The following is a 72,089-nucleotide window of genomic DNA, read 5'->3' on the forward strand; positions in this document are numbered from 1 at the left end:
CCATCTCCACTTGTCTCTTTCTTCTTCCAATATGAAATTTTACAGCCTGGGAGAGCAACGTTCATTCTTTCTTGGGTCTAGAGGAGCGCGAACCGAGTGAGAGCTTGGAGCATTAGCACAGGATTTCAGAGACCTGTGGGACCAGGAATTACACTCATTYGCAATGGAGCAACTGCTTTTTTTGATTTTTTCCAATTCAAATTTCATCTGGTTGGTTGCAGTTAAGCAAGGCTTTGTCATCCATGCAGGCCCTAATATTACTGGGGCAGAGAGATAAGCAAGATGTGATTCCTCCAGTATAGGCAACTTGCTTTTTTCTAAAATACTCCAGGTTATACTTAGAAACTCAAGATAAAGGCACCAAGGGACCGAGGTAATAAAAAGAACCATAAACAGCAAACCAGGAGCAGACCCTTACTGCTCCATGTGTCCAAAATGTGTACTGCATGCCTGCAGCAAGACATTTCTTATATGTTGCCCTGCAGGAATTCAAGTAAGAGCTCTCTGACCTCTATTAGAGGATTGATGAGAACAGTGGTGCCCTGTACATCCTTTCTGATGCAATGCCAAATCAAGAACACATCTTGTTTTTATTTCTCCTGTGATTGAAGAACACAAACAGGGCAGCCTGCTTTATGTTTAGTCTGCACRAGAGAGGACAGCACAGCAAAATGGAACAGAAGCTGCATGGAAAGGTCAGCCGGGGCTTGGCTCAGGCCAGGTCAAGAAATCTCCAACTTTACAGACATCCAACCACAGTCAGGAGATCTCAGGCACTGTTAYGTACATGTTATACCCAGGACAAACACTTTTCCAACCTTTGCACCGTCCAGCTCCAAGCCTCTTTCACCCTGCTGCAGAAACAATCTTCAGACAAACTAATCCAAGTGGACCCCTTCTCTGGAGAATTACTGGGGTCCCTTTACAAGGGCCTCTTACCCACTTGGCTCTAGCTAGGTTGTTGTGACTCAAGTGCAGGATAGAGCCTGGCCATTAAATATCTCCTTTGGAATTCAAGGACAGTTTTCAGGTTTAACCAGCTTTGCCTAAGCAACTGACTTCATTATGGCAGTGGTTTTGTGTTTTCATCATGGCAGTGCCTATTACAGCACAGAACACAGAAACACCACAAAGTTTAAGAGAGGAAGGTGGTGAGGCCTGGAAATGGTGGTGTGAGCTCTGTAGAAAATAGGTTTGAGCGTGCCTTGGAATCTATTTAAACCTTTTAATCCTACAGTAAAAGCACAACAAATGACTCCATCTCTGAAAGGCGTAGGGCCAGGCAAGGCTGGAGAACATGTTCAGCTGGTGGACCATGGCTACCTGAGCTGCRTGCTCTGGCCACTCCATGGCAGGCATACGATGGTACCCCCCATACAACGGCATTGTACTCTCTAACCAGCATTCCAATATTCTTTCTGGGCTGGTTTTTTCCCTATACATTTTTGTGTATACAGAGGTAGAGCTGAAGTTTCATCAATAGATCCAAGTGCAGCAGTACCTTGGATATTGCTGCTGCCCAAAGACTTCATGGGAGTGTTTAATTTTTGTCAGGATAGTTCACTGGGCAGAGACACATTTGGAAACACTTTAAAAATAATGGTCCAAACTCACCTCTAGTATAACCTCAGTGAATTAAGTCACAGAGTTTAGCCTGGGGAATTAGTTTTATTGCTTCAGTGATAGCTTTGACCTCAAATGATTTTTCCTTAGTCTGCTTCAGACTGAGAAAACTGACTTTAAGAGTATTTCATTGTTTTCCTGTGCATCTGTGCATGGTAGTGATTACACAACACTGGTTCACAACAGTCTTGCTGACTGCATCAGGCTTAAAGAGACAAAATGTAAGATTGGGGTTTTTTAAATCTTAATCACTGAGGTGAGTGTCTATATAGCAATTAGGAGTTTTTACTATTATTTTTAAAATTCAAGGCCATAGTTGGACTGGGGCTTTTTTGAATTTATTCTTAATGTTCAGAAAGGAGATTCTTTCTCCTCAGTCAAACATCGGAGGATAGTAGATAGATATGTCATGGTGACAAGTAAGTATAGGTTATGCAAGCTACATGTATGACAGAGTTAAAACTCTCTCTGTTTTTACTTAAGGTTACACACAGTCAAGCACCGGTCTGTCTATGGCCCACAGGTGATGTTTGTCCAGCATTGGTCCAGTTCTAAGCCTTAGGAAAGGAAGTTAAGAAAAGTTTCATGCTTGTTCCCAATACAGATTATGGGAGAGCATGAAAAAAAGCATGAAGGCTTTTAAAGGAGAAGACAGTGAAGAGGACGGCTGATGTCCTCAAAAGTGAAGAGGACAGCTGATGTCCTCAAAGAAGACCACTGAGGGACTGTGTGCAGAGACAGATTGCCTTTCCCTCCAGGTTACTTTCTATGTTAGATATCCTGATGTGATCCCTAGAGTGAAAAAAAAATGTGAAACGGTGAATAGTCTTTTATTTTATTATTATCTCTTCTCTCTCTCTCCCACTCTCACATCATCAGATGAACTGCTGGTTATATCACATTCGCAGACAAAAAACACAACAGGCGAAGAGAGCTTGGCTTGATTTCAGATCTCAGCTTATGGTTACAGAGCTAACACCAGGAGTGGGTGGAGATTGTTACATTTCAGCTTTCACTAATTCTAGCCATGTAAGAGAAATCAAACTTCTCCCTCAAAACAATTTAAAGCTAAATTCTCTGCATTGATGATGTGACGTCTTCCTGGATAGTGCTTTCCTTTTGCACAAACAAAGCTAATTAGATTAGGAGTAATGAAACTGGGAGATAGAAGAATGGACATTCATCTCTTGTCTGAGCAGGCCAAAGGATTTGTCCAGCACCTTAGGCATCTCTGGGTTTTGTTGATCTTAGAGATGAATAATTAAAGGCTATAGGGTGTGAAGTCTACCACAGACACTTGGCTACTGGGAACCGGCCTCTATGCGTGTGTTATTAAAATTCTGCTTAAATTATTGGTAGCATTGCACTACCGGTAAGAGCAAACTGATCTGCATCATGCAGGGTCATTTGTTCCTCCCCACTCCTGCTCACTAATTAATTCTGGCTGCAGTCGTGCATTAGGGGAGGTGCTGGAGGCATACAGATGCTGTGATATATTCAAGTCATACATCAAAGGAGGTTACTGAACTATTAGCCTTGAAGAAAGGATCTCTGGCATGATTATTAACATTCATGCCTCCTTGCCCTGGATTCCTTCTTTTGTTTGGATGTACACCAAGAGTTTCTTGTGAGCACCTAGGTTTCCCAGCGCTGTGCTTTGTGCTGGCAAAACAGCAACTTCTCTGAGATAGAGATAAGCTCAGTGTTTTCCTTGCACAGTTCTGGGGATAAGAAGCCAATAATTTAGTGCATCAGTCTTACATGAGCTTTCTCTCTCTCTCTCTCTCTCTCTCTCTCTCCAGGGTTATTTGCTTGTTAGCATCACCATGAAAGCAATGTTTGCATTGCTAACACTTTGGAAGTGTTTGCTTCATCTTCCCCATTACTTCCCATGTCTAATGTCATTTGCTGGTCTGAATCTTACTATTATTTGGAAGCCTGTTTCTCATCTATAGTACTTAGCTAGACAATGCTGTGAAGCTATAATGCTTCAATTTGGGGGTGAGGGAGGTGAAACGTAATTTTTGCCATGATTTACATCCCTTATGCCTTGAATATAACTTTATTACATGAGTGTAAAAAGCTTAGGTTCTAGCTCCTTACTTCTCTAAAAGCTTTAAGCTGAAGCAACTGAGACATGAATGAATTCAAGGTTGTGAGAAATACAGCAGAAGCTGAGAAGAGGATCTGAAAGAGAAGCTATCAATAGGCAGTCGGAAGCCCCAGGGAAGTATCAAACGGAGAGTATGATCAGCTACGGTCTGCAGATGAGCATTATGGAATCAGGAACTGGAGGACAGTAAAACTTCAAAGCCTGGGAGCTGGAGGAACAGGGAGATTCAGCACACAGCCCGACTGAACTGAGAAGGGACGATAAAGAGAACCAAGGGAAGACTCGTGAGGGTGTGAATTGCAACAACATGAGCTGCGCTGCGTCCCGATCTAGCTGCAGGGAGTTAAGGGTTCCTTCCTTCTCGAGACACCACAGAGAGCACAGTTAAACTTTTATATTAGTAGAACCCCCGATGTGTTACAAGAGGGGAAAAAAGTCTGAGTTTGGAGTTCTATCTGGAAACAGGAAAAGAATTCAAGGTAAAAGTAAAGTTCAAGAGAAAGGTGTAGTATTCACTGTAGGCGCTTGCTTTTGCTGAGATAGGCTATGAGAGTGCCGAGGCAAAGTCTTTAATCCAGAAGAGCTTTCTCTGCATTAGCATCCTCAGCAACTTGAAAATATGAACTTAGAAAACTATGGGTCAGTAGCCGTTTAGAAAACATTTTCATTAATGAATATGCATTTGTGAACGTAAGCCCCAACGTTTTAAGTAAAAAGATCAGTTTTGAACACTACTCTTTTGGACAAATTTTCAAAACAAGCTTTCATGTTGCCAAAATATTACATTTTACACTTTTAAAGGAAAACTGCCCTTTGCAGTGACTTTTCATTTCAAATTCTTTGTTAATCTGATATTAGTATATCTGATACTTAATTTTGCTGAACATTCTGATTGACTGTTTTGTTTTGTTTTGTTTTGTTTTGTTTTGTTTTGTTTTGTTTTATTCTATTCTATTCTATTCTATTCTATTCTATTCTATTTAGATATTTCATCTCAGTTTGATTTGAGAATATTTTTAAGAATATCAGCAAGTTGCAGAGGACAATAATTTTTTTTCTAACCCATTCACAGTGGTCAGTAGCAGTCAACATACATATCTGTCCCAGATGGGCATTTGTTGATTTGAGACAATTCCAGCTGTTTGAACAATATTCCAAACATCTGATACCACGGACTCACAATGAAAATTCATGCTCTTTATCCTCTTCTTTTAAATATCATCAGTAATAAGGGTTATGAATGAGAGGCATCAGGATTCAGAGCTACATAGTGGACAGGAATGGAAAAAAAACCTTGTGGGACATCTCCAAACAATACTCAAATAGTAAGTCACAAATTAAGTACTCAGAAGTACTTAGCTTTGCTTTCTTATTAAACATTAACATAGGGATGTGTTTCTTTGTCATTTTTAATTGAAAAACTTGATGAACTTTTTGAATTAATTCATTGCTCCCTTCAACCTTTGAAAAACTTGCACAGTCAACTGTAAAAGTTTATAGTTGCAACCAGAGAAAAATCTGGCAATTCTCTGAATGTTTTTTATTTTTATTTTCTCTTTATCTGCTTATTTCCATGTGTGGGCATCTGGGATCAGTCATGTCATTTTGGAGGAGGTGAGAACGACCAATTCTTTGTGGACTATCATCTAATTGCCTTGGTTCATGGTCTGGAATAGAGTGTCTATATTTTTTAAGCTTTGGAGCAAACAAACAATCACTAAAGCTGACTACCAGAAAATGTGTGTTGATATTATTGAGCTCACTGAGCTCTCTATCAGTCTCCAAGTGAAAAGTTACTTAGCACTGGTGGTTTTATGATGATGCACTGAGAAAATCCACAGAGTTTAGTAGCTCTCGTATACATCAGCTTGTGGAAACTCTACTGTTCTTGTTCAGGACTATAATATAAAACATACTGGCCAGATGCATGGCTCCACATCGTCACGTGGGATTTTCTGCTTTCTCTAGGGTATATGAATATAAATTGACACTATCACTTTTATGATGTTTTCAAGGGATCAACCTCCTTTTTCTAATCGCCATCATGAAGTGTTTAAAACAACAACTGGCCCTCTTGACTGAGAACGTTTTCCAAAACATGGGACATTTCTGAGCACCAGGCCAGAAGTCCCCAACCCAGCGTTCAAGCATCACCAGCATGGGTGGAGCAATCCCCTCCGCCGGACTAAGGGTGTACAAGCTCACGGGAAGACCACGTTGGTGTGTGTGCATGAAGTGAGGGGCGCCCTTTAACGCCAGCCGAGAGCGTCCGTAAATTAGTACTCAGTGCCTTAACCTGGTTAACTGGTGTAATCAAAATAAAGCCTCGCAAAGAAGCTGGCGAGCTCGGCAGGAGGCACCACGAGGCGGGAGCCTGCCAGGCCGGGCCATCGTGGGGCGCGGTTGAGGGCAGCCGCCCGGCTCCGCTCGCGCAGACGCCTCCCGGCCGTCACGTAGGCCCCGCTGCAGGGAGCGGGCAGAGCGACCAAGCACCCGTGGGCAGCCCCGGGTCACCCAGCATGGGGGGCGACCCCGGGTCACCCAGCACAGAGGGGCAACCCCGAGTCACCCAGCATGGGGTGCAACCCCGGGTCACCCAGCACAGAGGGGCAACCCCGAGTCACCCAGAATGGGGGGCGACCCCGGGTCACCCAGAACGGGCACAAAGAGCGAGTCTCAGCTCAGCCGCCTTCCCCAGCTCTGCGCTTGCTCAGAGACACATATGGATCCTGGAGTATCACTCTCCATCCTCCAACGCCAGATCCCCACCCTGGTGCCTGCGTTGAGCTAGGGACTCAATCATGTGTTWGAAATAATGCCCCCCATCCCCCAGAGCCATACTTCCCTTGTCCCTAGGATATCCAGCTGCAGATTCCCACACAGCCCCTGGTTTGAGTTACAATTTAATAAATATACTTAAAATTGAAATCATCTTTCCTTTTTGTCCTCCCCATGCTACAGATTCCCACACTGACCCCTCCTTCAAGCCACAATTAATACATAATTTATGTCTGAAATAAAAATCATCTCCTCCTCCTGCCTTACCCTTTCCAGCTGCAGTTTCCCATTGCCATCCCTTCTTTGAGCCATGATTAATACATATGTTTAAAATAAAATAATAAAAAAAAAAGTAATCTCTACCCTCTGCTCCCCAGCTGCAGGCTTCCATTCCTATCTTATCCTCCACTTCCATCCTTCCGAGCTCTCCCAGCGCTACCTCCCAGGCACCAAGGGAGCCTCCCCCTCGCAGAAGTTAACAGTCACCACCAGTTAACATGTTAACAGTCACCAAAACAGTGACCTCCTGGTGAGGAACCTTCCAGAATTTTCTCTTCTCACCTTTACTGGGGTCTGTGRTGATGCACACTGATATCAAATGAAGCTCCTACCTCAGTACTGCCTCTGCAAAGATTTCCATTGCAATGACTGCTTGGATAAYCCAGGCTGAAGTTTGGCCTTACTGGGTAATTCATAGCACTGTGTTTTGTGACTGACTGGATGATGCTGTCTGTGGAATCAACAGGGACAAGRATGATGGGCAGTTATCACCTCCTTCCCCCACCACAAACACACATTGTTGCTATGTTCACACATAGTAGAAACACACTATTTCTTTGCTCTTCTCCTTCACAGAATGAATCTTCAATACTCTTCAATGAGATGGGAAAGGGCTGCCACTGATGCTGGCAAGAAGAGGTCTTCCTGGAAGACCTTCCTGGAAGGTCTTCCATAACCTTCAGTCTTAAAAGAGCAGGTGGCAGAGATGACTTTCAGAGTGCAAGTTTCCYGTGTCCCCCATTCAGACAGGATCAGGGACTGAAGCTGGTCTCCCAGTTGTTTTGGCATTTGCCTTACCTGATACGTGAAGCCCCCTCATGTTACCTGCGTCTTCAGGCTTTTCCCTGCCATTGAATGGTCTTTTTTTTTTTTTTTTTTTCCATAGAGGAAAAGTGAGGAAATTAAAAGGTGGACTGCTAGCTAGATGAATCAGTCTTGTCTTGTACATGTTGTATATAATCTTATGCTCCCTTCACCTCGATTTGAGTTTGGGACCTAGAGGTATTGCAATTGTTCAAACCCATAGGATTTGGGGATTTTGCTTGTTTTGCTGATTAAAATAAAACAGACTACAACCTTGTGGCAAAATTCTAAATTGATCTATCAGTTAGCACCTCAGCCAAGGAATTTTTTTTTTTTTTTTCATATACAGATGAAAGAACCGTGGTAGTAGCATGTTCGCTTTCTCTTTCAGATACTTTTCTCACCACACTTTTCTTGAGATTTGAGGATCATGACTGGTCTTCAAAGGAGAATCATCTTTCAATTTCCTAAAGCTAAACACAGAAATTTCTAATCCTCTGTCTCCTTTGCCTCAGTGGATTGTAGAGCTTCCCTTTTCAGAAAAGGAAGAACATTGACAACCCTGTTCTGCAGGCATATGCGAAGTGTTCTTCCCCATGAAAACGACGGAGAGGAAGAATAGAGAGTACATAGCTCATACAAAATGTCATTAGTGCAGTGAGTCAGGTCAATAATCACTCGTTGATAACGATCACTCACCTTAAATATTTAAATTTCAACTGTGCATGAAATGAAGGGGGAATGAAAAACAAAGTTATGAATTGATAGCTATTTGGCAGGTTTCAAGACATTTGTGAACAATTTACGGATGATGGATAGTTCCACAAATATGACTTTCCCGAAGAAAATCAGTCCATTTTGTTGCTGTAATGAATCATGACATATAGTAGTCCAAACACTGCTTGCCAGTCGCTACCTTAAGACTAGATGCTAAGGGAATATTTTTCTTGATTAGATAATGGGCCAGCTGAAWTTCCTTCAGCTTTAGTGAAACAGAAGTTAGCAATTTCAGACATATCAGATGATGCATCAATTTTCTGTAAACAGAAGACTGTGCAACCCACTTTATTGAAAAGCCCTTTATACTGTGCTAGATTTAATCTCTCAATTTGAGAAGCAGCCCCATGAAATAAGATGTTTGCATGCAAAATCTCACAGATTTCCAATGGAAATATAAAACAAAGAGGAGCATGTTCCCTTGGGTACTGCACCTATCTTGGATTAGATTTTCTCTGATGTTTTTGCATCATATTACCAATGGCTTCAGGGAAGTGAAACAGCAGTTTTCTTTCTTGAGAACAAAGGCTTGCAGAGTTAAAAAAATGTTAATGTATTTAAAGCACTTTTGCCCACTGTTCTTTTTATTATGTTGAGAATTCTAGAGAAAAAAAAATAAGGTGTCTTATTGTATTATTTTATCATCTATGTTAATGAAATTTGCATTTAAGGCTACAGCTTGAGAATTCTACAAAAGTTAATTATTTCTGAATTTGCACTTTCTGCTGCTCATGGATCGTGCTTTTAACTACAAGTAGTGCTCCCTCATAYCGAACCTGCTCCCCAGCCCACCGAAATTAAAAAAAAAAAAGTTTATTTTCAAATTCTGTGGGTTTTGGAAAGGAGACTCTGGCCACACATAAAATATTTGTAAACTTTGTAGAAAGTTTGGAAAATCTGAAGGCCAAACTGCACTCTCAAATCCTAGGCCTCGGTTCCAGCAACTTCCACTCCTTGTATGAGTAATTTTCCCATTGTTAACTATAATGAGTATTAAATCAGTTGCAAGAGCTCTCAGTTCTATAGGTGTCATATGGTTTGTCCCATTGAATACAAGGGAAAAGAGCAGTATTAAGCACACTCAGTAGTTCTGCTCCTGTCTGGATCCAAGTGATGCACTTCAGTTTTGCTTAGCCAGTGTAGGGGACCACTACAATTAAATCAATTAATAATTGATGTTGTATTTATCCCATATTGATAAACAATATAATGATGTGAGCTTTGGCCTCTCCGTTTCAACAATGCAATTTAGAAAAGGTCTTTGCTAAAGGATAATTCTTTTTATCCCAAGTAACAAAGAAGTAGAGATTTTACACACTTCTGGGAAGTGTGTGTTGGGAAAACCATTGGCACAGATTTGAGGGTTCAAAGCACTCCATAGGTGGCTAATCTGATTTAACTCATAGCCTCAGGATGATAAGAAGGCAAAGCAATACGCAATCTTTGGAAAAAAAAAAAGAAAATATTGGTCATTCCTATCAATAGCAAGARTTTCCAGATGTCTGATTATGAATATATAAAGTGAAACCAAGAGTTTGGTAAGGATATATAACTTCTGGTCATAAGTTAATTCTTCCATTTGAGTAAACTCCTCTAGATTATTCCGCAGGCAATCTCAGAAGCCATGTCTTTATCTTTTCAGCTGCCAGAAAATGCTAAATTAACTTGTATGCTAGCTCTACAGGAAAAAAAAAAAAAAGTAGTTTTATGTTATTTTATGTTACAGTTCCACACTAACTGTGGAGGCTTTCCCATATTCTGTCAAGTTACTCTGAGTTAAACAAATTGSACTGTAAACACGCACGTGTTTACAATCCAATAGAAATGTAGAAGAAACGTTTCTACGTTTCCTAGAGAAATGTCTGCTGTGCAGACATTTATATCCAGTAAGTCCTCCAAACCTTCCAGTAGTAAAGATCTTAACAGCGTTTTCCCAAATGGTTAATATCAATATTCCCAAAACTGTTCAGAAAGAACTGGGGTCTTCATTTTGGCCTCACTAACAGGAGAGCCCTGGAGGAGTTCATCTAGGTCAGCTTTGGATCTCAGGTGAATTCTCCCCTTAGAAGAGCTTTCCTCTCTCTAAGCTATCTGCAGAGTCCAGACAAGGGCATCAGTGGTGCTACCAACTTGAGTAGCCACGGTGGATACCTAGGTAGGACAAGACCAAGGATTCTACAATGGAATCCTGTGAGCAGAGAACAGAGCTTCCACAGCAGATCAACAAACCAGAGCTCAGCACTAAATATTCAAACTTTCACAATTTGCACAGTGCTCTTACAGCTCACAGCTCCAAATGAGTAGAGGCCTTTAAAGCTTTCTATCCCTGTCCTCCTTTCCTCATACGTAAAGATGGAAATAGCAGCACCAGTGCATCTCATGTTTTGAAGATCAATCTCAACCTTTGTGAAATGTTCATGCAATTCTTGCTCTTGTAACAAGAAAGTCTACAAGGAAATTAACAATTCTGTATTCACTGCAGGGTCTGGTGATGTGTATTAAATAAAGCCTGAGGCCCCTTCACTTCGGAGGATAAAAATAAATAATGGATGCTTCTCTGAAATGTAAGACATCACAGAGGAGTGACACCAACAGAAAGCCAGAATAACAGACATACAAATTTACCACTTAAACTCTAGTGTTAAACACAGCACACTACACCTAATATATGCTTTCTATCTCCTAGATTTTTTCATAGTTTTTACAATGCAGGATTAATAGGAAGAACATGTGAGGAATTTTATCTATGTTAGTCACTATAGGCAAATGCAGAAAACAATTGCTTCCAAGAAAAAAAAAATACTTCCCATATTCATCCTCCTAAAAAGTGTGGAGAGGGGCTTGATGATTTGGGGTTATTAGGTTTTGTTTTTTCAACAGCAGTTTGGGGATATGTAGGGGTGTGCTTACCTATAGCACCAGACACAGTCCTATGATGTAAGAATGTGAAAAAAATACATAGAAGCAGCACAACTCTTTGCTCTAGAACTGAATAAACATGGAAAGCCAGAGCGAAAATCAGGACTGATATGATCAAAATTTTCCTACGTGCTGGTATGCACTCCTCTCCTCCCTGAGTCACCTTCTCTTAAGTTCAGGCTCAGGATAAAGCTGATTTCATGCTTAACTCTGGGCATCCTTATCTTAGGCTTGTTGGAAGAGGAGATTTTTCTGCAACTGAATTTCATCTCTGCTGTGAGGACCGTGAATCTCACTTCAAACTCAACATGACCCTCTAAGGCACACTGCACTGCATACCATCAGGCCTCACTAGGTTATCTGAAGCTCCACTGCACCGCTTTTCCCTTTGAATCATATATTATAAGATAAAAATAAATGAAACATGTTAAAAAAGCACACGGCTAAGTTGAAGGGACAAAAATGTATGAGATCATGCAGGATTTTTGAAAGGATGACTGAAAGAGAACTCTTTTCAAGCATCTGGTTGCTATGATAAAAAAGCAAGTTCTCCCTGTCCATTTGCTGTGGATATGATCTCATCTCAGGTGGTTTAAGAAATCCTTTCTGAAATGTAATTAGGTTATAAAAACATGCACACTCAAATCTCAAGGTTTTAGAAGCACGTCTTGAATTTCCGGTGAAGTGYACTTGGAAAATACAGGGGCAATATCACATTCCTCATCTGGTGACATGGAGGTACCTTCAGACACATCCATGCTGGAAGCGCAGCCTGGGACCTGGGAAGCTGCAGGCACTTAGTGACAGCAGCCCATGCCTGTTTCCTGTAAGGACGAGTCCCTCAGGGACAACTCTCATGTTACCTTTTCCATGACATTTCTACATATACTCCCTGTATTTCTAACGCACTCACAATCTTCCTGAAGCTAACTGCAACCAAAGTTACAGTGACATTAACAGGACTTCTCTCAAAGGACACTGGACACCAAAACAAGAGGCCTTTGAAGGTGGATCTCTGTTTTAGTCAAGCCAAGTCCCATTGGACGTAGAAGCCCCCACTAGGGCTTTAGCCTACAGGAATGACTGATTTTCCAGRGTGGAGCACTTAGGAAAGCAAGGTCCTTTAGGCTGTATTTCAAAACCTTGAGGTCTTCATACCACAGGCCTCCTAGGGTGGTGAACCCTCTTCCAAGCTGGAAGCTATACTTGGCTAAGCCTTGAAAACCTGTTCCTGGCTTCTGGATGTGCAAGGCTGCACATACATGTGCAGTAAAAGTTACATGTGTAGTAAAAGTTATATCTTCCTGTGGGGCTTCTTTCAGCAGCTTCTTGTCATCTCCTCCCAAGTGCCAGTAGAAAGATACTATGGAAAATATCCTATCAGGTCGCCATTTTGGACTACATTATTCTACGGTGCCTTGGAGATAATGGAGCTCAGAAGAAATAACTGACCTGTTAAGATCATATATATAACTCTGCATAAGTACACTTGCCAAAATGATGAGGCTCTTAACACCAACATTGAAATGCTGGTGGATGAAATTTCTTATAGAGAAGGATTTTGCAAATTGTAAGCACTACAGACAGAAATGCAGGATATGTTTAAAAACAACATCCAAGTAGCACTCTGAGGTATTTTTTCCTTCTCAGTTTGTCTTCTAATGCTTATGGTTTCAAACAATGTAAAACACAAAGTTTAATATTTCGCTGTGCAAGAAAAGTTCTCAAAACAGACATCAGAAAAAGAATCCCATTAGAAAATGATAATTTTCCTTACCTAAAGATTTGTCTGTCTTACATAAGTGTCAAATAACCAACTACCCTTGCCAGGATTACCCTTGCCACATCTCCATTATAAAAACTCCATATGTTGATATGTAATCAAATTTAGTAGTGTGGTTTTTTTCAGGAAAGAGGACTGAATCTTTAGTTTGACCAAATAAAAAATAAAAACCAAATAAAAACTTTACAGTATAGTTGCACTTTAAAGAAGTTCATTTCTCAGCTGTATAAATTGAGATCATCTGTGATGACCAAGTTCTGTTGCATCTGGAAGAAGATTAATTCTCTGACACTGAAACCTGAATTTCTGTTTTGTTGAACTTATAACTGTTTAAAGAATCCCTCTAATATAAACTTGAGATTGGCATATGAGCACTGTGGATTACTGTGTAAAGTCCCAGCTGGAGCAAGTCTCTGTGTATATTGCTCAACTGACTCACACAGGAAGAAAAGGAGAACCTGCTAAAATACTTCATTCATTTATAAAACATGAGTGAAATACTTGTCTTTAGCAGTGAGCACCACCAAATTCTGTCAGTCACACAGGTATAATACAAACGAGTATTTGGTAACTCATAGAAACAATAAATCTGGAAAGAGTCTATTTCATATATAATCTCTTGCAAGATAAAAAGTAAAGGAACCTGAGGTGTTTTTGTAACTACAGATCTCATTGCCATTGTCTTTAAAGAACAAAAAAATASAAGAAACAACAAGATGAGCCTGACTGTAAAAAAAAAAAATCAATAAAGGGTAATTGCTTTTTTGCCTTAATTTGGAGGTTTGTGTCTTTTTGTTAGTCTTTTAACTATATCCACCTGATTAAACAGAGAAAAAAAAGACTGGAAAAACTACCGACACAGGAACAAAGCAGTCAAAATTAAAAAGGCATTTCTGTCCCCATCCTCCTCAGAGACATATGATCCATCAGATATAAAATAACGTAATTCCACTGAGCCAAAACAATCTGGACAAGTTTCTTTTAAATGGGCAACACTATGAAGCATGAGACGGGGTTAATAATAAAGTTCACTATGGCAGTGTTTTTTAGATCCCTACTAGGCAGCCAGTTTGTGATCTGTTGACCCTCCCTGTGCCCCAAGGGTCAACATTGAGTCCGATGCTGTTCAACTTATTCATCAGTGACCTGGCCAAAGGGACAGAGCAGCTTCAGCAAGTTGCTGAGGACACAGAACAGGAGAAGCTGAGACACCAGAAGGTTCTGCAGCCATTCAGATACACCAGAAGGCCCTGCAGCCATTCAGAACGACCTGGACAGGCTGCACTTGGGCAATCCTACATACGCATGTATGTGTATGGCAACACACATACACATGCACAACTTTGCAGGTACTCAAGCCAGGTCTGAATCTGGGAAGGATTTTCATCAGTGAAAAAGTCACTGATGAATAAGTTGAGTGTTTTCACCTGAGAAACCCTCATTATCTTTCACGGTGACAATGACAGGGAGCTTCCACATGTGCGACGGTACCACAGTTACTACCCATTACTTGTCATGATAAAGTTTGGGGATTTCCTTCTTACCAAGCAAAAACTGTTTCAGATAATGCACTGAAAAGCAGCAGCAGAGTCACAGTCCATTCAGTTCTTGGTTAGATATTTAAAACCTGATATTAATTTACCAGCTCTTTGAGATATTCTACTTCTCAGTTCACTAGCCAAAATTAACATCCTTGAGAGCTAGTGCCTCAGCCATCCCCATGCCTGTGGCTAGCATCACCTCATCCAGATGTTCCCTGCCAAGAGGAGGTGTAATATGTGTGGCATAGGGGGCAAATGTTGTATTTACCTTAGTTTATTAATTAATCTTCTGGATGACAGTGACCACATCTCAAGCATTAGTAGCCTCCATGGTCTGATCACCAGTATCAATCACAGCTGTTCCATAATGAATCTCATAAAAATATTCAATCAGTGATGGAAAGGGCCTTTGAGATGCACAGAATGAGTTTCAGATGTTTGCACAGTACTCAGAGGTAGGCTGCAGCTCACACAAGGGAAACTTTACCAGGTGTTTGCAGTTTCATGCCTGCTGCATAAGTAATGTAACCCATAAAAAGGTTTTTTTTTTTTTTTTTTTTCTCTTCCCTCAGAGCAACTAAGTCAGGGGAAGCAGAACAAATAAGATGACAAAGAAGCACTTCTGGAAACGGAAGTCTTGTCCAATAAGGGTGAAATTCATCTTAGTATTATAGCATCCAAGAAGAAAGGCTAAAAGATGTATTTTTTGGTTTGGGAAGACTGGAAGCATTTTAGAACAAGAAGTGCAATGAACACATGAGTACAGGGTCTGAATGCTGAAAAATATAATGTATCTGGCTTTGTGACTGAAGTAATCACAGGTGCTTTCAGCAAGTTCTGGGGAATATTTTCTCTTTCCTGTCTTGCGGGAATATCTTAATTGTAAATAAATACACTTAACCTTCCAGCTTGTCCAGCCACGCTGGACTTCATATTACTGTTTACCCCTAAAATGTACCCTTTTACTGAAGCACAGTGTAAGGAAACCTGGATAGTTGATCTACAGAATGCAGTGGAGCAACTGAGTTGGACAGAAATAGGGGTAAGTGTGGATTATATACAAATTATAATATATACACATATACAAATATTATAGTTTTAAGGTACTGTGGGACATGGGTTCAGGAAGTTTCAGAGTTGATTTCCCATAGGTTCCCTTCCAGAAAATTGAACTACATCCACTAAAGGGAAGATGTGTTGCAAATCTGTGCTTTAATCTCATGTTTCAGAGATTGTTTTCAGATCATACGTGACCACACAGTTCCTTTCTGTAAGTCTTCTCTTTTTCCCTAAACACTTCTTTTTCTCAAAGTATTCTGCTACTCTGACATGGGATTTTGCCCTTTTGTCTCAGTATATTTATATCCGTGTAGGACCAGGATACATTTAATTTGTGCTTACAGGCATGACAACTGGTGTAACTTACCCGTTATCTCACCCCTTGTATCTGCAAAATGAGACCATTACACATCAGTCTCACTCGCATGAAAACTGCCTAGGAGTCATCCCAGTACTCACATGGGAGAGGCGGGAAAAAGCCCCAGATCCCAGAAGGGCCCTGAAAGGGAAAATCTTATGAGAGAATCTTTCTTATTAAAGCTTTTGCTAGTAAGCCAAAGATACTTCAAGAATTGTTACATGATAAATGAATATATCTAGTTGCAGAGAACTCCTTACAGGTGAGGATGTGAAAATGTAACAGAGTAGGAGGAAAAAGAAAAGAAGAAAAAGGTTGAATGGCATTTCTGAGCCTCAAAATGCTCACAGAAATTACAGCTGGAATGCACAGACTTCTTTTCCATCCAAATCCGCACATCCTGGGCTAAATGGAGTGACTCCGGCGGGGTGGCAGCGACAGAGGACAGTCAGGGTGTCAGTCAGACGCCATCCTTTGATTCCCTGCCCAGTTCCAGCGTTGCCTACAGCACTTGGAGGCCTGGGGACAGCTTTAATTTGTGGCAGCTGGATGCAGTGATCGAGACACCATATGGCAGCTGGGAGAAGGCCAATCTGGCCGCTGCCCTTCCCTGCCCTGGGATACCCTTTGCAGGGCCCTCGGAACAGCTTCGACCCCACGCAGACACCTGCAAGGCCCATGCGGGCCCAGCCCCTGGCCCTGTGAGGGCCCTTTTGGGGACTGCCAAGGGTGAAGGACAAATCTGCCTCCAAAACTTCATCCAGGGATGGGTGCTGTTCTGATTTATGCCCCGAATGGGACTCCAGCACCAACACCATTGCTTCCATGCTGCTGTGGTTGCCGCCGCTGAACTCCTCTCCTGCAGCTCCCAGGGGCTGTGGCTGAGAGGAAGCACCACAGAGCTGGGAGCCGAGTGCTGGCGAGGCAGCTGGTTTCAATAAAACGGAGACCATGCCAAGCTTGGTCTGCACAAGTTTCTTCCAGGTACAGCACTGACGTCTTATCTCAGCAGCATCTCCGCTTTTCCGTTCCCTCGCATTGAAAGTCAAATAAATAACTGCATGTATTTTCAGCTTATGTGGCAACCTGCTTAAGAAATGTTAATGAATCTTAATAAATGAGCCTGTAAAAATAATACATGTAAAAATGCTAGGGGATAATAAATCACAATGCAACACTCTCAACATCCTTTAGTCTCTCTTTTGATTGTATTGAAGGATCCTCTTTTTTTGAGAAAAAAAATTCTAAACCTAAGGCAACAACAGTAAAAGAAAGAGCAGAGCTGTCCATCCAAAGCTCGTGTGGAAATAGGTTTTGTTATACAGTTTAGTCTAGAAACCAAGTCAGTCTACCTTTCCAAAAGGGCTAGACATAAAAAACCACTTTTTTTTTGTGTCTTCAGACATAATTAGTAAATGCTCTGGATTAGCTCTGACCATTAGGTAACGCAAGGTTCAAAAACCATTGCCTCTTTCACAGACCCAATTCAAAATTTTCAGTGAAAGTTGTACTTTCACTGAATCCATGAACCTCATCAATTCAGAATCCCTAAAGGTAAAAAAAATAATAAATTCTTAAATCAAATGAATGGTTTGCAACATGCACCTTGTTTTTCAGAATATAGTCCCTACGAAGATAGCAATGCAGACCAAGTGCAAAGTGCAATGGCTGTTTTCATCCTTTCTTTCCTCCTCAAAGATCATTTGGACCATGAGCAGGATGAGCCTAGTTAACTTTTTTAATTGAATAGCTCACTCCTTTTGGGGGCTTCACAGTGTTATAAATCCCACTGAGCCGATTCTATTGAGCTATAAAGGAGAATAGTATTTCTGATCCACTACAGTTTGTCCTAGAATCATTATCATTATGGTTAGAAAAGACCTTCAAGATCATCAAGTCCAACCATAACTGTCTGACGTGCTGGCCCAGGAATCACAAACTCTTTGGAATTGGGCATGGGGCAATGGGGACCCCTCTGAATGCAGCTGCAGGGTGGCTGAGTCCACCGAGCCTTAGCCAAGAGCCAACAGTGTCAAAGAAGTGGCAGGATCCACGGAAAAAGCTCAGGTAGCCAAACTGCACAGGGCAAGGAGAGGCTTGCCTGGGGCGCACCGCGCGAGACGCCGGGGATGTTGCTGTAATGAGACGCTGCTGACAGATGAGCTGGGTGCTGTCCAACACCAGGCGCTCTCCGCCGCGCTCACACACTTCCTCCTGCTTCTTATCGCTTCCCTTTGCCTTGCTTCCCCTTGGGAGGCTGGCAGCGGAGCGGGAGGGCCCTCGGCCACGGCCACCTTCGTTAACGGCAGCGTCATTAGGGTGGCCCCCGTGGGGGATCCTGGGCGTCTGGCAGGCCCCAGCTGCAGCTACCTGTGGTGCACAGCRCGCGCCGGCACCGCGGCCAGGGAACTGCACCGGCCACGACACGGGGCGCCAAGGGCAGCACCCGCCGTCAGGAGGCGTCCTCAGGGTCTGGGGAGGGCAGGAGGAGCAGAGCAGCGAGCAGAAATGCGGCGTTTCTCAGCAAAAAGGGAGGAGAGGACACACTTTGCCACCACCATTTATCAGCGACTTTAGAAGTAAGCGGAAATGGTTAAATTAAATTACGTTTTAGCGCTGTTTCTGGCCTGCTTGATTATCATGAATATTATAATCAGGAGATTATAATCTGCTTCTGTGGCACAGTTACAGTGCTCCCTTCTTCAAGATTACGCTTTGCTATTTAATTTAAATGAAAAAAAAAAAGAAAAAGGAAAGAAATCTCTGCTCATCATTAGCAAAGACTCATATCTGAAAAAGTGATCTCTGTCTGCTAGGTAGGAGGAGATGGGCACTTTGCACAGCTATGGTCTTGGGGGACAAGGGGTGGCAGCTCCAYGGCCCCATGGGACCTCATCGGTGACAGGAGCCCATGGGAGCCACCTCCAACCTCTCCAGCCTTTCCTAGGCCTGTTGCAACCGAGGCCCTTCACAGGAGATGTGAAGTTGCTGAGGAAAATCTCCTGATTTTCCCCAGCAACAGCCCAGAGGATGGGAGTTGACAAACAGCAGATGCAAAGTGACTGCTGCTCAACGAAGGCGAGCAATTAATTAAGCAACTGGCTCAGAGCTCATCAGAATGGCTCAAAGCAAAGACGCTGTTAGGCTGCTTGTATCCTAGCTAACCACTGCTGCTCCGCCAGAGGCTGAGTTCCCGTTATCCCTGTAAATGGTAGCAGGCATAGGAAGACTGTCAGAATTTGCCCCATAAGCATTAATAGCTAGTGAGACTATATCAACTGGATTTAGCTTTTCTTTCTCCCTCACTATATGGCTAGTCTCACTAGCCTCACTCCATAAGGAAAAGAAAAGCTAAATAGTCAAAATAGGCATTTTTTTTCCAAGCCACAAATGGTTTTCATTGTCCCTGGTATTTTAATAAGCATTCAAAGTGAGATTGCCAGCGCTGCTGCTGCAAATTTCTGCTAAATTTCTTGTGCAAATTCTAGTCTCTTCTCCAGTCCACCAAAAATCATACTCACCTCAGTCAGTGTTTTAGGAAGCAAATGAAAAACCTGAGCAAGGACTTTGGAATGTGGTTGAGATATTATATGTCTTTGCATGAATGTTTATTCATTTTTAAACATTATTATTTATACTCTCTGGAAGCAAGAGAAAAAAAAATGGGGGATGTACTATAGGTTAGTTTAACAAAACAACAATGATTTGCATTACTACTGACAACTGTCTTCACTCTGCAGCCCTGAGAACTGCCAGATGGTGAATTTGGAATTGTTAGCAGCAGCAAATGTGACCATCCCAGGTTCGGGGAGTCTCTGAAAGGAGGATTTGGAAACTGGAACTCCACATAAGGATACAATCCAAAAGCAGATTTCAGTTTAATTGAAGAGGTGGCTGTGGGTAGGGTGCAGTGCATTAAAAGTGCTTTAAGGTCTCTGTTCTATTATTCGTCTCGGTTCAGCTTCTGCAAAGAGGGAGGAAATATCTCCCTCTTCTAAATATATATAGAAAGAGGATTATGAAGAAGATGATAACGACTTAACACAGAAGTCATCTTAAAAAAAGCAACAAATAACACTACATGCAGAAGCATCCACAAGAGTTCAATATTATGTTTTTAGGTAACAACTCAGTGAGTTATATAAATATGTATGTGTGTGTATGTTTATATATATATATATATCTCTACCATGGTTGCAAAAAATGTTGTTTTTTATTGCTCACTATCTGATACTCCCAACTTGCCCCTTGTCAGTGCACGGGTGCTGGGAGGTAAATATGTTTTTAGAGCTGCTCTCACTGCAAGAATTAAAGACTGCCTGAGAGAACTTGTATTCTGCACCTTCTGTGGTTACTCATACCACTGAGAGCAACATGCTGCCAAAACGAGCATTTTTCACCCATCACTACTACCTGGTAGGACTTCACACCTATTCATTTTAACAGCAGCAGGACTAAAGGAGCATCCCACAAGCAGCTCAGCAGGCCAGGCAAACAGGGCCTGCAAGACCAGCTGGGACTCACACGGAGCTTTGTAAATCCTGCAGCTGGTGCAGCTACAACAGGAGGCAATGCACAGGCCTGGCCCAAAGTGCTCATCCTTGTTTGGTTTTCCTCCCTGTACAGATTCGACATGGAGAGAGGACAAAAGTGACTGTGCATGGTGTTTACGTCACATAATGTCGTGGTGCTCACATCAGATAACTGGGTATCTATGTTGTCACCTCTATTTCCCCTAATGATGAGGGACAGACATAAGAACAGGGTGAGTCGCTCCCATCTTGGTATATGTTTAAGACACATTGGGTAGATCCCTCTTTTTGGGGTAAATGTCTTCCTTAACCACACCGAGTGCTTGAACCCCATCTTTTAAGTCAATAAGGGGAGATTCATTCTATAATATGGATACATCACAGTTTTAGGCTCCTAATGTGTTCAACCTGGCCTCCTATTGCCACTCCAGAAAGGCACAGGTCTCCTACGGATGTTATCCTATACGTTCTGCCTTATAAAAGACGACTTACATTATATTTGCCAGCCTTGAATATCCTTGGGGAGCTACAGTGGTGCCAGATATCTGAATCTGATGCCAAGTAAAATCGAATCCACCCTGTGTTACTAAAATTTGTTTGCAATCCAGGAAAGATTAGACATAATGTATTGGACCAAAGGTCCATCAAGCTCATTACACTCTCTACAAGAGCAGTCATTAAATAGATGCTTAGAGAAGACTGAGAATGTCACAAATTTATATGAAACTTCCCCTCAATAATCTCTAACCCTCCAACTATTTTCAGCTCAGGAATTCCTGATTAAGATGAGGTGCATATGTATTTAATAATCCACACTGGGTTTCTCATCCAAGGCCTTGTTCAGTCTGTTCTTGGTCTCATACTGACTTTTACCAAAAACAGAAGGAAAAAAAAAAAAAGGGAAAAAAAAAAGGAAAACATAACCCCTTCCCCAACCACCTAGCAGTATAGAAATGTATCCAAAACCAGAAAAAGTCTTTAAAGACCATGAAGACCATGCAAGCACTGACAGTTCCAATCTTTGGTGGATTATTAAAAGACCAATGAAGTGACAGAGCAGAAACAAATTCAAAATATTTTCTGCTAAAATATGATATCATGACATAAAAACTACCGGTAAAGCTCCTAACATCTACTGATACTGATTCCCAAGAAGATCCCATGCAGGCAGATGAAGAATGCCTAAGGCTGACCTAGTACACGATCAGGAAAATATTGGCTGTTTGTTAAATTCTGAAGATCTATAAGAAATCACATGAAGTTATTTTTTACCCACATTAAGCAAATGAAAAGCAGCTATTGCACTATGTAAGGATGGAAAATTGGATTCCTTATACATTTCTCTATGGTTCCCTGATCATCTTTTCGTAAAAGAGTCCACTTTCAAACCTCATTTTTTAAGACTGATGTCTTCAAGAGTACAATTCTGTCTGTCTCCATTTCTCCTGATGATTCCCAAATTTAAAATGCACACTTTTATTCCTCATCTATGACCATAAAATTTACAAGTATATTTACATCTCCTTGTTCTAGACATTTATCTAATTAAGATTCTAAAATATTGGGGCAATAACCATAACTTTTGTAGAACCGAAATGTATTTCTTTAAAAATAGAAATGTAAACACTAAGCTGAGCCAAGACATTAATAAAGAAATCCTAGACAGAAAGTACACTTGAATGAAGGGCAAGAAGACAAGTCAGTAGTGTAGGACAAAGTAGGAATGGCAAGTATTTTAAAGCCATATGTAATAAGCTCAGGAAATTCATAGTGATGTTCTTCCTCTTTTCTAGGGAAACATAGGKCAGAGCTAAGGTTGTCAGGGATATAAATAATTAAGATAGAAGATGGTAGATGAATTAGTTGGACAGAAAAAAGTAACGTTCAATAAGGAATTGAAATTTAGCTGTTGCCTTAGAGCTGCAGCTACGAGAGGCCTATAGCAAATGATAGCACCTCTCCTGAGGTTACTAGCGTTCATAATATCAGAAACATTTTTCAGATGTTATCTGGTCAGGCTTTGAGCTCACTAACACTTKTGCAAAGCCCAAAGGCTTCCCTGGCTTCTCTAGACTTACTTTTAAATTACAGGGGTGTTAGAAAGAGAGAAAGGGCCAGGTTTGGGATCTTTGGTGCTGAGGACTTCAGAGGATACTGAACGGAATAACAGTAGGAACAGGGGAGACATTGGTAGATGTTTTCCTAAGTTTACTGAGCTCAGGAGAGGTCTCAGAGGAAAAAGGATGACTAATACATAATGCCATAACTTTAAAAGTGAACCTATAGAGACATAGTAGGAAACTACACACTAGTCAGTTTGACATGAGTTGCAAGCAAAAGCCTTTGAAATTCTTTTAAGAGTCAAAAGGGAGAACATTTGGAAAAGCGCAGATTAACTGAAAATAGCCAGCGAGGCTACAGGAAGAGGAGGTCACCACGGCTCACTGGCAGAGGGGAATTCTTTGCGGATGTTACTGCTGGGCTGTGCGAGGGGCTACGGCCTTGCTGGGCTGGGAGCTTCTGAGAGCGGCCTGACAAGCGCCGCGGTGGTAATTAATGGGCAAGGCGCGGAGTCTGTGGAACTGGGAACGGCTCTGTACATTTGGACTGAATGTGGGCTAAAGGATAGATTACAGAAGGCAATCTAAGATGGAAAATTTTCAAGCTGGAAGAGGGCTACACAGAGCACTGCAGGAACTTGAGCTGGCTGGAAGAGAGAGAGAGAGAGAGAGAGTGAGAAAGAGAAAGAAAGAGGGAAAGAGAAAAAGAGAGGGAAAGAGAAAAAGAGAGAGAAAAAGAGAGAAAGAGAAAGGAAGAGAAAAAGAGAGACAGAGAGAGAAAGAGAGAGAGAAAGAAAAAGAAAGAGAAAGAAAGAAAGAAGAGAGAGAGAGAGAGAGAGAGAAAGAGAGAGAGAGAGAGAGAGAGAGAGAGAGAGAGAGAGAGAGAGAAAGAAAGAAAGAAAGAAAGAAAGAAAGAAAGAAAGAAAGAAAGAAAGAAAGAAAGAAAGAAAGAAAGAAAGAAAGAAAGAAAGAAAGAAAGANAAAGAAAGAAAGAAAGAAAGAAAGAAAGAAAGAAAGAAAGAAAGAAAGAAAGAAAGAAAGAAAGAAAGAAAGAAAGAAAGAAAGAAAGAAAGAAAAAGAAAGGAAAATGAAATGAAAGAGGCTTGTTATTGATTCAGCAGACGGTGATCAGCATCACCACATCATTTTTTTTTTACATTACTCTGCAGTGATATGGGGTTGCACTGTGCTGCCAAGGATTTCAAAGTCCTTGGCAAATAATAAGCTTCTCAATGCACTGTAAGTTAGGCAAAAGCATTGCTATGCTTTTGCCCTTTTCTTTTAAGAGGGAAAACAGAAGCACTGCAATATTAATGGCTTGCCCAAGCTCACACCTCCTCCTTCAGCTGTCTGGCACGTCAGCAGTGCTCGCAGGAGAAACGCAGAACCTGGGAACCAGATCCTGGCAGGTAAATGAAGGAGAAACCAATTTTTCAGAGCTTTGTTTTACAACAGGCATGCTTCGAATTTGGGAAGAGGTCTTGTGTGAGCAGAGCTCTGCTGAGAGGAGGGCAGCRCGATGACCTCTCCTCCCAAGGGACTTGTCTCTTGAACCCTACCTACCTATCTGCTCCCTTGGCTCCACTTGGCCAAGTGGCTGGGAGCACCGCAGGGACACGCAGGGTACCTGCCCCAGGGGCACCCCTGGAGCAAGGCAGTTTTCAGAAACCACCACCAAGTGCCTCCCTGGAAGAGTCCTGCATTCACCTGAGGTTTGGAAGAAACAGACGGAAGCAGTGTCACATTCCCATTCCAGCTAATTCCCAGCAGGAAACTCAAGCAAAGTCCATTCGTGCAGCTCAGAAACTTCCCGTAGGACGGCACCCCTGCGCTTACCACGTTTATCAGTGTCTCACTGGCAGCAGTGGGAATCACCTCCCATCAGCSAAGAAGGAGCAACACTTGGCTCTTTCGAAAAAGCGTCAGCCCTTAACGCCTGTCCCATGAACCCCGGAGGAATCCCATCTCCAGGAGGGATGGATCCAAGAGCATGGGCTTCACTGTTCCACTTCATCCTTGCTCCTCCAGCTGCCATGGGCGGGCACTTTCCTCCGACCACCAGTGGGGTTTGGAGGCTCCTTTTCCCTCTCATTTTGAGGTGCTGCTTTGCCCTGTTTTACACATTCTCATTAGTTTTCCTGGGGGATTTTGACCAGATGAAGATAAGCAGCAGCTTACCCCCATTTTCACTTAGGAAAAACAGAAAAGGACTTTCAGGGTCTGCATTTCCTACTTGAGCCGTTATTTGAGGGAGCGTCTGACTGAAATGCTCTGGGCGGTCAAGCGGGGAACTTTAAAAGGAATCCACCCGAAATGCAATAAAGCAAATATTTGGAAGGATTTTTGAGGAATTCCAGCATACCCCTACTCCTCCTCCCCCTTTATTAGCTCCACCAGGGTTGGACAAGGCAGCTACATTCCCCAAGCGACTGACAAAAGCCACTTTGATACCATTAATTAAGAAAGAAGTTACGCGTCTGCATGACTGAGCTACCCCACCAGAGAGGCATTTTCTTGAGCCATGTCTTGAGCTGACATTTCCTTTTCCCAATCTCACTTTTGGGGAAGGGTTTGTTTTCTCACTGTTGGGGAATCTCACTTTTGGGAAATCTCACTTCTGCAGAAGAGTATTTGTTTTCCCTCCACGACAGGCTTTTGGAGTCAGCTAATTGTAGCTCTGAGACAGCGTGATAAATACTGTTAAGCTACAGGGTAATTTTTTAAATAAAAGATCATGACCTGTGTCTCCCTTTCAACAGATATCCAGGCACTTACCAGTGCTGAAYTGTATGAGTTGGATGTCACAGTCTAGAGCCTGGTCCCTACTTTGCCAAAAATGAGCTCGGCTTCCTCTCATACATTCATCAGTCTCAGTTCCAGTTTTACGAAGAGGCCACATTTACACACTTCACAAGTGATTTCTGAGCTTAGGAAGAAAACAGAACTCCCTCCCACAGCATGTTGTGGGGACTAAAATWTCAAAGGGGTTTCTAAAAAACAATTAGGAAAATTAATGGGAGTCTACGAGGAGCCATTACACACAAAGGTAGAGGCATAATCGTGTGCTCAGGAAGCTGCAGGCTGCCAGCCAGAAGGCAGAAATATTGGGAAAACTTTACTGTAAGATAGCACTGTTTTTATGTTGCTAAGATATCCTTTTTGGTTAGGCAACCATGCAGTGTCCACCGAAAAGCTAAGTAGCCTAACAGATGTCAGTGCAAATTGGAGCCCCATGAGGAGGAAGCCATTTCTCACAACACTGAGCTGCAGCACATATATTTTATTCTGGACACGTCCCCATTTCAGCGTCCTTTTTTTTTCTGTTTTTTGATATGTGCAACTGGTGTTCAGCTTATGGGAATCACCCACCCCCAGAGCAAGAGAAAAAGCAGGGAAAGCAGCAGGCGAGAGGCCTGGAGGATCTGCCAAGGGGGTGTCGGAGGTGCGAGGCTGCGGGCTCTGAGAGCACTTCTATATGAGGAGGAATGGCAGATTTGGGAGGGGACTTCAAGGATTGGGATCTGGCTGACAGAGAGTTTGGGGACTTTAGGAAAGTTAGAAAGAGTTGGGGGGCTATGGATGGGTTGGTTAAAAAGAAGGGAATTAGTCATGGGCTACGAGGATTCTGAAGGAATTAGGAGTGCTATGGGCACCTTCTCCCCTCTCTCTACCTGAGTATCTCTAATCATAGTCCTCTTTTTGAAGGAAAGAGRACTAAGTTGTCCTTTTCCCATCTTTTCTCTTTTCTCTTTCTTCCACACACATGCAGAAAGATGCTTGTGCTCCTGACTGTCTAGCACCTATTCCCCACCTCATTTTTTCTACAGGGAACATGGTAGCAGATGTTTATTCCATGCCTACATTCCCTGGACACCCCAATCAAGGAGATACCCAGTGAATCTGAACCACATGGTATCTTCAGGGAGACAGACCTGCAGCAGATTCAGGGCAAATAACAAGAAGAACACAGTTTTTCAAAGACATCACAGGAGAAGATACATGCCTAATGCATGACTGACCAGAATAATGGCACATGTTCAAAGGACAAGAGGAAGATYGTAGATAAATCAGGTAGCAAAATACACAGGCAAACATTTTTTTAGTATTAAGAGTATGCACAARAGTTCTTTCTCTGCATTATTATGGATTCTATAAATGTTGCACATGGCTTTATAAWGGAAAGAAAACAAACTTCAGGAAGAGCTTTATAAGTATTATGTTTTTACTGGGATTGCTTTTTTGCATGTTCTTTAGAAGAATAAGAAACTAATAAAGTATATTTTSTAGCTCAGGGAAAACATAAGGTATTTAGTATGAATTTAAGAGTATGATCAATATTTTAYTGCATGTGTGWATATGTATACATATTTAGACTTTGCTTGTTCTTGTACCATCTGCATGTCTACAAAGTCTACTTCAAACTAGAACCCAAATGCCTTGAAATCCAAGACAAAAGCCAAAGCTGGAAACTGTTYCAAGCCATACTTGAGCCAAAGATTTCTATCCATACTGTCCCTGTAACGTTAGTAATTAAATATTTCCACTGCTATGAAATCCATCCTTCATTACTAGCTGCCATAAAGGGGCTTTAATTTCTGTCCATAAGTCTGCTATAGACAAAGCAGACAACTACTGTGGCAAGTTCTGTATCAGATTCTTCTTTCCTTGCTGCTATGCATCACTGCTGACATCTTGCCATTTAATTAGCTCAAGAGCCCTCTGTTTTTTTTCATCTTCTCTTCTTTTTTTTTTTTGCCCCCACAAAATCGGGTGTGCGACCATCATTTTTGTGGGAAATGGCTGTATGGTTTTGAACATATAATATTTTCTCCCGAATCAAAGCAAGAGTTTTTCATGGGTTGTTTCTTGGGCTTGGATTTTGTTCTAGTGGTTTTTTGTTGTTGTTGTTGTTTTCCTCTTGACTCAGTCAAAATTTTTCTTTGGCATTACTGGAAGAGGTGAGGGTATAACTGACCTCTAGATAACTGAGAAATATTAGCAAAGGAATGAGGGAATTGTTATAGCATTGAATACTCATGATAAAGATTGCAGTTCTGGTCTCTCTGTTTTTTCCTCTCCTTGACCCTCTGCAATTTCAGAAAAGATTCAGATACTTCATTATTCAGATTAACATATGGAATTTGCTTTTGGCTCTCTTGTCCTCTCCCTTCCCTCCTCTGTGTGTACTGTCATCCACTGGTTCACATGCTGCCTTACGCTACGTTGGCTATGTTTTTCTCGAAAACACCGTGGAAGTTTTTGAAAGACCATCCCCGGGTCTTCCACATTTTCCTTGAAACATTTCCTTGAAACATTTCCTAGGGGTRTTCAGAGTGATCAGGGAGACTTGCTAGGAGCTGGGCTTGAGCCAGAATGACTCCACTGTGTCATTCTCACACTCTTCCAACGGTGTGAACTCYACCCCCAAACTCTTCCACTCTTCCTTTTTCTATTTCTCAATCTTAYGCTTGCATGAATCCTATTATATCCAAACAACCTCTGTTTTACCTCCTGAATTTTATCTATAGATCTTACTTTCCCCTGTAGATTGAGAGAATCACATCTAAACACGGAGCTGCTGAGTCTGCAGGTGTCTGCACTGGCACCATGGCCTTGACATGTAAGAAATCTCCCTCCTCTCCGGTGCCCATTTGGAAAACAGGGAAGAAGAAGAAGGAAATTTAAGGGCCTAACTCAAATTTTGCACTGCTTGCCACTCTGGTAAAAACATCTGGCTATGGCAGGCCTGCACACAGAGCTGGAATAGTACTCTTCCATTTTCAACACAAGCTTTATTCGTGCTTTCACACAGGTGATAAGACAGACAAATTAACTAAAGTAAATCAAACTAAATCAAAGAGGCAGACTCTGGAAGTCCTAGCCATGTTTTTCTTGTTCTCAGGATTTTTCAATCCTCTTATCTTTTGCACAGTATTTTTGAAGATCATCTCAATCAGTCAGATTGGTACAACTTAGAACTGAGGTTACCAAAAGGTAAAAATAGCCATGTGGATGATGGATAAATATTAATGGTGCATGAAATAAGAAAAGAAGCTGTCCTCTCAGAGAGAGAAAAAGAAGGAATAATGCCTAAGGTATGGGAGATATTACTGAATATTGTAGACCTCAAAAGAACATGTCAAGAATTGGTGCACATATGCTATTAATAACATTTTAGGTATCACCATTTTTTGCTGCACAAATAGATTTACAATATATTTTCTAACTGTGTCTAGTAGAGAGATGAAGAGAATTGTTCAATATGAGGTACTTCTAATTCCTCCACTATAAAGGAATATTGATATCCTTAAAAMAAGACATTTCCCACTCCTTTATCCCCAGCTCCTCTGCCATGACAAAACTGTTACATTGGCTCAAATTACATATGTACCAGATTTAAAATTCAGAATGAGGGATTTAATTTTCTGAGTTGAGAGGTCTGGAATACCAGATTGCACCTGCCTCTATAATCAGACAAAATAGTCCTTGAGGTTCCAAATCCCTCCCTGGTGGGTGACTACACATGTGCTTGAGGTTCCAAAACTTCCAAATCCATGCCTTCATTTCAGATACTGGTGGCCTAATTACGGCTCGTTTATTTCAGTGTAGCAGTCTGCAGTTCCCACATCTTGACATTAGAAAGAGTCCTCCCAACTCCAAAGTCTACCAGCCATATCCTCAGGTGCATGGCATTTATGCACCCTCCTTCAATGGCACAGACCTGACTTGGGAGACTGGGTAAAAACATGTAAAACCAAGGCTRTGTTTAGACAGAGAGAAGAAAAGGCAGGAAATAAAAAAGCAAGTGCCCACATCAAAGTATCTGTGACTACGCTGAATGGCATTTGCACTTTCAGGCTCCCACAGCACTATTTACTTTAGCATTTGTGGTTGATCTGCAGTCGGACGAAGCAATATAGTTTAGGAGTGCATGTGAGGAGATAATCTGGGAAAACAATGTGCTTTTGCTCTGTTTCCTGAATAGCACCATCATCAAAAAGGGTCTGAAATCAAAAACAAAAACACACAGCAAATTGCACAGGGGTCAAGTCCAGGTCAGACTGCAACCTGGAGAGTGGCACATGCTGCTGTCCCTGCAGCCAACGCTTTCCTACACCCTCACCAAGTTAGTCACCAGGCAAGGCTTTCATGGCCTGAATAAACTGCTTGAGATACTATTCCTGCATATAAGCAAAGTTCATTTTTTCTGATGTCTTCCATAATCTCTCACAAGCCTTGCAAAATTCTTTCAGGGCTGTTGAACGAAGTGTTGATCATCTTTAATTTAAAGGAAAGCTCAGAATTACTTATCATCCTCATCCTTTGTCATTATTATACCTATGCCGTGACAAGAAATGCAAATCACAGAACTATAGAATAAAGGGACCTCTAGAGATCATCTAGTCCAACTCCCTGCTCCAGCGGGGACACCCAGAGCACAGGGCACAGGGTGGTGTCCACGGGGTGGGTTTGGAAGATCTCCAGAGAAGGAGACTCCACAGCCTCCCTGGGCAGCCTGTGCCAGGGCTCTGTCACCCTCAAAGGGAAGWAGTTCTTCATTGTTCTCCCTTTAAGCAGAGTTTACAAGAAGAGTCATGATTTATCCCACTTGGAAAGCAGGGGGTCACACCATGGTGAATTATGAGTTAAAAAATATCTGAATTTGATATTTTATTGGGATTGCCCATCTTATTTTTACAATCTTACTATATTTTCTAGCTCATCATGACAACAACCAGCTGGAGGCTAAAGGGCAATAAGGAATCAGGAGGCACTTCCACAACAGTATTACGTAACTTATTTTTCAAACAGATTTCAGTTCTGATTTCAGTGAATTTCTCTTTTTCCTCAGGAAAAAATCTGCACATTCTCTGTAGTAGGCACAGCCATGTCATCATACACAGGTTCAGATCAGACCACACAGAACTCCAAAAGTTCATTTAGGATGAAGAGCAGCTCTATAAACTAGATAACACATACAATGTGCTGCCAAAGATGAATCCATTTAGCATAAGACCCAGGAGTCATTATAATATTTCTTTTCACAAAGTGTTATCATCATCTATTTATTACTATGTAATTCTGATCTATTTTGTATTTACTGAAAAATGTGGTTTTAAATAGAATAACCTTTTTTGAAAGATTACCTATATTAACTACAGGAAATATTGCTGGATCGAGTAACACCCAGGGAATCAGAATGAACTTTTCAAGTTAGATTTTTCAGTAACTGCGTGTCACCTTGTCATTTTTACCCATGCAGTGCAAGCCTAGACTGCTACAAGACCAGAACAAGGACAAAAGGCTGCAGGAGGCATTCCCATCACCAGAGCAGAGGTAGAGTTTATGATCTCTGTATTACATGTASTGAGCCAAAACTTCCTCTACTACTTTAAAAAAAAAGTAGGCTGAGAAAAACTGCCCAGTGCTGTCATCATTTTCTGCCCTATTTCAGCTCTTCAGAAAAATGAAGACCCAAGACCCATATGTTTGACTACCATATCTAGCTTTGCTATGCAGAGCAACTTAGATAATGCACTTAGCACTACATCTCATTCATTTTATTTTCCCAAGTTATATTCCTCATTGGTRTGACTGAAATGAGCGGTCACTGAAAACAGCTGAGCTCTGCCTATTGAAATTGGATGGCAACGGGGCTTATGGCCTTCCTGGTCACCTCACTGGTTTTGCTTTGTATTGCTGAAAATGGACAGATGCACCTAGCCACTATTATGTATACTTTTCTCATAGATTATTTTTTCCAAGTCTTTTTTTTTCAGATAACCAAGTCGTTCCCAATCAGTGCCAAGAGCACAAATTCACCGCAGGGCTGTGAAAAATGAAATGTCCTTAACTGCGTCCTTTACTTCAGATAACTGGGAGCATTCCTGCAACAAGCAGGTTCTGTATTCCTTCCTGTTGGAGAAACTGCGCCTTCTATCCATATTTTCCTTCTCAAATTTTTCCTCCTTCCACTAGGTACACATCTGTCACCACATACAGGCACAGTACTCCACTTCCTAAGAGTGCACGCACTACGAAGCTGAATACATCACGGCCTTCTAATATTTTCCATGCTATTGTCCCCTCTCCTCCTAAAGCAGAATTATTCATTGCTTTTGACTCAGCTTCCTTGTGACCTATGGTTTCAAATTTAGCAGATACTCTTACTGATGTGTTGACATTCAAGCTAATCTCTTTTTTTTTCTAAAAGAAAATAACTATATCAAGCACAAAGACACTTAGCACTTATAAAGAGAGCCCTCTCTTACTGTAAAATAGCTACTGTAATGGAAGTTTCACCAAGCAAATTCATTACTTGGAATTTMTTTATCAATTCAGGTATAAGAACTAATGACAGCCTAAGGATAAGCAACGAATTGAACACTGTCTCCTAGATGAATTGTTGGCCACTTAATTCATGCCATGCTGTTTTTCTCTGCTCATTGAGATTCATACAAAGTTTCTGCCCCAATGGAATTTCATTTTTTCACTCAGTTAACTAACAAGTCTGAAACGTCTATGAATGTTTGGAAAGTCAAAACCTTTCCCGTACTGATTCACCTCAGCAGCATGTAGTAACAGGACAAAGGAAGGCTGCACCAAACTTCATTATTATTGGAATGAAAGTTGTTTCCAAATGGTGTTTCACGTTAGACAGCGACTCATTAATAGCTCAATACTCAACGGTAACAATATAATAAATGTCTCTTCAAAAACTGCATTATTGTATACTTCTACATTTTGTTTGGAATTTCTGCACCAACACATTTTCCAGCTATCTTAAGTCTGTTATATCACAAGAATTYGGAAATTCCAAGATTACACCAGGAGAACTGCAGTGTTCAGTCCCCACAAGGTCTTGTACCAGTTTCTTCAACTGAAGATAAAAGAAGCCCAACAATAGGTAATGACAGAGTAATCTGTTCATAGGATGAATGTCTTCCTAACCCCGAATAACAACTGGCCCATGTTCTTAAACGTTTTGAAAGAATATATATCATCAGTGGTATTTTTTACCCCATGTGAAAACACAGTAGATTTTTGTCTTATCCACAAACTATTCACTTGAAAAATTCCAGTTCCTTTTTAAGCTTCATTGGAAGCCTACATCCCCTTTGATACAAGCCAAGTATTGGCCAAGCAAAGCACAGCCTTGCAGTCAGCTTCGTGTTTGGCTGTGTGTTTATCTGTGCACACTCAGCAGGTTCATTTCTGAGCGTTGGATCTTATGAGTGCTCTCATTCCCAGAAACGCGATAGGCAGCAGAAAGCAAAAAAAAACCCAACCATTCCCACTGGGGAAAACCATGAGACGGAATGGAAAGTACCTGGATCCAACCAGCAGACCCACCAACTTCAACCAGGAGTGCAAGTATCTATGAAAGAGTTCACTGATGGTGCAACGCTCATCTTGGTGCTGAGGAGTATCTCTGTTGTTTATAATATTGACACACTAAAAGATTCACCTGCCAGACAGAAAGAATGACCAATTGGGGTATAAACTCATGTAGCTTTTGCATATTCCTTCAGATAAAAAAAAAAGTTCTAAAAAATCTAGTTCTAAAAACCAAGCATTTTATATAGTATATTTATACATACTACATACAAATAGTATATATTTGTATACACACAGATAACATTTTTTCCTCTAGTTGTGGATTTTATTTCCCCTTTCCGTCCTTCATCTTTTTCCTCAGTCATTCTAGGAGTTCTCCTTGAATAGAACTCTCTTCTTATCTGTGTTTTTTAAGTGTTTTCTGCCTMGAAATGAGGGAGTTATTCCTAAGAAGCCTATATTGCTGATTCTTATGATACTACCACGAGGTAATCAAAACACTTGTCAAACACTGCATATTTGATATCTTTGAAAAAGAGAACAAAGTTTTACATTTTACAGGGAGGATTTTTGTTGGTTCAGGCCCCAAAATAAAAGAAAAAGCAGATTATGGCAAAAAAAAAATGGAGGAAAAAAATAACCTTCTCATAGGAACTTCTACTACTTCAGCAAATCATAACTTAGCTTGAAATTCTCTGGAACTTTGTATTTTATAGATGCTTGAGAAGTTTAAGTAAATAAAGTTTACCAACAGAAAAAAAATCATTTGGTTTTAGTAAAACCCAAAAGATCTTATGATTTTTATTAATTTGAAGATTATAAAAGACGACAGAATCCATAAATCAAACAAAAATATTAGGCACAAATAGTCCAACATGTATTCTCACAGTCATATGATAAATTCCCTATGCATTCAGGTCATTCTCATGATCCATCTTCATCCAGTTTTATTCAACTAACATTCTGAGCCTTCTGCTTATTTCATTCTTAAATTAATAGCAGTTAAAAAGCAAAGATGTAATAATACACACRCAAACTTCATGGGACTTCATTCACCTAATGCAAAAGATCACACAGAGTCCAGTAAGGGCAGAAGAAAGCTGCTAGTAATCAGGATTGGCAAACTGCTATATGTCTAATTTATTTTTATTAGCCTAGGGTATTAATCAAGACTAAAGACTATTACCTATTTGTTTAGTAACAGTGCTATTCTTGGCAGCGGGTAATGCACTAAGCAAAAGTAGTTTCTATCATAAAAGATGGCAATCTGAAAAACAGACACACGAAGGACAAAACACACCAGGAAACTCAGAGATGGGGATTGGCAGCTTTTAAAATATCTGATTAATACACTCATTTAGTCTGAGTACTGCTGTTATTCATGATTTAGTGCAAAGAGCCGTAATCAGGATCTGCGGACCATTTGCTAGGTGTTCTGGAAATACACACAAAGTCATCAAGGGAAAACTAATGGAAAAGGGAGTGTGAGCTGGAAATAAAAGGGGTGTTGAAGCCAGAATCATTATTAGTGTTACTGAGAGGGCAAAATGAGAAGGCATGATGTGAGACGAGATCTCAGACATCTGTTAGCATTTCCTTCTCCCCCAGAGGAACGGCAGCTCCAGACAAGGAATTAAAAATGGAAGATGAATGAGAAGAAACTACAGGAAGACTCTCACTTGTGTCTAAAGCCATATCCAGGTCTCTGCAAAGGCATTCAGCTTTACCAGGAAGAGTAAAGGGTGTGCTGTTCAAAGCACTCTTGAGCCAAGCAATTCCTTATATTGGTCTGGGGTCACGCTGAATCCCTCTAGGAAAAGAAGAGACTTGCACAAAGTCTCTGCTCTGTAGTGGACACGAGCAGAAAGGGACCATGGTTGACTACAGCAAGAGATCTCTCCTTCAGTTTTGAAAGAAAGAGTTTTCATAGCTCCATAAAAGAGATTTCAAATTCTGCAGCCTCACCAATAGGCCTTGCAGCATCTCTGCAGGAGCTCTAGAGCTGGGCAGACAGTTTTTCCTCAGTTTTTCCTGAGCACTAGCTCCAAGCAGGTTACCTTTTTGCAAGGCAACTTTTGCCTGAGATCACATAGAAAGGACAGCAGCCTTGAATGAGATGGGCTCCTGAAAAGCCGGCATGATGAATGTCACTGTTATTTGGTTTAGCTCTCCTAGCTTTTCTTCCTTCCACTGTTTGAAYGGGATTTGCGAAGACCTTCGTTGAGGGTAGCTTGAGACTCCTCCCTTGTCAGAGCTCTTCTAGCATCACCTATATAGAGACAGTGAAATTCTATTTCTGTCAGTGACTAGACATGCAAGCATCTAAGGATGGCAGGCATATTGATGTCCTTAACAGACTGAGCCCGGCTGTGATCTCAGCACTTTGATGTAAATCAGCATTAATTCCATAACATGGAAATTCCATAACACTCAAACACAAAAAAAAAAAAGGCAGAAGAGATAGCACTCGTAAATGGGCTCATCTTTTCCCATTTTCTCCCTTTAAATATCAGCCATCTTCCTAAGGCAAAGCTATATATCTTCCAGATAAGTGCTGGAATCTAAGAAGCCTCTCTTTGCAGATGGCCCATGACAGCACTTGTTTATCCTCAGTAACCTGCAGAGAATGCCCTCAACTTAGAACCTGCTTTGTACAGGCCTATTGACCACGATTGGATTTTTTTTTCCTGCAAAGTCAGGCAATGTACAGAAGTTACTCAATAATCTCCAGGAAAATGAACCCTTCACTCTCTCCTTCTTCCCCTCACCCTTAGTTTGGCAGATCTGGAAGAATTCCTGCTCTATCAGTCAGTCCTGAGGGATCCCACTCTTGATCAGCTTCAGGGACTGTTGAACATCTTGCAGGACATATTGCTAACTTCTGTCATGCTGATACAGTTTACCCTAACTTTTCTGGATGCAGAAACATGAAAACATTTACCTTATTTCTGCCATTTTGCTGTGAATCTGGTACTGCCAATCAAAGAAACACAACAGTTTTGCATCGCTCTGCCCTCCACAAACTGCAGAATGAACAAGATCAGCCTTGCCAACTTGGCAGTTGCCTAACTACAGATGACGAGAAAGATTCTTCTGATTCTAAATAGTSCTACCGAGTTCTGTATGTGGGATGATTAAGTAGGAATTTCCTGCACAGATTTAACAAATATTGTCATGCCATACTGCAGGAACGTAGCTTTCTTTATGCCCTGACTTGCTGTTAGTATTACTTAAAATGGATGAATCATCTTTACAGGAAACTTAAAGGAAACAGATTGTCTTACTCAGATGTGCTGGACCAGTTGCCATCCTCCAGGTTTTGAATTCTACCTTTTAAAGGAGTAAAAAAGTGAAACAGAAATAGGGAGCTTCAATGGTGTCTATGACAACTCTTTTTAATATTTAGAATGAGTGTCCTCAGTCTACACTTACACTAGTAAATTCCTAACAAGTCCAACAGGATTCCTAAGATTTACATATGAAAATCATCATGTATGAAGACTAAATGTACGTGCCTGTTGTGTTGCAGTATCAAGCCGGAGGTGTGTGCTTCCATGCAAGTATGTGTGATTGGAAACTTAAGAAAATGTAGACAAAAGAGAAAAAGCCTAATGAGATATATCGTAAAAAGCATTATTAAATTCTGGTCTTATCAATATTGCTCTGCATTTGAAGGTCCTATGACCTTCCAGACAGCAGACTGAGCTTGTGGCTGCCCACCTCCCTCTCATCCCACTATGTGCACTGCACTGGATGGTCAACTGGAAAACCAGTAGGAAGCCACAGCCTTCCATGTTCTCCTCCTCGCAGCACCCCAGGGAAACCTGTTCCTGTGAATATCTGTGGCAATCACAGTCTTTCTGTCAGTATCTCTCACACAATAACCTTAGACCAGTTGACCAGTTACATCTTAGTTTACTTCATTTGACAGAAGATAGAAGAAAGACCAAGCCCCAAGAAATGAAACAACAACAACAAAAAAAAAGTGATGAGTTTAAGGAAAGACACACAAACTAGTATTTATACTGGTGGAGAAACAGGTACACCTTGGCTTTTCTATTTTACTTTTTTCCCCTTTAAAAGGCAGAGGCATTTGCCTGATCCACTCTCACAGAGCTCCAGATGAACCACATCATGAAGAGCCGCTTACCCAAGGGGAATATCATAAAGCATGCAGGAGGAGAGAAGGAGCTGGGATAGTAGTAATGGGTGGATGGGGAGGGACAGGCAGAGGATTTAAGGACAAAGACCACTATTCTTTAAGAAACCAGGCTTTATTACCTTCATTGTTTATGTAACAGCTTGTTTCTGTATTGCTGAAGAAACACATATAGCACCGCCAATTTACCTCGGAGGAATGTGAGTGGGCATCAGGGAAACATATACACTTTGCTTTTAAAAATAAGCGGAAAAGAGCACTTGAGTATATTTCCATAGCGTGCCTAAGGATGTTTCAGTGGGCTTAGGTAGTCAGCTCATGACTTCTTTACACAATTGAAACATTAGGCTTCGTTATTATACCTCAAATTAGTGGTAAACATTAAATAGTAAAGTTAAAGAAAGCCATAAAGAAATTTTAGGGAGTACAACAAAAGTTGTCTGCACAAATTTTCATTTCCTGGTGCAATTTTCAGCCTATTTAGGCATCCCTGAATGAAAGTATTGCTTGCTTGTTCATGTGACTAGTTGTCTTTTGTAGGGTCACAATTATGTGTTCACGATCTACTTATTCATGTAAGAATCAACAACAACACAGAAACAAGCTAGACCTTTTTACCATGTGCAGCATTAAGCAATCCACCTTTTCATCAGTGATCCACAACTGTGAGAGGAAGAAAGTTCTTTGTACTGCTTTGCTATTAGAAGGGCTGCCCTTCATGTTACTATTGCACTTAGCTAAAAAAACTAAAAACAAGACTTCAAAAGAGCTACAACTGCAAATTACTGATTGGAAGAGACACAATTAGAAAGGAAATGAAGAAAATGGACAGTGGAGTGCCTTAATGTGAAATGTGGCATTGATAAATCAAAGGAAACCTGGAATTTGAGCAGTAGATATTTCAACTGATTACCAAAGATACCTAACATTCTTTGCTAACACAGTCAATTTTGCATTTGCTCAGAGAGATTAAAAGGCTCGGTAATTGCCATATCATTGAAAATAACATATTCATATAAATAAATAGAGCTCCCCTTTCATTGCTTCTAAAGGAGGCAAAGACTCAAGACAGATAGGAAACAGGAGTTGTGTGAGATAGGAACCAAAGGGCTCCTCATTACTCCACATGGAACAAAACACCCAGTTTCCAAAGTAAATATCGTGGGGGTTTTTTTGTTCATTTGTTTTTGTTTTTCCATAAAGTGTTTAAAGGAAAATCACAGGTTAGGCATTGAAATGTGCCATACGTAAAAATAAAATTAAGAAATTAAAATATATGCTAAGTACAGTTGACACAGTTGTAGAAATGTTCTGCGATAATAGAAATCAGCCACCATGCAAGTTTTTCGTATTTTAAATATAACAACTGTATGCATTTTTGTTCACTAACATACCCTTCCTTATTGACTCACTGTGTTTTTCCATCTGTCCTAATTCTAGAATTCAATGCATCTTAGGAGCAAGAGTCAACAGGGCTTGGGTACAAGACACAGAATATACTGTACTTCTGTAATTTGTAATATATCATTACACGTGATTGTAAAAATTGGCAAAATCAACCCTAAACSCCATTCCCTGACAAATATTCCAATCTGTGGAAACAGTTTATACTTTTAGGTGTCCACAGTTAGCAACAGTTGCCAAACCGTAGTGCCTTGGAAGGGAAATTTTTGTGAGATTTTTTTCTAAGCAGCTTCCCTGGTCAACTTCCCTGTGTTCAAGGCCACAGGAGACAGCTATTGAAATTAAGAATTGCTCTCTACCTCTCAGAAAAATAAAATTAGTACGTAAACTGAAGATGAACTACTGTGGCTACCTGCAAGATTAAAAATGCTGTTAAACTATTTGCAGAAGAACCTTTAAATGATATTCATGGATTTCCTGAAGGAACAGTCTTTTTTTCTTTTCTTTTYTTTCTAAATTATTTAATGAGATGTAGAAATGACCCAGGAGGCAAAGCACTCTCCTGTCATAAGCTCAGCTTGTCTAACAGRGAGCTCCAAAGAAAGGCAATTCATAGGATTTTCCCTTTTCCAGGCCCTTCTTCACAGTTAAGATGTAGGTCTCAGTCATCACTGCAGAAAAAGGTTGATTCATAGTGAGATGTGGAACGCAATGAGCCATCCCTAGGGGAGAAGAAAATAATCCATGCAAAATTCAAAAGGAACTTACGCTTATTGGGACATCCCATTATGCAGCTATCCTCTAAACAGAGCATCAGAGGGGATGGGACTGTCTACTCAGGAATAACTAAAGAAAATATGGGTTAAAGATCTCAAAGAAGCTTTACAGAGCTCCTTCAAAAGTGCATGGGGACCCTTCCACTACTGTTTTCACTGAGTGCTATGCTGAAAGCGAGCCACAAAGTTTTGTTCACTGCATGCAATTTGTATCCTTCTGCTTCTTTAGGATGTATGGGTTTAATTAGAAGGAGAGAAAATGACTTACAGTATTATGGTGAAGAAAGGGGGAGGAGAGACCTAGTATTGAGAACCTTCATGTTGGGTAGAAAGCATGGTAGAGACCATGGCAATTTCTAAAACCTCCCTAGATGCATACAAGAAAATAGGCAATCTGTTGCTTCTTGGAAGGGGAAAACCAAAAATGTGCTTGGCTGCTCTTTAGAACAGAGATAGACTATATCTACTGGGGCTGATCCCTGATGTGAAAAAATAAATATTCACCTCTATTTGAACATCATGGATTTTTATGGAGCGCTGTCTTCGGCCTACAGCAACAGTCTCATGTACAATATACAGCATATCTGTCTTGTTCACCACATGAAGCAAACAACATGTCTTGTTTTTGACAGCATATACAAGTGAAATAGAAGCATAGAGCATTACATATAAATACATATATATAAATATATGTGGATTAGCATTTGGTACAGGGTCTGTCTCTGAGAATTTCTACAAGATCTCTTAAGAACCCTTATGTATTTCCCTCTGGCTACCATCCTTCTTTTTTTTTTTTCCCTTTGAATGCTGGTGATCCGCAGAGCTTTCAAAATGTCAGTGATTGCTATGGGGATCCCCTAATGGATATTGCAGGAACACAGGGATTTACATCTCAAAGTTCTCTTTCTCACCTGAGACCTACAGACATAACTAAAATGTAAATAATAAATATTAATAACTTTTCCTGAGATTTAAAGTGATCATTTCAGACAGCAACGTATTATTGAAGTAGGTCCCAGACGGGCTTGTCCCTGTTTCATTCATATTTCCCTGCTGATGTGTAAGCTGGGCAATGACCAGGCTAAATGTATGCTCCATATTAGYGTTATATGTTCTTCTTGAATAGGATCATAGCAGACCTAGCTCAGTTCTTAGTTACAGCTAGGTGAATCTGGAGTAAACCTGTGGCTTTGGTGGAATTACACTGSTATATAATCGAGAGGAATTTCCTCTGATGGATATAATTTCCATGCATGATATATGTACGTTCCTCAGCAGTAATTAAGACCAGATGGTGCTTCATATTTACACTGAGAGTGTGTGGTATTGCTTTTCTGTGATACTTCAGGAAACATTTTTTCTGCCGTTCCCGTATGTGGCCGGTGCTTTCCCATACATTCGGCAGCTAATAAGTTACAAAGAACAAGAATCTAGTGCAATTTAAGACYGAAAAAACTTGGCAAGGAACTAGGGAACAGGTGCCTGGTATCCATCTATTGTGAATTTACAGCTGGAAGAGTTACAAGCCTGGCYCTTCTAAGAAAAGGTTAGGAACTCAGTCCCTCCAAAGGAATCTGCAGTGAGGGCTTGACACCGGATTTGGGACCAGATCTGCTCACTGGGGTCTGCGGCTGCTGGTGGATTTAGGGTGGGTGGGTGACTGTGGACATGGGGACTGCAGRAAGAGGAGACTAAGGTACATGTATAGTTTGGCAATCCTGGCCCTTTCCACACATGTTTTAGGCTTGGGAAGGAGACAGAAAAGCCTGCTAGGATCACCAATTTCTTCAGATCTTATAGGAGAAACTCTGCAAGACTTGTATGCATACACACATACATATATACACACACATATATGGATATGCACACATATATACAGACATATATAYATGTGTGTATGTGTTTAATGTTCGTGATCCTTTACTCGCTGGCTCTGAAACTAAAAGTGATACATCTTACCCTGGCAGAAACATTAGTACCACTACAGGAGATAAATAGGAGACTGACTGATAATCACAGTTACCACCTGTGACTCAATTAATTTATCAGACATAAACCCTACATAAACACACAATGAAAGACTGTTTCTGTGGGGAGGAATATCTCCCTAGAGATACTTGCAGAGGCTAAACTGAGGGTCTTACAAATTTATTACACTCTTTACTTTGTAAGATAAAATCCTCTTAATTGTGTCACTCACGAATAACAGCTGTAGTGCAGGATGTAGGTTTTTATCAATAATCATGTCCCTGAACTTTTGCACCTCTGAATAGGGGTGGAATTTTAGAATTAACCTTGCAAATAAACTCTTTAAATATTTCTAGGCTGAATCAAAATGATATTTAAATAAGGGTAGACATTTAAATAAGAACTTTTCCGTCCCTTTGATTTCTTTGAGTAACGCAGCCAGCTGGATAAGGTCATAGAGGTGTAACTGAATAACCAATTCTGTGAACTTCATAAGAGTATGAGCGAGGATTTATAGAAGACTAAGGAGATGGGTGCTCAGTCTTTATTCTAGTGAAAAAACACTTTCTTTACATATAGTCAGTGGCCCTGGGTAGCCACCAACACATAAATGATGCTGCTGTCCGTGTCTCACCATTTGCCACCCTCTGCATACCCTCACGTCCAGCTGTCCTGTAATAACTTCAATGACCGTCTAGATGAAGGGCAACTTCATCTATCAGATTCCAGAAAGAGAAAGGTTTTGCTAGTAGAGGAAAAAGGCGTTTTGAAGGCCTTGCTGTCTCATTACTGCCAAYTCCCATAATTTTAATTAATATTAGTTTGGCTCAGAGCTTGTGATTATGTGAAAAGCTCACCTTTCATTAGAAGAAAAAAATAATTTTTGTCCCTGCAGAGACAAATGTGAACCTAGAGCCTGAAAGAAACTTGGAAAGGAAACAAAAAGCACTTCAAAAGTCATTCCTTTAAAAACATGGTTAAAAAAATAAAAAAGCACACACGTTTTGAGGGATTCAGTGATAATTTTTAAATGCAAAAGGCTAGATATATACATATTACTGCCAGAATACTTATTGCAAATGAAGGTAACAAAGTCTGAGAGCCCATGTCGCTTCCGTGGAGCTAGCTGATGATCAAAGAGAAAGAAGGGAAAAGAAAGAGGACGGAAGAACCTCACTGTGATGCAGATCAAATGAACTGGCCCCTATCCTACCATTCCCTGGCTCAGACATCTTGCTCCGTACGSCATATACAGGTGTCGGCCACTAGAAACCCCCCTGGATATGGACACGGGAAGCCCCGGGTGCAGCCGTGTGGTTTAGGTGAAAGGCCCTGCTCCCCACATGGCCGCCGCTCTGCGCCACAGAGCCGCCTCTCCAGGGAAGCCTTCCCTCCGGCTAACTCCCAGGCCTTCCCTCCGGCTAACTCCCAGGCCGTGGCACGCCGTGAGGACGACCATCTGGGGCGGCTGGATTCCACAGCACAGAGAAAGCTGACAGCCAAAGCGGGAAGGAGCCTGGGCAGACCGTACGTCTACTTTCATCTTCTCAAAGGGAACAAGTGTCCCTRCAACGGCACTGAGGGCGGCTGGTTTCACTCCGGGAGAGAAAGGAGCCATTTCCTACAGGCCTTCCTGGCTCTCCTGCAACCCAAACGTGCTTCCTGCAGCCAGGGTGTTCTCACTGCTGTTGGCATTATAGTGTTGCACATGAACTGAGTTGCTGAAAATGTGCAATGCCCTTCCCAGTCCATAGGTTGTTCCCAGTCTTGCCACATAGTCTCAGCACCAGTGGCCCTTCCTACGTGCTCTGAATTCAGCTTTCTGAAGGGGAAATCTTTACATACACCAGTCTTTACTTTAGGTAAATGCTTTGCACATCACAGAATGAAGCTACAACCTTTTTTATTTTCCCCAGAAACAAACTTCCTTCTTAAATTTTAGTGAGYTCTTTTTCTTTCTGGGCCTGAAGTGCCTTAGAGGAGATGTTATACGTGTAGATTCCTTGTGGGTTGAGGACACTAAATAAGCACTGGTGGCTTTCAGGACAGGCAGACTGGGGCTGGCTGATTTTGACTATCCGTAATAACTTGTTAGACCATAGCAGGAGGCAGACACTGAGCAGAGCAGACCAAAGCCCTGGGAGGGGAAGCATCGGTACAACCGCATCCTGCACAGCCCTAGTCAGTATATCTCAAACTCACAGCAGCATCCTCTGCATGGTATGAGAGATGACCTGTGCTACAGAGATATCCTCCGAGCAGCTAGGGATATATCTCAGAAATACAGCTGCAACACGCAGTTCACTGGCAGTAAGGGAAGCTAATGGCCGCAAGCATCCAGCCTCTTGGAATGGGAGGGCTAAAAGGATGTGATGGTCTGAGAGCTTCTGAGATTTTAACAAGGATCCAGAGCCTAAAGGTAGCAGAAAATCATGCTGCTCTTATTCTAGGCAAGGACAGCAGGAGGAGAGAGGAAGTTCCTCTCTTTTAATAGAATCTCATGATTTCTATTAGAATAGACATACAAGGAACTAACTTTTTAGACTCAGATGGATGAAAGACTTTGTGGATTATAAGACTAACATTTAAGCTTGTGGAAAGGCAAGTATCACTTTATCTGAGAATGAAATACTCATTTCTTACTGTTCTTGCAGTGCACATTGCCTCTACCATCTCCCAGTTGAGCCACTGTACCCATGTCTCTCTGTCAGTTTTAGCACGTCCCAACTCCTGAGTGCCTRATTTTAGATCTTCAATACTCTTTTAACTTCTTTTAGACTATAAAATATAACAAGCAGTAAAATAAATGACAGATGACTAATGTAAACAAATCATTCATTAGAAATATTTGCCTCTCTCTGCTGAATTGGTATACATATACCAACATGGTCATTATTTCACCAGTTTTTTAAAAAATAACTCTTCACAAAACATTTGATGAGATCTCCTCTAAAAGATTTACCTTATTCTTTCCTAGCACTTCAAGTTTTACATGCTACACCTGAACCCCTCCTCCCTGAGCATAATTTCTTTTATCTGTTCAAATGTTCTGGTATCCGTGCGGTTGTGCRAAGGATCATCCAAGCAATGGGGGACGAGCAACGCTTCCAAAGACATTAAGTGCATGTTAATGCTCTTGATGCACAGAGTAAACCATCTGAAATAAAGGAGAAACTTCCTGTCCATGATTGTTTTCCACTACACTTACCTTATGTATTATTTGTTACCCCAGATGGTAAAAAAATTTTAAATGGATATATATTTTTATGTTCCCAGTACTCCTGTAAGTACAATAAGACCAGAAGAGATACAYTTGGTTAGATCAGCAAAGGGAGTACAGCAGTGACAACCACTAAAGTAGGTGAAATACTTTGGGGTGACACTACTGAGGAGAAAGAGGAAGATTTGCACCTTCTGCATTCAAGYAGTGTTTTCTTTCATAGCACACATAGATAGGTGCTCTCTACAGTCGTAAMCGATCAAAACTCAGGGCTGCTTTTCACACAAGTTTTATATGTTTTTCCATAAGTTGGTTTAGGAAGCAAATTAGTTAAATCAACATCTCTCCACCAGCATGGGCTCTTTCCTGCCCTGCAGTAAAATAAAAGCGTAGATCTTTTCATCCAGAATAATTCAATCATCTCAAATTTCGGATGCTTGAGAAAAGTGGCAGATAGAAAATTTTGAAGACAGCAGCTCACTGTTCATCCATGAACAAGCAGAGCATAATCAGCACTGGTATATACTTCTATGTGGCCTGAAGGCAGGTCTATTCCACTGGGGATTTTGCCTTCTCTGCTATGAACAGCAGCAGCTACAGCTGCACTAGAAAGCTTTTCAATATGGCAAGAGCCTCTTCTCTGACTCTGAGTCCACAAGGGAGAGCTTGACCATGTCCATATTGTTGCTCTTTTTTATCCTCTAAATCATGGATAAAACTACATTTAACATGGATAATAGTAGCAGTGGCTGAGGCTAAAACATGACTTGGGAAATGCCTGCCGGCCTCTGTTAGCTCCCTGAAGCTCGCTAAAGAGTTGCTTGGGAGAGTGCTAGTTGGTGCAAGCCAAAACCATGCCTAGAACTAGCCTCACAAAAGGGTTGGTGACTGAATTCGGGACTTCTTTATTTACAGCTCTACATGTAGCTAAGAAAAGCAGGAATTAGTTTGAATTATATTAGCAACCTTCCATCTCGGAGCTGGCCTATTGCTTAAAAAACTTCACTCTAACAGTGAGTGACCAGACAAGTCAAACCTTTCTCTTCCAGCAACACAGCCAGTTAATCTAGAGCTAAAACAATCTGAATATCTAAGCCAAAGGCAATTCAGGCCAGMAAAAGTCTAAAAATGAGGGGAAAAAAGCAAAACAGGATACATCCTTATGCCACTGTACAATTTCATCGTTCACCCCTACATTCAACTGCACGCCCAACTCTGGTCCCCTTCACCTAACAACAGGCTCTATTAGATCCGGACAAGGCCTTCAAAGAAAGGAAACGGGAAAGATCAAAGCCACAAAATGGCTTTTATATGAGGAACCACTGAGTGGCTGCCTCCACTTGGATGAAGGTCCATAAAATCACGGGCGGCAGAGAGCAGGTGATTGTGACTGGCTGTTTCCCAGTGCAAGAAATGGAGCAATCACATGAAGCTAATAGGAGTCAGTTTGGACCTAGAGAGAAGTGGTTTTTTTTCTCCCAGCAAGAGGAAGGCCTGTAGAGCTTTTACTAAAGAGCTCCRTGGATGCAGAAAGTTTTGCATTGTCTTAAACATAAGGGAGGAAGGACAAAGTATTTGAAATGGGTATCTCCTGGGCTACAAAGCAGAGCAACTCCATTAGGACCAGAGAATCCCATGAGCTGAAAATAGAGGCTGGAAGCTCACTGAGGAGGAGATTATCATGTGCACCTGCCCTGTTCCTGTCCTTCCCTTCTTAGGGCCACTGCTGGCAGCAGGGCMCTGGGCTAGATCCAGGCCCAGGGGTCTGAACCCTCTTGGCCACTTTAATGTTCTTGTTAATGGCCCATGTGGATGGTGGATGGAATATCCTCCCTTCACAACTGAGGCTGAAATCACCCCCAAAGTGTCCCTATGGGAACTGCTCTGTTTCTGAACAAATGCTGACAGCTGACACGTCTGTCCCAGCACGGCCTGGGCAGGTAGGGGAAGGGGCTGCCACCCCAGCACCCCTTATCACCCGTGGTTATGTTGTAGAACATCGGGTGCCTCAGTTACCTACAACCTCCAGCGGCTGTTCCCTAAGCGCATCATAACCCTGGGTTAACACCAGTGGAAATGAACTCCATGCTGCTTTTTCGTAGTGAGCTTTTTAAGGCTTTTTGGAGGTAGCACATACATAGACCCTGACCAACTGTTAGCACTGAAGCTTTGAATCCTTCCTGAAATCCTGCCTCTTTCAAATTCCTGTTTAAATTTTTGGATGTGATATCACATAGGCTGTGGAAGCAAAGGAATGGGGAAGGGTGAGCTATCGAGGCATGTGGGATTTGAAAGGCCCTGGTTCAGGCAGCTTTCTCTTCTGCCACAGGAAATGGTGATTTATTGGTAAAATGCCTAATGCAGCTGGGAAGGTCTGCTAAAGTCTTGAATTTGTGTGAATATTTCCCACATGAGAAAAGCCCAGATGGGAAATGGTCACACAATGGGAGGGAGAAATCTGGAAAGCAGCAATGTCAACAGAGATTTAATAGTAATAGTGTGCAGCAAATTGGACACGCAGTGAAGGGTAATACAGTAGTGAAAGAGACCAAAGCAGTTTGGGTTCCACTCACCAGAAGCTTCGTTTCAGCTGGAATGTGGGCTTAATTTCTGGGCATGTTATTACCTGAAAGACTAACTGGAAAGAACTTGGAGAAGGGAAGCAAAACTACTGAGGAAAGAGAGCAAACTCTAGCAGCGTATCTTGATTTAAGGAAGGCGTGTGGAGGCACCGGCTGCACAAAACAGGAGAGTGCAGCAACCCCGAACAAACAGGAGACAGCAGGAAAAGTTATGGAGGAGTTTCCTGACAGTGGAATAAGCCAGGCTGTGGAAGGGCCACCAGAGCATCATGACTTGGGATATTTTGGATTGAAAAGAGGGAGGTGAAAGCACAGCAAGATCCTTCTGCCTTGGTGGAGAGATGCACTAGAAATCGGAGGACTTCCCYGCTTTTGAGCTGTACAGCAGGAAATTCATAACAACTTAGTGACGATCATACAGAGCACACAGAGGCTGCACAGGATTCTCAGCTAGTGTGAAATGGCACAAAATTCCAATCAATCCACTGCTTTCCACAGCAAATATCTACCCTTGCTATATTGGGTAGGGGAGRAAGAGAAGGAAAGATGAACTTCCTGGCCTGAATATACTAAACAGGTATCACATGGTTTAAAATACCAAAATATCCTTACATATAAATTGCTTCCAAAGCCTTCTACATGATAAATTATTACATCGTGCACAAATTGTTATCCTACTTATAACAATAACGGCTAAAACACAATTTCATAGAAGAAAGAAATTCACAATAGTGTCAGTATTCTGATTGAATAATGTTTCAATAGAAGTTTTATGCTATTATTTTAACGAAAAAAAAAGTGAACAAACTTTTTAAATATTAGTGAGTATCCAAATTAGTCTCCATTCTCTCACCCTTCAAAAAAAGGAAACCAGAATTAATAGCATCCTGATTGTTATTTACACTACTGATTCTGTGCAGGATTCAAGAGATGTGTAGAAACCTCTGTAACGCATAAGAGATTCTTGCCGTCTATGTTTAGTTTAATGCTTTCACAGTAGTGATTATCACATGCCTTGTATCAACAGCCTCAACCTAGGTAAATCACTACAGATCACCTACCAAGTGCAGAAAACATACAGACCAAAGCATGGGATTTAGGGCACTCTTTAGCCTTAACACTGCATTTCCTAGCATTTTTTGCCTTTCCAGACCGCTGGAGTTATCTTCCCCTCGTACGCTGCGTGGATGCCTGAGTCGCAGTCCCGAGCCTGCTAGGTAAGTATCAGCCACATGGCTTTACCATGATCCCCTCTCGGATCCGACCGTGAGCAAAGCGGGAATGGTAAGAAGTCCGGATCAGCGCCGGGCGCTGCGAATGCGGCTGGCCGCTGCTGCTCCGGCCCAAAGCCGGGATAAGGGCGCCTTGTTATCTCCGTGTTTAGCATTCCGCGGGTGCACAAGCCGCGCTGCGCCAGGAGTCATGCTCGGAGCTTCAGGAGACATGATTCGGGATGCACTGAATTTAGGGCTGTAGGCTCGCGCCTGGACCTGTGTTTGCCTTCAGTTTGTCCACATTCAAGGATGCCCATCTACTCAGTTCTACTAAGTACTGCATATAAGGATGAGCACCTACTTAGTTATCATCTAGTTTCCAGTGAAGAAGGAAGAAAAAGAAAAAAAAAAAAGAAAGGAATGGTTTTGCACAGACACTATGTTTTATGATTAACCACTATTGCAGCTCCTTACACCAGCAATGCCATCCAGCTCTTACACTGTCAAGGACAGCACTTTCCTTTGCATCTTGGAAGAAATCCTTGGCCATTTGAAACAGTTCTCCACCAAATATGGAAAGCCACCTGGCAACATGTTACAGGACTCAGGCTATAGCATGCATCCTTACAYGTTTACCACTTTATACATTGCAAGTTTCATAGAATCATAGAATGCTTAAGGTTGGAAGGGACCTCAGAGGTCATCTAGTCCAAATCCTCCTGCTCACGCAGGGTCACCTGGAGCACGGGGCACAAGGCTGCGTCCAAGCAGGTTTTAAAGATCTCCAGAGAAGGAGACTCCACARCCTCCYTGGGCAGCCTGTGCCAGGGCTCTGGCACCTTCACAGTTAAGAAATGTTTCCTTAAGTTCCTGTGGAACTTTTGGTGCCTCAGCTTGTGGCCGTTTCCTCTAGTCCTATCACTGGCCACCACTGAAAAGAGGCCCCCCTCCTCCTCCTCCCTGCCTCCCTTGAGGTATTTATACACGCTGATCAGGTCCCCCCTCAGCCTCCTCTTCTCCAGGCTGAACAGGCCCAGCTCYCTCAGCCTTTGCTCATAGGGCAGATGTTCCAGGTCCCTGATCATCCTCGTAGCCCTGTGCTGGACTCTCTCCAGCAGCTCCACGTCCCTCTTGTCCTGGGGAGCCCAGAACTGGACACAGTACTCCAGATGTGGCCTCCCCAGGGCTGTGTAGAGGGGGACGATGACCTCCCTCAACCTGCTGGAGATGCTCTTCTTAAGTTTAGTGATTTATTTCACCCAGGCTTAGCAGGGAGCAGCCTGGTGAAGGGTCATAAGTCTGGGGACAGCTTTTAGCTTTCAGAACCAGTGCCTCTATGGGGTCCCTATAGGCTGCAGGGAGAACTGAGCCTTACTGTACACCTTGCAGATCGCTTATGCTGGTGTGCCCACCTCCAAACAGCAGGAACCGAGACACAAATTTTCCACAGGCCTTGGAGAGAGAGGAAGGATAGTCCTGGGCCAAGAGCACGACACAGAGGCAGGGGATTTCACTGCCTCTGAGTGCCAGTTGCTCTTGGAAAATCAAGGCACTATTTTCCCCTACAGAAAAACAGCAGCCCAGGCCGCAGCTGCCCGGGTTAACGTGAGAGCTGCCCACATGCCCACCAGCAAAGCCAAGCATATCTTTGTTAAGCCACGAAGAAAGGATTTCTCTCCAGGCTGCCGTGGCTTTTGAGCCTTGAAAAATCTTATTAGCCAGACAGGGAGGAAAAAYAAAGTCCATAGGAGCAACCCTTTGGAGGAATTGAGCGGCTTGCGYGGCAAAGCGTGCAATCATGCCGAGCTGCAGAGTCCAAAGCCCAAAGCCTAACATGTCAGGGCCCACGTGCCCGGCACGCCGAGCCCTCGCCTTTAAGCTCCCTGTCGGGCCAGTGCCAGCGTGTGGGACCCCGCAGCAGGGCTGGGCTAACCCAAGTAGGAGCTGCCGGGTCAGCGAGACGCCGCTCTCGGCGCTGCTTGGGGCTTTGCGCTCAGCGGCGCCGGATCAAAGCACCTTTTCCTCGGAACAGAACTGACGGGTAATAAACGAAGCAGCTCGAGCACTTGCGCCCAGCCTTAGATCCGTAGCTGCAATGGAGCCGGGACACTCCGTCCGCTTTGCAAGGCCCTTTCTGTATGTCAGGACAGTCAAGGCCAAGATGTATTAGTGTTAAAGCTCCTTAATAAACCAAGTTCTTTAAAAACTCCAGCAAGTGGAGGCCTGCAAACTTTAAAATTTTATTAGAAAACTATGCTTTCAAAGACCTCATTTTGATATAGTACAGCTTGGAAACCTCTATGGCTCTTTTAAAAACTAAGTAACCTTTTCCTTCTTATTTATTTCTTAAACTATTATACAAAAAAATCCCTATTTCTCAAATAGCTCAATTCAAAATTGATTTTTTTTCCCTCAGGAAGCAGTTATACAAATAAAAAAAAACACCGTGTGAAATAGCTATCTTGGACCCAGTTTTGTTGCAGAGCACTTGTGCGAATACATTCAATTCATCGGAGTGGCAGTGTACTGCAAGAGCAGGTTTTTAGGCCAGAAGTCGCCCGCTGCTCCTTCCCCAGTGACAAGTGCAATTGCACAGCAGCCCAAGGCAGCTGCATGATCAAGAAACAGAAGGGAAAACCAGGGATGTGATTTAGGCTTCATACCACCTCTCTGAGGAAGCTTGGGGACCCTCTCTGAGGAAGCTTGGGGACCTTCCTTGGGTTTATTTACCCACCTACAACTTGGAGTTAATTCCCCTCCGCTCGCGACAGGGGCTGTGAAGTTTCATCTTCTTCAGGAAGGTCCCACCATCCTTGCTAGAAGGCACGAGGGCAGAGCAAAATGCTCCCCGTGGCATCAGAGCCGACCTTGACATGCCAGGATAGGCACCTGGAAAACAGAACCTGCTCCAGAGCTCCACAGTCACACTCCCATCCGCAGGCCAGTCTCCAGGATGCCAGGGAAGATGACTCCAACGAACCTCTGCATCATTCCAACGTTCCTGGACCATCACTAGCGTCTCAGCATTTAGAAGTGCAGCTACAGGGAAGTCGGGTGACAGCTGCACGTAAGAGGATGCATCAAACTGCGTGAACCGCCAGAGCAGGCTACAAGGTTCCGCATGGGAACGGGAGGATCAGCACTCCCAGGGCCTCAAGGTGCCTGCTGGCATCTTATCCATGCAAGTGATGACATTTGTTATGGTCACAGGCAGCGATGTGCACTTAAAGACATGCATCTCAGGCAGAAATGCACAGCTTTACTCAGATGTGTGTCCTCATCATTTGCTCAGATGTGCGTCTCATCAGTGAGGAGGAGGGGGCTGGCCTCTGTTCAGTGGTGGCCAGCGATAGGACTAGAGGAAACAGCCACAAACTGAAGCAGCAAAAGTTCCACGGGAACTTAGGGAAACATTTCCTAACAGTGAGGGTGACAGATCCCTGGAACAGGCTGCCCAGGGAGGTTGTGGAGTCTCCTTCTTTGGAGATCTTTAAAACCCGCTTGGATGCAGCCCTGTGCCMCGTGCTCTGGGTGACCCTGYGTGTGCAGGGGAGTTGGACTAGATGACCTCTGAGGTCCCTTCCAACCCTAAGCATTCTATGATTCTATGATTCTCATGCACCAGCCATGTCCAGTGAATAATGCATTCAAGCTACTCATTTCCTTAGGTACTGGTACCCTGTAAATAAGATAGTGACAATATTTTCTAATATATTTTCCCTAAGGGGAAAACAGAAGAGTCTGCACTCAGGGCAAACGTTTTCTCCAAACATACATGCACACCCTACGTGGATTTCCATGGCACCTYGCCCCAAATGTATAATTGCATTTGGTTTTGAGCAGCTTTGTTTATTTGTGTGCTCTGTTAATGCGCTTTGCACCTCAGGCATGTACTTTACAAATGCAAATTCCTTGGCTTACTGTGGTAATTTATGGCTTTTAAAGGCTAATTTCGGATCATTTTGCAATGGTAAAAAAGCACATGTTTCATGACATCCTTTGCCAGGGGGATCTCTCAGGTCTTTTCAAGAAGAGGCTGGTCATTCCCACCTCCCCCTGAAAGGGGGGCAGCCYGAGGACTGCAGGGACTCAGCAGGACTCAGGCAGCCCGAGTCAGGCCCAGGAGGTGTCAGGAAACAGCTATACTGCAGGAACAGCCTGGAGCTCCGGGCAGACAGCAAGCACACTGCACTCTGGACCCTCCAAACAGTGGACAACTCCCAAGGGTCTCCCAAAGGCAACTCGGGTTCACCTATACAACAGAGTCCCATAGAGCTCCCTAGGCGAGTCATACAGCCTGGCTTATGCCCATATAGCAAGAAAGGGCCAGAACCAGTTCATATTCTCCCCTTTGTGTATCTCCAGCCAGRGAATCATTGAATGCACCTCAAGGTRCCACCCAGCCGCAGAGCTGTAGGAAGGGTGGACAAGCTGGAAGCCCATCAAGAAACACCAAGGTGAAAGACAGATTGGGTTTTTGAAAGGCCAGACACTGTCACCAGGTGCCTAGACCCCTGTGCCCACCCCGACGTGGAACATTTTTCAAAGTCCAAAATCAAAAATGCCTGGAACCTAAGTAAGAAGCATATGCCACACTAGTGGGCTGGGTATCATACAGACATGGGACATGCTTCCAAATGGGAATTTGGCAGCCTTTCCTATGAAAATTTGGTCATCTTCTTAAAAGGCATGTTAGATCTTTTGTAAAAAAGAAATTCTTTGTTTATTCTCAGCTGAAGTCATGGCTGTAAGAAATGCCTGTGACCTGACTAATCTATTTTTCCTGGGTGCTGTCAAACCCAGGACACTGAGAAGATAGGTTAGACTGACTTATATCCAACAGAGAGATGCCTAAATTGGTTTTCTTGGCTGGATCAGCACAGTACTAACTTTGACGGCTTATTTTCCACCTTGTTTTGAGAGTTTTACTTGGGAGCAGCAAACATGCAGAATTCATTTCACAGACAGAACCATAAACCAAAAAGGGTTTGATAAATGCAAAGGGCACTTTGCTCCTATGAGCTCGGCTCATACTGTCAGCCCCATGTCCTAATCCAGCTTTGACCGTCCAACTAAGAAAGCTTTAGATTTCATTGTAACAATATCCTACACGGCTTGGTCATGGATTTGCATCATAACCGGGCTAGCTACAGTTCTGATCCTTTCCTGTTTTGCCAGAGTTCTCCTCCTCCTCCAGATACCAGGTCCGCACCTTCCCTGGAGTCAAAATTTCTTTATTCCTAGAGGATCTCAGTGAGTCTCACTGAGCCAGAGTGCCCATTGGTCCTGGTAGAGCACAACTGCAGGAATGAAGTGGCCTGATTATCATCCTGAAAGAATACTGAAAAAACTAACCTTTTAGAGAAAGGTATTTTAAAGTAACAAATACTCTACATGGATGTCCGTCTGGAGAATTATTATCTCCAATCATAATTATCATCATAAAGGTTCAAGTACCCTGCACAGCTGTCCCAGCTCAGTTTGGCTTCCTCCTGGCAACTGTCAGCTGCGTTTTGAGAAAAGATCCCTCTGAGCCTTGCTAAATTCTCCTGCATATTTCGGCTTGACTCRTCTGATCAAAGTGCAATCCAAGACTCAATGACGGTCTTCAAAGCTGGTGATTCTGTCTGCTGCCTCTCAAATATTTTGAAAGGAACAGCTTATTGTAGTACATCTTTCCTCATATCTGCTTTTTCCAAATTTTTTTTGAATGCTTTTATCAAAACACAGTTCAATACCCCAAGAAAAAGGCACAGCCTGTCTCGAAACACATTATGATCATAGAAATCCTTGTGCAGTTGGCCTTATCACCAAGGAATTAAAGTACATGAGACTTATTTTAAAGTCCATATGCTTTACTTAGATTGGACACTTAGATTTAGACACTTAAGTGGGCACAGGATCATTTTAAAAATACAGTGCCATGTTAGAGATGTTGAGCATACAATAATCTGGAGTAGTCATGATGAAAATCAAACCTAGTGTGCCCCTTTAATAGGGCACTAAAAGTGGAGGGAGCCAAAATTGATAGATGCTTTTGGAAAGGTTGACCTAAGGGATTGACTTGGCCAAAACCAAGTGAGTCAACAGCTGAGCTGCAAGAAAGTTACGCTGCTGAGTGATGTGCTTTTAACCCGACCTCAAGCCTCTTTTTCGAATTTTGAGTTCTCAAACGTCTAGCTAGCCTAGTTCTCATTTCTACTCAGCTCCTTTCCCGCTGAGATGAAGACAGGACAAATTAAAATTCTGACATGCCATGAGAGAGCCTGTTATATAAAAGAAATACTGCAATTGATTAGAAAAAGTCTAGCCCTGGAATTTTCCAAGAAAAAATGTCAAGGCTTCTGGAAGTGAAGATAGCAAGCAGAATCATACTTAATTAAGCAAACTGTTAAGTAGTAAAATTTGCTTATGAACAGCCAGAAGGGCAGAATTTGGCCTTATCCTGCATGAAAATAATAGGAACGCAAAACAAAAGCCATCATGTGCAGTCTAGGTTAGATGGTAACTGCAAGCTGCATAGCTCAGCCAGGAGCCCTAAACTCTCCAAGAACACTGAGGAACCCAAGGGTGTCCAAGGGTGTGAGTTCCACCTCTCCTGCATCACTGTCACATGAGGTTRTGTGAACCTGGTGCTTTGGATCGAGACCACAGAAGTTTTAATTCAGGTTGCAGAGCGAATGCAACTCCCTGATGGAACTGAGTCAATCCTGCCTAGGAAATACAAATACCTTAGTACTTTCCATTTTCCATAGCACAGTGTGACTAGATAAATACGATGGGGCTCCTCCTTCTGGGAGCACTGGAATAAGTTTTCCTTTGAATTTTCATCTATGCATTACATATGCATATACGCTCTGTACCTCGTAAAGACAGTAATGATTTTTCTGCTCTGGGCTGGCTATAGATACAGATGTAGATGATACTGCTATTGATTTGCAAGGGGTAAATAATCAGCTGCRTGTGTGATTGTATGACTGTATGTCCTTTATGTGATCATCTTTGGTTCACTGCAGAATGAACCCCTACAGAGCTGGCGTTTGTCAAAACACTTTGTAGTCCTCAGATGAAAGACGCGACGGGAGCGCTAGGCATTATTAGCATTATTCAAACAGTAAGTCTGAAATAAAGCATGAAACTACTACCAGAGCCACTGTGAGGAGGTGGGAGCAGGCCAGGGGTGCGAGAGAGGGTAGAACAGCAGCTGGCATTCTCATTTACCACCATCAGCACAGATCGCATGTCTGTGCGCGGAGAATCATCTTCTAGTTCTACCTTGGGAGGAGAGAAGGGGAAAGAGAGGGGCATTCATTCCATGTCACTCAGAAAAAAAAAAAGACCTTAAAGACCTATTTATTATGCTGCTTCCTTCAGGGAGTTTGCTATAGGGTTTTGATTTCAACTACGATATCGTGACTGCTGGAGGGAAAAGAAAACTTCCTCAACCAGGGTTCTCCCTTCCTCCTCTGAGCCCTGAATTTCACATCCCTCTGTATTGTTTTCTGTTCCTTATTTCTCTTCTGTTGCCAGAATGCGTATGCCCATACACATACACACACACAGAGCAAGAAGATTTTTAAGAACTATGACTATTCCTGTTTGAAGAACTGTGAGAGGGTAAGACGGCCTTGATCCTCTCTGGAAAGGCCTGAGAGGAGGTTGTTTAACTCTCCCAGCTGGGATTCTCATTTATTTAGATCAAAATGCAGTTTGATTTGTCTCAGTCTTTTAAAGCTAAGCAGCAGAGCTAAAGTGTGACATAATTTTCATTTCATAACAGAATCATCTGAGCTCCTGCTCTTTTACATACAGCTCCTGCACCTAAATCCAGCTTCCTTCTTTACCTACCCTCCTTAACGATAATAGTTTTCRATATGACTGGCTAATTGTGGCTACTGCTCTTATCCAATAAGGGTTTTAGTAACGCTCCTCCAAATAGGCATCATTTCACATATGATAAAAACAGGATAAAATTTGACAGATGTCAAATTTTGACTTTGAGCTACTGATTGATCTGCACTGCTGAACACAAGAGCTTCAGTCGCTTAAGCAGTACCAGTCCCAGGCTGCCACCATAAATTACCTGTGAACACACCATCAGCAGAAATGCTGCTCACGACTGGGGTAGACACGCTGCAGCTGGAAATACAGGTGCACAGCACCAAACAGCGGATGGCTTTTGGGGGTAACGCTTGGCTAGGTAGTTATGAACTTCTCCTTTGGCCCCCTTTTCAGCCCAGCTGGCCCCAGGGCCCCACTGCTGCCTGTGGCTTGGATGATGCCATATGTTGGGGGGCATTACACACACCTAACACCCACAGGCTGTGCCTCTGATAGCTACTGCATGTGTCTGTGACACTTTGCAGTTTTCCTGGATAGTTGGCAGAGAAAGAAGGAAAGAGCAAGAAAAACTTCAGGCCAGCTTCCTTCTTTACCTTTCCTTCCTCCCTCCATCCCTCACTTTATTACTTTTCTTTAAAAGCAGATCACAAATAGAAAATTATGTACTCTATAGACAGGACCAGAGTCATTGCAAGATGTCTGTGCTTTGCCTTAATCCTCCTTCTCCTACGTGTCTCCACTTTTCTGCACTTATGCACAAGTATGAAACAAAAAAAAAATTAGCTGTATTTAAAGCATAGAAAGGGAGAACACAATAGAACACAAGCACCAGGAGGATGAGAGGGTTTAATACAATATTTTATGAGATGCAGATCAGGTCTACAGAGTTTGCCCTTAAAAGTCCCTTATAGTACATTACTTGTGATTTTATACACTAAGTGGCAGGCTCTACCGCTCCTCAGTATTGAATTTGTGAATAAAAGAGAATCGTCAGCCTGCGCTGAACTCTGGTGAAGGCATTTAGCCAAAGCCTTTGGCTACACAATTTCTGTTCTGTAGCTTCGTTCACATGCAAATTTCCACACTGATAACTCATTTCTCCTCAGCTAAAGAAATAAAGGGGGCTCTGATGCCTGCCTCCACTTTCCACAACACTGCTGTGACTCCAGAGTAACTCCTGGGAAGTCAAGTTTCACCCCGATTGCATGAAATCGGCCCAGGTTGGGTCCAAAGGCTGCTCTGGCCACCACAGGGTGCAGGAGGGTGGTAGGGACCAGGAAGGGACCTTAGAGCAGGCCTAAAGTCTGTCTTAGCATCACAGCGAGAGGCTGGAGTGCTGCCCAGAGTTTATAGCCAGATGTGAGTGTTGCAAGCCACAGGAATACTCCTATTCAAGGKTTTTTGCTTGTATTAGGGCTTTTTTTCCAACCTAGTTGTGCATCTGAAAGGCCCCTAAAAGTCTACCTAATGATTCTACATCTGCTCCTGAAAAATCAGGAGACTTTATCAAGGGAAAATCTCCAAATGCTGCTTCTACTCTGATTCATCCAGACAGCTGCTGTGATTGCTGGGGTGCTTCTTCTGGCCTGGCATGAAAATTCATACAAACTGCAAAAGAAACTCACCAGATGCAAGACCTTCTAAACCAGACACCTCAAATTTGGATCGAAATTGAGATACTTGGTCACATATAAGAAGCTTTGCCTCAGAACTTAGCAGTAATGGCAACTCACCGTTGGTCTCATTGGTCCGTGGGAGATAATGTCCCAAACTGCCCTCACAGCTACTCACTAAACATGATTCCACACGGAGCAGTCCCTTATTACTCATTTTAATATAAACTACAAAAGATCCCTGTAGCTATAGTCCAGRCACAAGAAACTCAGTTGGAGCATAAAGCCTAAAACAACAAGTGATTCTTCTAGGTGGGTCTTTCTCGAAAGTCACCCATAAAGAACAGACCTTCAACTGATGTTTGTTTTCTTAAGCTCCTCCCAGAAAACAGTGTCTCTAGTCTCTAAAATCCAAAGATCAAATTTTAACTTAAAATAGAATTAAACTGGAAATCATGAATTTGAGGACTCGTTATCTCTCAGGCAGTTGTACTCTTACAGTGCTGGCTGTAAAAGCAGCGTGATGCAACGTTGTGCCAACTAAGCAAAATTCTATATCTAAACCCACCCAAAATACTCACTTTTTTTTTTTTTTTCCCCACAGAAATTCCCAGCTAACTCAGGGTTTGCTCCTTTCCCTCCTGTGTAATTAGCTCTCAAATTGCTTTCATTCAGAGCAGTTAATGCTAGTCTACTTGCTGTTACTGTGCACTCAGGATAATCAAATACTGCGTATTTAACAATAATGCATTGGCAGGGACTGAAGACYGAGTGAAAATTCATCTATATCCACTGGTCCCAGCACAGTAACATATGCAGGGGAGAAACTGAAYGGGGGTTAGTGCTGCAGCCCTGCTAGTGGCCTCATCCTGCACCAGCCAGGGAAACCAGAGCTTACCCATGGGCTGGAGGGGGCTGAGGATCACGGCCCTGCCGTTTCCCCCATCAGTTCTCCTGGAAGCTTAGCTAGGAGTTATTGTGACAAGCAGATATCACAGAGAAGATTTGGGGGTTTTACATAATGCCTCGTAGTACTGGGAATACACATCAACATGAAATATGTCACGGCATTACCTGGCTAAACTCTCAGGCTCCGGTATAAGGGAGAAAGTGGGAGAGAAGAGCCCTCAATCTCCTCTTGCCACTTAAACTGATCCTTGTTCTCCAGCGTGCCCAGGCTGCCCCTAATGAGCTGGGCCTGTTCCTTGGCTCCTGAGCAAAGCAGTGGGCAGAAGCAACTAGAACTAGAGGAAACAGCCACAAACTGAAGCAGCAAAAGTTCCGCAGGAACTTAAGGAAAAATTTCTGTTAGTGAGGGTGACAGAGCCCTGGAACAGGCTGCCCAGAGAGGCTGTGGAGTCTCCTTCTTTGGAGATCTTCCAAACCCACCTGGATGCCGCCCTGTGCCCCATGCTCTGGGTGACCCTGCRTGTGCAGGGGGTTGGACTAGATGACCTCTAGAGGTCCCTTCCAACCTTAAGGATTCTGTGATTCTGTGACTCTCCCTCTTCTCCTTCCTATCAGTGTAGCAAGGAGCCCCTTTCCCTCCCCCTCAGCAGTGTCATGAGCTCTGCGAGACACAGCCACAACGCTCCTGGATGTTGGAGGGCAGAGTGGGAAGCGCAGAAGGGAAGGCTGCAGCCCAAGCACAGGGAAACCCATCCACATGTTTCCAAATCAAGTGCTAGCCACTGCCCTAGCACTTCTGAAAGCAAGTATTTTAATAAAAGCCTCTTTCATTTTACATATTGTAGATAGTGTTTTTCAGAGGAAAACACTATCAAAGCCATGGACTTCGGCAAATCTCAACTGCATTTCTTCTGAATTTTTTAGCTCACTCTAGCCTTGCACCATAAATACAGCACATAAGATACTGTGGTTATCCCAGTGAGATCAAAAGCAAATAAAAATAAATAAATGATATGGCACATAAAAGGGAGGCAAGCAAGTAGCATGGTGGGACAGATTGCCAAAGAGGCAACTTAGTAGACAAGCATTACTATACRTGCCCTGAAGCAGAGGAACAAGAGCTGAATCTGCACACAGGCTGGATGATAAGGAGGAGAAAGGAAAGCATCTGACTGTCTCCTTTCTGAAAAAGTCCTGTGTGAGACACCATTGTTGGGGCCAGACTGATCAGTCCTGACACACCGTGAGGGCTGGGAAAGGCATCAGAGGGATCTGACCCCGGCAGCTGGGGAACTCTGTAGGGACAGAGGTCCTCCCTCAGCCCTGCCTAGCCATCCTCTTCCTTCCCGTCCAGAAAACGAGGAGGGAATAGGTTACAGATTGGGGATCATGGTATCTGCACATTAATCTGGATGCCCTCGTGAAGATGTGGTCTTCCATGAAACAGGAGATTCAAGAATRCCAAGGAGGCAATTGAGGGAAAAGGATCGAATCTGAAGAAATGCTAGCAGAGACAGTAGAAAGAAATGAGAAATAAGCAACCCGAATGTCAGGGCAAACCACTAAAACAGGGAAAAAATCATAAATAAAAGAGCAGAGGGATTTCATACAAGCCTATGCAGCAAAGAGTGACTGTAGTTTGTATATGACATAGTATATGTAGTTTGTATATGACAAGCCATGATTCCATGTCAGCCCTAACTTTGCTAGCCATCTGCATGCACACGCCTGGTGTACAGCCCTCCAGTRGCTGTGCAGCCCTCTGCACACCTTGCATCCCCACCTACACCCAATGTTGTGTCTCCAGATCTTCACTGGCATTGCTTCCTTGACAGCAGTAATGCAGTTACCCCCTCATTTTCTGGGCAGATGTGTCCTTAGGAGCTTGGCTTATCTTAGCATGATCTAAGCAGATGTTAACCAGTGCGCACACATTACAGAAAGAGGTAGCAGAGCACTTAACTTACCATATTTGCAATTGTACTGTTGAAGCTGTTTGTTTCCAGCTGGAAAGTGAAATCAGCTGCAATGCAATCCTGCAAAAACCAGGATAAGCAGCAATACCCCACTGGAAAAAATGTGACTAGGCACTAGTAACATACAGGGAAAACGCTGAACGGCCACTGGGCAAGTTGCAGTTGTGAGAAACCCATGAAGCAGGAGATGTTATTGCTCAGGGCTTWCAGGAAAGGATGTACTGGGGTACAGGGAGGCAAGGGCATTGCTGCAGAACAGGACAAGCCTGGCATGGGACTGCACTTTGCTGCCCAGATATTCTCAATGTGATTTCYGACTAAAAATGCAGACGTATGTCAAGGATAGACACCTTGAGTAAACCCAACTTGAGTAAGCCAAAGTTAGAAACAGATCCCTTTGGCAACCTGGACTGCTGAAATCTGGAGCTTCATTACGCACCATGGGGTCTCCAAGGAGAGTGYAGGCAAAGCTACATCTTTCTTAATTCCCACTCTAACTTACAGCCCAGCAGGGACAAGGAAATCTGCAGGCATGCCAGACTCACACCATTACAGGGAGCTTGAGAACCAGGGTCATATAAACAGATTCCACACAGAGCTTGGGGCAAAAAGCACTCACTCCTGGCAACACCAAAAAGTGAACCCAGATTCCCTGCTGTGTTGGGAGAGCTCTCCTGACAACCCCCGTTGCACCTTTTGGCAAGTATCACTGGTCACAAATACATTCGGCATCAACCCAGCCTGAGGTCTAACCCGGGCCATTCATTAGAAGGCCTCTGAGCTAAGAAGGCTGTYGCTAATGGCATTGCTATTAAAGAAGAAAATGACAACGGAGAAGCAATTCAGGATTATGATATCAGAACATCCAGAGGAGCTGGAGAGCATTAAGGAAATCATCAGAGCAAGGGCTGCAAAAGAAACTCAGGGATATAGAAACCTGCAGCCATCTTTCCAGGAGCTGGTGAGCAACCAGCTCTTAGAAACAATCCCTGCATTTCTAATCTCCAAAAGCATTTCTGAGAAAAACTTCAAAGCATTTGTCCATCAGAGGTCAGATCTCCTACCTGCCACAGCATCAGTGTTCTGCAATATCTTTGCTCCTTTGCTAAGATCCCCCATGTGATGCAACAGAGTCCAATCCAGGGCTGATCAGATCACATGAAACAACTGACACAAGAAGCAACCCCAAACTTCCAGCTGAACTGGGAAAGGCAACATCGCCTCAAGGTGACTGGAATTCATCCCAGAAGAGCTTAGGTTACCTTGTAAGATTGGGACTCGTCTCACACCTGGGACCGGAGTCCCGTATGAGGTGATCCAAAAAGGAGTTTGCTGAGTGTTGTTCATGAAAAGAGAATTTAAAGACATAATTTGTCGTTTTCAAAAAGGAGAGTGTCAGCAGATACTCTACAGCTTCAGAAACCCCAAAGCTAGGGATGCAATGAAAGGCAGCTCACTGCTGTCGGTAGCTGCCACTACAGGGTCACAGCAACTCACTGCTCCCATTTCCATGAGGAAGAGCTTGGGGGGCACAAGGGCAAGAGGCGAGATCAGGGGGCCACATGTATCTTCTGCAGCGAGGGGAACGGCTGCCCACCGTGCCCTGCAGCAGAATCCAGTTCAGGGCCAAACGGGGATCCAGGTGCAAAGCACCTGCCTGCAAAAGTAACTCCAGCAGCAGGGACAGCCCAGAGATTGATGGCAAAGACACACAGGGCAGAAGTACGTTGCTTGTCAGACAGCAGGGACCATCACATGCCAGCGTGAGGCATTTTCCAAGGACTAGGTAGTTACTCAATATCGACTGCAGGGCCAGAGAAACAAAACTGTTTCCCATGAAGGGCCCAGAGAGGTAACAGAGCAAAGTTCAAGAGAAATGGGACAGAATGAGAACCAGCATTCTCCTTGTAAGGAAAAAAAAAAAAAAAAAAAACCACAAAAAAATGTAAGGAAAAAAAAAAAAAAAAAAACACCAAAAGACCTGGGATCAAACTGCAAATGGATTTTTACCCATTTGTCAAATAGCTACATAAAGTAAGGACAAGCAGCAGTGCCCAAGTTGCACTGGAATACTCATTAAGTGAAGCAGCAACAGATCCAGGATGGTGAGACAAGAGGCAGCTACAAAGGAACAGCAGACATCCTGCACGAGGGGGTAAATAAAATGAAGGCTGGGGGGCATGGCATAGGCTTCAGTCTACAGCACAAGACTAAGAAAAGAGATTTCGCCTCAGAATTACAGGCCAACAAGTTTTGACTCAACAGAATCCACTGACATCAGGAGAGGAGCAAGTCCCAGGCCAGCAGCTCCCATACAGAGCAGCTCTGGAGGCCCAACACACTCAACAGCTGCAGCTGTGTTACGTAGGCTGGACTCATCACTCTGTCCCAGCAACTATGTCCCAACACAGTGGTGCAGGGGGAAAGAAAAAGAAGGCGGGGGGGGGGGGGGGGGGGGAAGAAAAAGAGGGCTAAGAGAGCTGGAAAGTTCTCTTCCAAGCCCAGTTTTTGCATTACTGTGGTTATATTTGCTTGGAGGCGGGCTGGAAGAGGATGAGTTGTCACCTGGAGGAGCTCCTGGGGAGCACCTGGAAGCTGCTTTGCCTGCACCTGCATCATCTAACATGTAAAAAGCCTGTTTAGTATTCCCAGCTTGGAGCATTCCTGTTCTCACCCGGAATGCAAAACGAGGTGTAATGGCTTATCTCACCTGAAGAGGTAAAAGGTGCTCACTTTCCTGCTCCAAACAGGAGGTGAGGACATGAAGCAAAGGATCCGTGACTCACTTACAGCTCCCTCCTCATCCTGGTCTGGGGCAGCTGAGCACCGTGTATCGCTCAAGGCTGTGAAGTTACAACCCTGTACACGGTGTTAAGGAGTGCTGTGATATGAGGGGCTGTTTTTTGAAGAGGACATTAAAGCCATTTCTCAAATGTTTGCTCATTAAAAATGGCACTGCTGTTTTAGCAAGAGTAGGATGCTATGTCAGGCACGGTGAGCTTTTATGAGGAAATGTTTTTATGCTGCATCATGCCAAACATTCCTCATCTAAGGTCTCATATCAAGCCTAAAGATCAACTCCCTTGATTTGTCAGAAAATCCTGGCTTTAAATTTTAAATCTGTGTTGCCAGTTCAGACCATTTGTATAAATGATCTCTCCTCTGTTTTCTAGCTCTGTTCTTCATTCTTTCCCCATGTGGTGGGCTCCACCTGCCCCTCTCACCTACCTGTTGCAGGTGCTTGCAAACGAGGATAAAGATGATTTTGCCCCATGTTCCTCGTCTTGGAACACATCCATGTTCCATGGCTTGGAAGTGTTGCTGCATTCCTGCTGCTATGGCAGGTTTTCAYCGTAAAGGCAGAAATATGACTGCCTGTTTGGGGCTTTGAGACCCTGTTTTGGGGGTCTGAAGAGGCTGGAGGAGCATCAGACAGGCACAGGCTACGTAGGACCTACTGCTAGAATGGAAAAGAGCCCGGAAAGCCTTTGGGAACTCCCAGTGTTTTACTGAAATCAGGACATTGAATCAGTTTCAGCAAATCAGCTGGGACCCCAAGAATGTCTTGCACAACTAAGACAATCCCAGGAACACAGCACATCTGGTAACCCTATGGACAGAGTTAAAAAGAAATAAAACTTCCCAGGGAAAAGGTCAGAACTTTGATTAATATCTCCCAGAAAAGCAAAGTGCTTGATGCCGATCTCACAACAGTTTTGCATTACTGTAACTCCATTAATTTTCCTGGAGTCACCACAGACTTTCACCACTGCTGGAGCACAACTTCCCGATGGGTCAGCTCTGGTGCTCTATTCCCACTCCCCCAAATTTCCAAGACATTCACACTCCACAGGTCTGGGAATTTCTCCGGCATAGCTGTCAGGGGGCTCAATCAGTGTACTTTAGTGCCTATATTCCCAGCTGCTCCCTGTCTCATACACTTTACTTTCCAACTCGCAAGCACAATCTCTGCAGATGGCTCTGCGTGGACAGCTACACCTACRCACAAGCCCAAACTAAATGCCCTATTTATTTATATATATAAAAAAATAAATAAATATGCAAGCCTACATATATGTAGGCTTATATAAATGTATATATATTTATTTTTATTTGTGAGTTTTGATTTGGACAACCAGATACTTATCTGGATAGTATCCAGGGTAAGTATCCAGATACTTACCTGGGATATCCTGGGCCTAAGCACCTTAGCAAATCAATCACATAATCAAGCCACAATAAGAACCACAGCAGCAAGCCAAATAGCTTTTCCCTGCAGAAAACAGCCTGAGCCATGTCCCCAGACCTCATTACCCGCTAAAATTCCCACCAAATGCCAGTTCCCCCAGCTAAAAGAACCACGGTCCCACCTGAGGCTCCCAGATGCCAGTGCCCCTCCTCTTCCTCAGCTCAAGGCCACCTGCTTCACCACCACCACCTGGGCCACAGCTACAYGAGAAGCGACAACCAAGTAAGCACGAGGACAGTGTCACCCCTCGGGTGTCCTGWGCCTGTGTGGGTGCCACACAGGCAGGCTGGGCACAAGGACCCCAGCTGGGCAGGGGCACCAGGTTTCCAACGTGCCCCCAAGCTCTGGCTCCTGGTGTCCAAGAACAGCACATCTTCTTGGCCGTAACGGGTTACAAGCAGGGAGAAAAGCTGCAAAGCTGCAGGTGTCCCGTGATGAACCCCTCACTAGCAACCTGAGCTTCCCTCAGCTCCATGAGCAGTATCACAAGCACCTCAGTGCCCTCAAACCAAGACAAACCGGGCGGATCGAGGGCTCGGTGTCAGCGTTGGGTGGCAGAGGGCCCCGCTGCGAGCGCCGCTGCCTGCCCCATCCAGGCTGCTCGCAAGACGGCTCCGTGACCTCGGAGTCCCCCAGCCACATGGGGGGACGCCGGCAACCCAGGAGGAAGAAGAACATGTTCTCCAGTTCACAAATTGTGCCTGTTTGTTTGGTTTACCGACCTTCACATTTCCTGCCCGCTGTACACGGAGCAGGGCGACGGCAGCGGCACCCACGGAGCAGGAAAGGGGCCGCCAAGGGCCCCCCGCCAGGGTATCAGCCAAATAAACACACATAACGTGCGTGTCAGGTGGCCTGAGTGCCAGCCCTGAAAATAAATAAAAACAATCTKCAGGGAAAGCGCCCTCGGAATTTCCCTTTAAACCAGTGGGGCCGCAGAGCTGCGGGCGAGGGCAGCAGCCAGGCCCAGATCAGGGTTTCAGAAGGGTGAGATTAACCCCTGAGAGGCGGCCAGCTCAGCTGGAGCCCGTGCTTCACCGCCCCTTGCATCCGCCCGCAAACACACTTCTCTTGCCCCCAAAAACCCATCCCAGGGCACGAGCGGAGCATCCCTGGAGAAGGCCAGGACGTCACCTGCAGAGGTAACAGGAGAGAGGCCAAAAATCCCTCGGGGAGCACCTCTCTGCCCAGCAAAGGGTGCCAGACCCCACACACCAGCGGCGCTTCGTGCTCCGTCTCCGTCCCTTCCCATCATCGCTGCCGTTCAAAGGCAGCAATGGGGCCGGTCTGGGACTCCAGCACCCCAGGGAACCCAACCTCACGGAACCAGGGACGCCGGAGAAGTCTCACACACACATACCTACACATACATTTTAAAATGTATATTTTTTAAATGTGTATTTTTAAAATGTATATATCTGGCTTGGAGTGGCTGACTTCTGGGAAGGATGAAAAACGTTACTGAACCCTTGTGGAAAAGCCTGGAAGAATTTAATAGAGAATTACAGCCTTTCTCAAGAATTTAATATAGAATTATATAGGACAGTTAAAAACTACAATAGAAAGGATATGACTCTCTATTAAACTCTACAGGTTTCAGAGCAGTTTAAATAGTGCCTTTTAGTGTTTCCACAAAGATTCCTATTACATCCCRTAGGGCTTTTCCACTCGGATCCTAGGAGCCGCCAGGGAAAGGCTGGTGCCTGTGAGCTCCTAAGCAGACAGGACTAGTGATGCTGATAATCTGCATGAGATCAAGGTCTGAAGCTCTGCAGCGGCTCCAAGAGCCTCCATGAGGGCAGAAGGAGCACCCAGGGAAGCCAGGGGTCGGAAGGAGCCTTTCCCATCTGGCGCTCCTGCAAAGTGGTGATGACCACTTAAAACAACCTTTCTTCACACCAGCGGGACCTCCATGGGATGTATGGATGTCATGTCCGAACACGAGGCACGACCTTTAGTTTGGACCGAGACAACAACAGCAGATGTAGCTGCATGAGGTAGGACAAAATATCCTGGGATACAGCGGTTGGAAGCGCTTCTCAAAGGCAGTCTCTGAGGCCACCGCCTTCAGCCAAAATGCTGCCGGAGATTTTATTTTCAAGTTTTGTTTTCTCACTGAATAGCACTTGTGTCCTGGCTTGTGCAATTTATATGTGTAGAATTAGATCCTTTACAAACGCCAGCCATGTTCCCAGCTCAATCCATTCCCTCGATCCACTACAGCAGCAGTGCACAAGGTAGGATGAATTACGATGCCCACATAAAGCAGCATTACCCAGCAAACTCCATTTACTTGTTTCTGCCCATAGAGGATCCATACTGTCTCCACTGCCTTCACTTCAGTGGCATTTAAAATTACTAAATATATATGCTTCATATTTTCTCCTCAGTGTAGGGATCCAATATCCCCAAACCACGTCTGGCACTTGGGTCTGTCTGGTCACCCACAGGAACAGGGAAAATTTCAAACCATTTCAGACTGTTCTCCCTCCTCCTTAGCCTGCAAAGCCTGAAGGTACCAGGGAGCTGAAGAGTGAAGGCAAAACTCAGCAACACTTCTGTTAATATTCGAGTTCCTTAAAGCTTTCCACAGAATCCCCCCTAGATCGTGTCCATAAGCCCATTCCAAAGCCCTTCTGTTCCATACAAAAGCTGCTTTTGGATTTTGTTTTTTTGTTTTAAATGAGGCCTGGGAATGAAGGGGAAGAGAGAAGATGCTAACTAGGGTGTTTGCTCAATATATAACATTGAATTTTGGAATTCTATCACAGTCCAATTTTTTTTTTTTTTTTTTTTTTTTTTTTTTTTTTTTTTTTTTGCATCCTATTAACTCCTGACCCTGTTAATGAACCTGAGTATTTTACAAGTCTTGTGTGCTAAAATGTCAAAAAGACTTTCAGATTCATTCAGTGCCTTCCATTCATAATGTTTTAAATTATCAGAGTACAAAAATGCCCTGACTATCCACTATAGGCTTTTACTACATATATTAAAAAAAAAAAGATTGTATGAGTTCTAGCTTGCTTAACAACAACTGAATTTTCAATAAATACTCATCATTTTGACATTGAAAATTAGCTATTTTTCAAAGTTTCAAAATGATTTCAAAGTGAAATCATTTGCTTATGAAATCTCAGCATGCAAACATGCTGAGGAATGAATGCAGGTGTCGAAAACATTCTGCACAATTCACCCAATGCCCCGTAAGACTTACTTGAGAGACACCTAAATGTCACAGGGTAGGCAGAACCAAGCAAACTGTGAGCTTGCTCTGACCTACATCACTTGGAGCCAGGGAGAAAAGTCCTGCCTTAATTTCTAAAGCACAGGCTCAAGATGCTGCAAGATTTTACAAGGTGGTAGAAAATTATTTATGTGAGGCTATTAATCTGCATAAATGTGTCTGCAAGATGAGGTTGCAAAAGCTGCAGGAGAGAGAAGATTCCAAAGGAGCCTTTAGACAGAACTTCCTCTGAAGCCACATTTTCCAGATCTGCCTGTGGAAGAGCTTTCCATGCGACTTGTTGGCTAATGCCATAAGACCAGCTGAAACGCTAGTTTGTGTGTGAATCTCATTTTTTTCTAGTTGTCATTCTCTATTATCCCACCATATTCAACAGCTCACTGGAAGCACTACTGTAAGGACAGGAAAATTCCCGTGCCTGGTGAAAGAAGCAGCAGCAAGAAGCCTTCAAGTGGCACCTTATCAGAAAATCCACGGAGGCTTATCAGGAGATAGAGATCCGGAGGATTTCGAGCTGCCTTTCTGTTCTTCTCCTGAGGCCTGAGGTTTGATATCATTACGGGACATTTGCAAGGCGGTAGCAGCAGTCGCCTAATCTTTTCACAAGATGTAAATCAGTTTCAGTAATTATCATAATAGATGGTTTGCTCGTGTTTTCTTGCTGGGAAAAAAAAATGCCACGTCTCATAAATTCTTCAGTGCTGCAACATCAAAGCAGCAGGGTCGGCACGCAGATCCAGAGGGGAGGGGAGGCTAATTTGATGATGATGTATATGTGATAGATAGAGATTTCATTTAAAAGACCATCCTGAATGGTGTATGCCACATCGAGCCCTGAAATCCTCTAATTGGGAATGAAAAGCATGCAGATCAGAGGTGACTGCCCTCGAGGAACTGGAGAGAGACCTCATCAGCAGGCGCTGCCAGGAGGATCCGAAACACTGGGAAGCAGCACATTGGGGATTACAGCGAGGTCAGGGAAGGAATCCCACGTGTGATGGGCTGGTGAAAGGGGCCTGCCCGGAGTTGGGGTCCGGAGGGTCCCCTGGGACACAGGGACTCCTAAGGGATATTGTGTTGCTCCCTCTAAGATGGCCACCCCACTGCCAGGAGCAACAGCAGCTTGGCCAAAGGGCTCTGGGTCCCCCAGCCCCGCCACGAGGGTCCCTCCTGGTTTTCCACATAAATCCCAGGGGCTGCACCAGGTCACCAGGCAGGGAATGCAGAGATGTGACCCCACCAAGTGGCCCTGGTGTCCCGGGCTGTGCTCCTGCTGCAGATATCCCTGAGCCCTGCCGGCATCCTGCTGTAACACCCACGCAGCTCCACACCATTGATTCTGCCCTCTTTGAGTTTTCTTCTTCCTGATTGAAGCAGATTCCAGCTGGAGGGATCAGGGGAGGGATTCTACCCTCAATGGGCAGAGTGGCTTTCCCAAAAGCAAAGGGCTGCATCACTGCTCTCTTCAGGAATAACAGCTCTGTGTTCAACATCCCAACGAACAATAAGGTTTACAGCATGGAGACATGGTAGGAGTAGAGGAAATGAAACAACGCAAAAGAGAAAAACAAGTAAACACTACATATTTTTTTCAAGTGAGTCCATGTGCAAGTGATTAACTTTTGCTATCAAGGGAGGATGAAGAGTGAGCCAAGATCCTCCGTAACCATTGCAAGAACAGAGCGAGGCGGCAAATATGGAAAATCTCACCAGTTTGGCAGAGGCTGGAAAATATTTATAGTGCAAACACGTTATGCTTGTGCTCCTAACAATGACTCCTGCATTAACGTTCACAGAATCGCCCTCAACACGAAGCTGCTCCTCGAAGGGTAACACATAGCCCTGTGAGCCGGGGAAGAGCCACGGGGCGAAGACATACGCTAGCTCATCTGCAAGGGGAGAGCGTTCCCATTCCCGGCATCCCTGGGAGCACGGGAGACACTCGGCTGCTGTGGAGCTGCTGGAGAGCGCGGGGCTCGAGGCTCAGGAATTTGGAAACAGCAGAGCTTTATTTCATAAGACTATTAAAAATGACATCTTAACAACATCTGCAATTAAAACGGTTCAGGGTAGGAAGAGCKCTTCCAAAAAGACATGCGGATGAAAGAACTCATTCCGTTCTTATGACTTAAAAATCTGAGAGCACAAGCCTGGAAAACTGAGAGAATGGCCTCTTCCCTGACTACCTTTCAAACAGCTCCCCTAAATCAAAATTCCAGTGACAGTGACATTATTCTACATGGCAGGAATAATTTCATATTTTGTGTACTCAACTCARTTTCATATTTTATATACTCAACTACACCTAAATTTAAAGAATCACACACACAAYAAAAGCTTGAAGAGGGACTGGATGGCTCAGATGTTTGGTAGAGTTGCCACAGATTTTACTTTCATGTTGTTCATTCAGGTCCACCTATCAAAAAGTAAGGAATTTCTGTGAAATAAGGCTGGGGTTTTCCTGGTCTGGGCACAGGCAAGAATGGGCCCGCTTCTTTCTGGAGCCCGACCATAGTTATTCTATTAGCACTACCAGGGCAGACAGCCTGAAAGGGCCATCAGGATACAGGGAGTCATCTCCAGCCTTCCCAAATCCAGGGATCAGAGGATGCTCTTAGGGGACCTACTACTGCTACCACAGGTTGGGATTTACCGGCCCTTTAGYTGAGCAGACACCTTCCCATCCCCAGGCATGCAAGGTGGCACCTTTCCTGAATTCAGGCTAAAACAACAAAAAATGGGAAAAGGCAATGGCAAAGAAAGCCATTGGCAGGCTGGCTGGGACCAAGAGCAAGCAGGAGCAAACGGCAGCTACAAAAGGCACCTCCAGACGGGAGAAGCGCCGGGAGAGGGTTAATTGCTAATTCCCTGGCAGGGGCCTGCTCGGATRCGCTGGGTCTCTGCGTGGGCACGCACACAAACACTCGCTTGCTGCCTCCACCACATAACCAGGCGCGAGGGGGCAATCACGGCCGGGCCGTAAGTGCCCTCCCSGGGCGCGCGCCGGCCCCCAGCCCCACGCAGGAGCGTGCCATCAGCAGCCTGAGAGGGATCATTATGGCCCAACAAGGCATGCCCTGTTGTGCCTTGTTGCAATTAGGAAATTATCCGCAGTGTTTCCAGCACCGGGGCGAGGGCCACGAGAGGCTCTGTCTAAAAGCCTTGCTTGTGGCAGCGCGCGTTTCAAGTGTTGTACCTGCTGCTCGGGCTCCCCGTTCGCCAATCACCTTGCTCAAGTACCATTTGAATGACACACTTCATGCCCCGTCTCAGCGCTGTGCTGGAAGATGAGAGGAATTAGCAACGTTTTTCATCCCTCTTTGAGCTCTCAAGAGGCGTGYGAAGCATTCAGTGGTACACAGGGGCTGAAGGTACGTGCCCCTTGCCAACACCAAAAACCGCCGGCAGATATCGGGGGACCATTAACTGCTTTGCTCCCAGGCACACTTGCAAGTAGTGTTGAGAAACAGTCACTGAAAGGCCAAAAATGCTTCTTCTTTTTTTTTTTTTTTTTTTTTTTGGTCACATACTCCTTTGGTAAGTCTGCCCAACTGTCCACCCCTCAGTCTTCCAAGGAGCTCCAAATGGAAGTAATGATGTCTGCCTACCAAAGCTCTTGTGAAGCCTGATCAGCACCTGCACTGCTCTCTGAGTCACCCAGCTGGGAGGCACAACCAGCACGTGAGAGCAAAGCAAAGAGAGGAGGCGCAACAGGCTTCARAATAGCCACTTGGAGCAAACTGTTCACTCTAACAAGGCAGCAGCAATTAAAACAGTGTCTTTCCCGTGCAGGTGCCCAAGCAGAAGCGTGGTGCTTGCTCGATAATGCCCAAATTAACTAGGGGTGGTGGTAAGGATGTGGGCTAATGATATAAGAAACGTACGGCATTTGAATGCCAAGCCAATGCAGGAGCAAAATGCTTCATGCATGTGCAGAAGGCTCTTGCACCTTGAATGAGAAAGATGCCT

Source organism: Nothoprocta perdicaria, unplaced genomic scaffold, assembly GCF_003342845.1.
Source record: "Nothoprocta perdicaria isolate Ctin4 unplaced genomic scaffold, notPer1 scaffold_5, whole genome shotgun sequence".
Taxonomy (NCBI): Eukaryota; Metazoa; Chordata; class Aves; order Tinamiformes; family Tinamidae; genus Nothoprocta; species Nothoprocta perdicaria.